We start from the raw sequence: 72,089 nt of genomic DNA on the forward strand, positions 1-72,089 counted from the left end.
ATCAGTTGACCATTGTTGCTCAGTTCCTCAGTCCTTGTGGGATCGATCCTCACTTACCTGAGGTATTACTTGGACGACCCGGTGCACTTGCTGATTCAGTTGTGGACATCCTATAATCCGCACCAAGTTTTTGGCGCCGTTGTTGGGAATTGACGGTGATTGACAACTACCAGTTGTCTGATTCCTTAGATTAGGCGTTTTTAGTATTTGATTTGTTTTTAATTTTCTTTTGTTTATTTTTATTTGTTATTTTCTAAAATTTAAGTGCTATTTTAGTTAAAATTTTTCTTTAATTTTTGAATTTAAGTTTGGTGTTGTCCACAGTTTGGTGGCTATTTTCTTAAGTTGATTTTCAAATTTTAGGTATTATTTATCTAGTATATTTTATTTTATTTCTCTTTACATAGGATACTCCACTAGGAATTCTCTACACTTTGACGTAAAGATTTCTACTTTTCTTTATTTTCGGATTGTGTGTGTAAAGACAGGAAGGAGCTCACCATGGATCCAAAAGGAAATGAGCAACCCAGAAGGACCATGGGCTCATACACTACTTTCACTCCTGATTTCTATGGGAATAGTATTGTTGTACCTCCCATTGGAGCAAATGATTTTGAGCTAAAGTCACAGTTGATTACTCTGGTGCAACAAAATTGTCAGCGTTATAAATTCCCGCAGGAGGATCCAAATCTGTTCATAGCCAACTTCCTACAGATATGTGATACTGTGAAAATTAATGGAGTGAACTCTGAAGTCTATAAGCTAATACTCTTCCCATTTGCTGTAAGGGATAGAGCAAATTAAAGCAGTGACTTGATGCTCAACCCAAGGAAAGCCTGGATACTTAGGACAAGGTGGTCAACAAGTTTCTGAACAAGTTCTTTCCTCCACAGAGGCTGACTAAGCTGAGGACGAATGTTCAGACCTTTATGCAGGGAGATAGTGAGACTCTCTATGAAGCCTGGGAAAGGTATAAGCTTATGCTCAGGAAGTGTCCCCCTGACATGTTCTCAGACTGGATCAGGGTGCACATTTTCTATGAAGGACTATCTGACATGGCCAAAATATCTCTAGACAATTCTGCAGGTGGCTCCTTGCACATGAAGAAAATACCTAAAGAGGCCAATGAGCTGATTGAGATGGTTGCCAATAACCAGTACTTATACTCTTCTGAGAGAACTTCAAAAAAAAAAGGAGCCATGGAAGTAGATGCTGTAGATATACTTCTTGCTCAAAACAAGCTCCTATCTCAACAAATGAGTCTCATTACTCAGCAATTGAATAGCAAGCAGCATCCAATTGCTCATGTTCATAGTGCTTCTCAAGATGCTCCTTATGATATGAGTGACAGCTTTCCTCTAGGTGAGACGTGCAATTATGGCCAGTATATGCCAGAGCAAGTTAATTACATGGAGAATTCCTCCAGAAATCCTAATGATGCTCCTTATTCTCAGACTTTTAATCAGGGATGGAGGAATCACTCAACCTTTGAGCGAGGAGAGTGATGAGCGGATAATTTATACGCTTTTTAGCATTGTTTTTAGTATGTTTTTAGCATGTTTTAGTTAGTTTTTATTATATTTTTATTAGTTTTTATTTAAAATTCACTTTTCTGGAATTTACTATGAGTTTGTGTGTTTTTCTGTGATTTCAGGTATTTTCTGGCTGAAATTGAGGGACCTGAGCAAAAATCTGATTCAGAGGCTGAAAAGGACTGCAGATGCTGTTGGATTCTGACCTCCTTGCACTCGAAGTGGATTTTCTGGAGCTACAGAAGCCCAATTCGCGCGCTCTCAATTGCGTTGGAAAGTAGACATCCAGGGATTTCCAGAAATATATAATAGTCCATACTTTGCCCAAGATTTGATGGCCCAAACCGGCGTTCAAAGTCAGCATCAGAATTCCCAGCGTTAAACGCCGGAACTGGCACCAAAGTGGGAGTTAAACGCCCAAACTGGCACAAAAGCTGGCGTTTAACTCCAGGAAAAGTCTCTATAGGAAAATGCTTCAATGCTCAGCCCAAGCACACACCAAGTGGGCCTGAAAGTGGATATTTACGTCATTTACTCATTTTTGTAAATCTTAAGCTACTAGTTCTCTATAAATAGGACCTTTTGCTATTGTATTTTTAATCTGAGGTGAATCTTTGAGTAGTTCTATGCTACCTTAGATCACGTTTTGGGGATGGCCTCATGGCCATGCCTAGACCATGTTCTTATGTATTTTAAACGGTGGAGTTTCTACACACCATAGATTAAGGTGTGGAGCTCTGCTGTACCTCGAGTATCAATGCAATTACTATTGTTCTCCTATTCAATTCAGCTTGTTCTTGTTCTAAGATATCACTTGTTCTTCAACTTGATGAATGTGATGATCCGTGACACTCATCATCATTCTCACCTATGAACGTGTGCCTGACAACCACCTCCGTTCTACTTTCGATTGAGTGTTTATCTCTTGGATTCCTTAATCAGAATCTTCGTGGTATAAGCTAGAATTGATGGCGGCATTCTTGAGAATCCGGAAGTTCTAAACCTTTTCTGTGGTATTCTGAGTAGGATTCAAGGATTGAATGACTGTGACGAGCTTCAAACTCGTGATTGTGGGGCGTTAGTGACAGACGCAAAAGAATCACTGGATTCTATTCCGACATGATCGAGAACCGACAGATGAATAGCCGTGCTGTGACAAAGTGCGTTGAACATTTTCACTGAGAGGACAGGATTGCAGCCACTGACAACGGTGATGCCCAACATACAACTTGCCATGGAAAGGAGTAAGAAGGATTGGATGAAGACAGTAGGAAAGCAGAGAGACGGGAGGGACAAAGCATCTTCATACGCTTATCTGAAATTCTCACCAATGAATTACATAAGTATCTCTATCTTTATTTTATGTTTTATTTATCTTTTAATCATTCATCATCCATAACATTTGAATCCGCCTGACTGAGATTTACAAGATGACCATAGCTTGCTTCATACCAACAATCTCTGTGGGATCGATCCTTACTCACGTAAGGTTTATTACTTGGACGACCCAGTGCACTTGCTAGTTAGTTGTGCGAAGTTGTGATAAAGAGTTGAGATTACAATTGTGCGTACCATGTTGATGGCGCCATTGATGATCACAATTTTGTGCACCAAGTTTTTGGCGCCGTTGCCGGGGATTGTTCGAGTTTGAACAACTGACGGTTCATCTTGTTGCTTAGATTAGGTACTTTTCTTTTTTATTTTTCGAAAAAAAATTTTCAAAAATACAAAAAGATTTTCTATTTTGTTCTTCAGAGTTTTTAAGAATGAATTCTAGAGTTTCATGATGATTGTTGAAGTCTGGCTGGCTGAGAAGCCATGTCTAATCTTTTGGACCGAGATTTCAACTTATCATCACAAGAGCTTGTTGATTTCTATCAATTTTGCTGTTGAAAGAAATGATCTGCTAAAGCTTGGCTGGCCATTGGCCATGTCTAGTGTTTTGGACCGGAGCTTTCATTGAAAGCTTGGCTGGCTAGTAAGCCATGTCTAATTCCTGGACTGGAGTCTTAGACTAGCATTGCAATGATTCCTAAAATTCTTATTAAAAGTTTTGATTCTCTTTATTTTCTTCTCTATATAATTCTCGAAAATCATAAAAAAATTTTTAAAACCATAAAAACCAAAAATATTTTATGTTTCTTGTTGAGTCTAGTATTAATTTTTAAGTTTGGTGTCAATTGCATGTTTCTATTTTTCTTGCATTTTTTGAAAATTACATACATGTGTCTTCATTTATCTTCAAGTTGTTCTTGATGATTTCTTTGCTCTGATCTTTAAATTCTCTTGTTTAGTGTGTTTTGTTGTTTCTCATATGCATTCTCAATTTGTTAGTGTCTCCTATATGAAAATTTTTAAGTTTGGTGTCCTGCATGCATTGTTTATTTGATCTTAGTTGCATTTTTATTCATTATCAAAAAAATTCAAAAATATTTTTCAAAACTATGTCTTTTCAAGTCAATAATACAGAGAATTGAAGATTCAGAATATTTAGCAGAGGAATCAAACAGAAAAAGCTGGGCGTTCAAAACGCCCAGTGAAGAAGGAAAAATGGCGTTTAAACGCCAGCCAAGGTACCTGGCTGGGCGTTTAACGCCCAAAAAGGTAGAGATTTGGGCGTTAAACGCCAGGATGACACTAGAGGGAAGATTTTGTTTTTAATTCACAATTTTTTTTAGTTTTTATTTTTTTCAAAATCAAATCTTTTTCAAATCATATCTTTTCAATCATATCTCTTTCAAAATCAATTTCTTTCCATTTTATATTTATTTTTACCATTTTCAAAAATCCTTGCTTCAATTCAAGATTTACTTCAAAAATTTTCAAGTTGTTACTTGCCTATTAAGAAAGGATCAAATTTTAAATTTTAGAATCATATCTTTTAATTTCTTGATAGTCAAGTAATCAACTTTAATTTTAAAATTTTTTTTTCTAAATTGATTTTCAATCATATCTTTTCAAACATATCTTTTCAATCACATCTTTTTCAAAATAGTTTTCAATCATATCTTTTTCTAATTTCAAAATCTTTTTCAAAAATCACTTTATTTCTTTCCCAACTCTAATTTTCGAAAACCATTCTTCAATTTTTCAAAATTTTTTTTAATTATTTCAAAATCTTTTTAATTTATTTTCAAAAATTCTTCCCCTCTTCTCACATCCTTCTATTTAAGGACTAACACTCCTCCATTATCAATAATTCGAATTTTATCTCTCTTGATAAGTTCGAATTCTTCTACCTCCTCCTTCTATTCTTCTTTTCCTCTGACACCTCAAGGAATCTCTATACTGTGACATAGAGGATTCCCTACTTTCTTGTTCTCTTCTCTTTTATATGAGCAGGAACAAAGATAAATGCATACTTGTTCAAGCTGATCCTGAACCTGAAAGGACCTTGAAACGAAAGCTAAGAGAAGCTAAAGCACAACTCTCTGGAGAGGACCTAACAGAAATCTTCAAACTAGAAGAAGATATGGAAGCCGAAAACAACAACAATGCCAACAATGCAAGGAAGGTGCTGGGTGACTTTACTGCACCTACTCCCGACTTCTATGGGAGAAGCATCTCTATCCCTGCCATTGGAGCAAACAATTTTGAGCTTAAGCCTCAATTAGTTTCTCTGATGCAACAGAATTGCAAGTTTCATGGACTTCCATTGGAAGATCCTCATCATTTCTTGGCTGAATTCTTGCAAATCTGTGACACTGTCAAGACCAATGGGGTTGACCCTGAGGTCTATAGACTTATGCTATTCCCTTTTGCTGTAAGAGACAAAGCTAGGATATGGTTGGATTCACAACCTAAGGAAAGCCTGAACTCTTGGGAGAAGCTAGTCAATGCCTTCTTGGCAAAGTTCTTTCCACCTCAAAAATTGAGTAAGCTTAGAGTGGAAGTCCAAACCTTCAGACAGAAGGAAGGTGAATCCCTCTATGAAGCTTGGGAGAGATACAAGCAATTGATCAGAAGGTGCCCTTCTGACATGCTTTTAGAATGGAGCATCATAGGTATCTTCTATGATGGTCTGTCTGAATAGTCCAAGATGTCATTGGACAGCTCTGCTGGAGGATCTCTTCATCTGAAGAAGACGCCTGCAAAAGCTCAGGAACTCATTGAAATGGTTGCAAATAACCAATTCATGTACACTTCTGAGAGGAATCCTATGAATAACGGGAGAAGTCAGAAGAAAGGAGTTCTTGAGATTGATACTCTGAATGCCATATTGGCTCAAAACAAAATATTGACTCAGCAAGTCAATATGATTTCTCAAAGTCTGTCTGGAATGCAAGCTGCACCAGGCAGTACTAAGGACGCTTCATCTGAAGAAGAAGCCTATGATCCTGAGAACCCATCAATGGAAGAGGTGAATTACATGGGTGAACCCTATGGAAACACCTACAATCCTTCATGGAGAAACCATCCAAATCTCTCATGGAAGGACCAACAGAGGCCTCAACAAGGCTTCAACAACAACAATGGTGGAAGAAACAGGTTTAGCAATGGCAAGCCTTTTCCATCATCTTCTCAGCAGCAGACAGAGAACTCTAAGCAGAACCACTCTGACTTAGCAACCATGGTCTCTGATCTAATTAAAACTACTCAGAGTTTCATGACTGAAACAAGGTCCTCCATTAGAAATTTGGAGGCACAAGTGAGTCAGCTGAGCAAGAAAGTTACTGAACTCCCTCCTAGTACTCTTCCAAGCAATACAGAAGATAACCCAAAAGGAGAGTGCAAGGCCATAAACACAATCAACATGGCCGAATTTGGAGAGGAGGAAGAGGCAGTGATCGCCACTGAAGAAGACCTCAATGGACGTCCACTGGCCTCCAATGAGTTCCCTAATGAGGAGCCATGGGAATCTGAGGCTCACACTGAGACCATAGAGATTCCATTGGATTTACTTCTGCCATTCATGAGCTCTGATGAGTATTCCTCCTCTGAAGAGGATGAAGATGTCACTGAAGAGCAAGTTGCTAAGTACCTTGGAGCAATCATGAAGCCAAATGACAAGTTATTTGGTAATGAGACTTGGGAGGATGAACCCCATTTGCTCACCAAAGAACTGGATGACTTGACTAGGCAGAGATTACCTCAAAAGAGACAGGATCCAGGGAAGTTCTCAATACCTTGTACCATAGACACCATGACCTTTGAGAAGGCTCTGTGTGACCTAGGGTCAAGTGTAAACCTCATGCCTCTCTCTGTAATGGAGAAGCTAGGGATCCTTGAGGTACAAGCTGCAAGAATCTCGCTAGAGATGGCAGACAATTCAAGAAAACAAGCTTATGGACTTGTAGAGGATGTCTTGGTAAAGGTTGGAGACCACTACATCCCTGCTGATTTCATAGTCCTAGAGACTGGAAAGTGCATGGATGAATCCATCATTCTTGGCAGACCCTTCCTAGCCACAGCAAAGGCTGTGATTGATGTTGACAGAGGAGAATTGATCATTCAAGCGAATGAAGAATCCCTTGTGTTTAAGGCTCAAGGATATCCCTCTGTAACCATGGAGAGGAAGCATGAAGAGCTTCTCTCAAAACAGAGTCAAACAAGAGCCCCCACAGTCAAACTCTAAGTTTGGTGTTGGGAGGCCACAACCAAACTCCAAGTTTGGTGTTGAACCCCCACATTCAAACTCTAAGTTTGGTGTTGGGAGGTTCCAACATTGCTCTGAATATCTGTGAGGCTCCATGAGAGCCCACTGTCAAGCTACTGACATTAAAGAAGCGCTTGTTGGGAGGCAACCCAATGTTATATCTATCTATTTTTCATTGTTATTTTATGTTTTCTGTAGGTTGATGATCATGTGAAGTCACAAAAATAATTGAAAAAGCAAAAACAGAATGAAAAACAGAGAAAAAAATAGCACACCCTGGAGGAAAAGCTTCCTGGCGTTTAAACGCCAGTAAGGGCAGCAAATGGGCATTTAACGCCCAGTCTGGCACCATTCTGGGCGTTTAACGCCAGAAAGGGGCACCAGACTGGCGTTTAACGCCAAGAATGGGCAAGGAGCTGGCGTTAAACACCAGAAAAGGGCAGTAGCTCGGCGTTTAACGCCAGAATTGGCAGAAAGGGCATTTTTGCACGCCACTCGGTGCAGGGATGAGCTATCTTTGACACCTCAGGATCTGTGGACCCCACAGGATCCCCACCTACCTCACTACTCTCTTTCTTCTTCACCCATTCACTAATCACCTCAATACCTCTTCCCCAAAAACCCCTCACCTATCAAATCCCACCATTCTCTTCACCACTCACATCCATCCTTCATAAAACCCCACCTACCTCACCAATCTCCCCCTTGGCCGAACCACAAAGCCTCCTCCATCTCCTCCATTATTCTTCTTCTTCTACTCTTCTCTTTCTTCTTTTGCTCGAGGACGAGCAAACCTTCTAAGTTTGGTGTGGTAAAAGCGTTGCTTTTTGTTTTTCCATAACCATTTATGGCACCTAAGGCCGGAGAAACCTCTAGAAAGAGGAAAGGGAAGGCAAAATCTTCCACCTCCGAGTCATGGGAGATGGAGAGATTCCTCTCAAGGGTGTATCAAGACCACTTCTATGAAGTTGTGGCCATGAAGAAGGTGATCCCCGAGGTCCCTTTCAAACTCAAAAAGAGTGAATATCCGAAAATCCGACATGAGATCCGAAGAAGAGGTTGGGAAGTTCTTACCAACCCCATTCAACAAGTCGGGATCTTAATGGTTCAAGAGTTCTATGCCAATGCATGGATCACCAAGAACCATGATCAAAGTGTGAACCCGGACCCAAAGAATTGGCTTACAATGGTTCGGGGGAAACGCTTAGTCTTTAGTCCGGAAAATGTAAGGTTGGCATTCAACTTGCCCATGATGCAAGGAGATGAACACCCCTACACTAGAAGGGTCAATTTTGATCAAAGGTTGGACCAAGTCCTCATAGACATTTGTGAAGAGGGCGCTCAATGGAAGAGAGATTCAAGAGGAAAGCCGGTTCATTTAAGAAGGCATGACCTCAAGCCCGTGGCTAGGGGATGGTTGGAGTTTATCCAACGTTCAATCATTCCCACTAGCAACCGGTCCGAAGCTACTATAGACCGGGCCATCATGATTCATAGCATCATGATTGGAGAGGAAGTAGAAGTTCATGAGGTTATATCCCAAGAACTCTATAAGGTGGCGAACAAGTCCTCTACCTCGCCAAGGTTAGCCTTCCCTTATCTCATTTGTCACCTCTGTAATTCAGTTGGAATTAACATAGAGGGAGACATCCTCATTGATGAGGACAAGCCCATCACTAAGAAAAGGATGGAGCAAACAAGAGATCCCACTCATGGACATGAGCATGAGGAAATTCCTCATCATGAAATCCCTGAGATGCCTCAAGGGATGCACTTTCCCCCCACAAAACTATTGGGAGCAAATCAACACCTCCCTAGGAGAATTGAGTTCCAACATGGGGCAACTAAGGGTGGAGCACCAAGAACATTCCATCCTCTTCCATGAAATTAGAGAAGATCAAAGAATCATGAGAGAGGAGCAACAAAGGCAAGGAAGAGACATTGAGGAGCTCAAGAACTCCATAAGATCTTCAAGAGGAAGAACAAGCCGCCATCACTGAGGTTGACCCGTTCTTTAATCTCCTTGTTCTTTACTTTCTTGTTTTTCGAATTTTTTATGCTTATGTTTATCTATGTTTGTGTCTTATGATCATTAGTGTCTTAGTGTCTATGCCTTAAAGCTATGAGTGTCCTATGAATCCATCACCTTTCTTAAATGAAAAATATTTTTAATTAAAAAAGAAAAAGAAGTGCATGAATTTCAAATTTTAAAATAGTTTAATTATCTTGATGTGGTGGCAATGCTATTGTTTTTCTGAATGAATGCTTGAACAGTGCATATTTTTGAATTTGATTGTTTATGAATGTTAAAATTGTTGGCTCTTGAAAGAATGAAAGGAAAAGGAGAAATGTTATCTGATGATCTGAAAAATCATAAAATTGATTCTTGAAGCAAGAAAAAGCAGTGAAAAGCTTGCAAAAAAAAAAGATATATGCGGAAAAAAAAAGAGAAGAAAAAGCAAGCAGAAAAAGCCAATACCCCTTTAAACCAAAAGGCAAGGGTGATAAAAAGGATCCAAGGCTTTGAGCATCAGTGGATAGGAGGGCCCACAGGAATAAAATCCTGGCCTAAGCGGCTAAAACAAGCTGTCCCTAACCATGTGCTTGTGGCGTGAAGGTGTCAAGTGAAAACTTGAGACTGAGCGGTTAAAGTCGAGGTCCAAAGCAAAAAGAAGAGTGTGCTTAAGAACCCTGGATACCTCTAATTAGGGACTCTAGCAAAGCTGAGTCACAATCTAAAAAGGTTCACCCAGTTATGTGTCTGTGGCATTTATGTATCCGGTGGTAATACTGGAAAACAAAGTGCTTAGGGCCACGGCCAAGACTCATAAAGTAGCTGTGTTCAAGAATCAACATACTTAACTAGGAGAGTCAGTAACACTATCTGGATTCTGAGTTCCTATAGATGCCAATCATTCTGAACTTCAAAGGATAAAGTGAGATGCCAAAACTGTTCAGAAGCAAAAAGCTAAAAGCCCCGCTCATCTAATTAATACTGATCTTCATAGATATTTTTGGAATTCATTGTATATTCTCTTCTTTTTATCCTATTTTATTTTTAGTTGCTTGGGGACAAGCAACAATTTAAGTTTGGTGTTGTGATGAGCAGATAATTTATACGCTTTTTAGCATTATTTTTAGTATATTTTTAGCATGTTTTAGTTAGTTTTTATTATATTTTTATTAGTTTTTATTTAAAATTCACTTTTCTAGACTTTACTATGAGTTTGTATGTTTTTCTGTGATTTCAGATATTTTCTGGCTGAAATTGAGGGACCTGAGCAAAAATCTGATTCAGAGACTGAAAAGGACTGCAGATGCTGTTGGATTCTGACCTCCCTCCACTCGAAGTGGATTTTCTGGAGCTACAGAAGCTCAATTAGCTAGATCTCAAGTGCGTTCGAAAGTAGACATCCAGGGCTTTCCAGCAATATATAATAGTCCATACTTTGTCCAAGATTTGATGGCCCAAATCGGCGTTCAAAGTCAGCATCAAAATTCCCAGCGTTAAACGCCGGAACTGGCACCAAAGTGGGAGTTAAACGCCCAAACTGGCACAAAAGCTGGCATTTAACTCCAGGAAAAGTCTCTACACGAAAATGCTTCAATGCTCAGCCCAAGCACACACCAAGTGGCCCTGAAAGTGGATATTTACGTCATTTACTCATTTTTGTAAATCTTAAGCTACTAGTTCTCTATAAATAGGACCTTTTGCTATTGTATTTTTAATCTGAGGTGAATCTTTGAGTAGTTCTATGCTACCTTAGATCACGTTTTGGGGCTGGCCTCATGGCCATGCCTAGACCATGTTCTTATGTATTTTCAACGGTGGAGTTTCTACACACCATAGATTAAGGTGTGGAGCTCTGCTGTACCTCGAGTATCAATGCAATTACTATTGTTCTCCTATTCAATTCAGCTTGTTCTTGTTCTAAGATATCACTTGTTCTTCAACTTGATGAATGTGATGATCCGTGACACTCATCATCATTCTCACCTATGAACGTGTGCCTGAAAACTATCTCCGTTCTACCTTCGATTGAATGTTTATCTCTTGGATTCCTTAATCAGAATCTTCGTGGTATAAGCTAGAATTGATGGCGGCATTCTTGAGAATCCGGAAGGTCTAAACCTTGTCTGTGGTATTCTGAGTAGGATTCAAGGATTGAATGACTGTGACGAGCTTCAAACTCGTGATTGTGGGGTGTTAGTGACAGACGCAAAAGAATCACTGGATTCTATTCCGACATGATCGATTACCGACAGATGAATAGCCGTGCTGTGACAGAGTGCGTTGAACATTTTCACTGAGAGGACGGGATTGTAGCCACTGACAATGGTGATGCCCAACATACAGCTTGCCATGGAAAGGAGTAAGAAGGATTGGATGAAGACAGTAGGAAAGCAGAGAGACGGGAGGGACAAAGCATCTTCATACGCTTATCTGAAATTCTCACCAATGAATTACATAAGTATCTCTATCTTTATTTTATGTTTTATTTATCTTTTAATCATTCATCATCCATAACCATTTGAATCCGCCTGACTGAGATTTACAAGATGACCATAGCTTGCTTCATACCAACAATCTCCGTGGGATCGACCCTTACTCACGTAAGGTTTATTACTTGGACGACCCAGTGCACTTGCTGGTTAGTTGTGCGAAGTTGTGATAAAGAGTTGAGATTACAATTGTGCGTACCATGTTGATGGCGCCATTGATGATCACAATTTTGTGCACCAGAGAGCAACCTCAGAGATAACAACCAGATGATGCCAACAATTTTCAAGGCGGGTTCAATCAAAATCAATTCAACAATCTTCACTTTCAACCTTCTCAACCTCAGGGCATCCTTGATTTTGACATTTATTGTGGCAGAACTCTCCAAAATTCAATAAAGTTTCATGCAAGAAACCAGAGCCTGACTCAGGAATCTAGAGATAAAAATGGATCAGTTGGACAAGCAAATATCTTAGAGATCTTCTGACAACCCTCAGAGTGACACAGTTTCCAACTCTAAAGAAGAGTGCCAGGCTGTTCAACTGAGAAGTGGTATGACAGCAGGATCAGGAACTAAGAGTGGTGAGAAGTAGGTTGAAAAAGAGACACTGGAATAGATATGAGCTAACTGGATCAACTTCTCCTTATGAAATGCAATAAATGAGTGTCTTAGATTCAGACAAGCTATACAAAGAAGCAATTCAGCATTCATCTCTGTAAAACAATTATTGAGTTCTTGAAGTTGTTTATCAACTACTTGATATAATATCTCAATTTAAAAATGATACAAATTTGAGATATTTTGAGCTTCGCATATTGATCTTCCTTGTGTCACAAATATATCATCCATTTTTAAAACAGTAATATTGTGTTTGTCACAAAACAATGAGACTTCATCAAGTAAAAGAGACCAACTATCATCTCTTATATTTTGCAACCGTTGTTTAGACATTTTATAGCATTTACAATATCTTGATCATTTCTTTGTAATGCTTGAGATAACTCATTATTAATTTTCAAGATATTTTTCATTAAGTACAAATTGAAAATAAATTCAAAAGATTGAATAACATTCAATAAAGGACATGCTTTAGCTCTTTATTCAGAATTATTTACATCTTTCTCGACATATTCAAAAATATTGACCATGGAAGTAAACAAAGAAATTAATCTAAGTATAGTTCCATAGTGTGAACTCCATCTAGTATCTCCATCTCTTTTTAAAGCTATTTCTTGATTCAAACCACATCCACTAAAAATTTTTCCATTTTTTAATATTTCAGTTGTCTTAATCATCTGACTTTCACGAAGCATGTCTCTTCGTTTATATGAAGCTCCAACAACATTGTACAAATTAGATAACAAATTAAAAAATAAATCAATTTCAACTTTTCTTTTTTTTTTTTTTTGCAATGGTGACAAGAGTTAATTGAAGTTGGTGGACAAAGCAATGAACATAGAAAGTACAACAATTTTCTTTCAATATCAAAGTCTTTAAGGTATTAAATTCTTCTTGCATGTTACTTGCACCATCATATTCTTGTCCACATATTCTTGATAAACTTAAATTATATGTTTCTAATAATGACTCTAATACTAATTTTAGAGATAAAGTATTGGTATTAGAAATATGAATAAGACAAAAAAAATACCCCCTAACTTGTCCTTCTTTGTTCTTATACCTTTAACAAACTGACATTTGTTCCTTAATAAAAATGTTGCAAGCTTTATCAATCAAAATAATAAATAATTCATCCTCAAGATCATCAACAATAACTTTTATTTTTTTTACTTGTAGCAGTTCTTAGAATGTCTTTTTAAATTAAGGGTGCTATTAGTTTAAGATTTTCACAAGCATTTTTAAAAGCACGACCAATCTCTTCATTATGTTATACAAAAAAGTTTAGAAGTTCTAAAAAAATTTTTCATTAATAGAATCATCTGTCTCATCATTACCATAAAAGGCAAATTCTTATCACAGAAAAAAATTTAATACAATCAATTGTTGCTATAAAGTGAATTTGATAATTCTATTTAGCTTCCTCAAATTATTTTTCAATAGCAGCACTAATATATTGTTTCAGCTTCATAAGTGCTTCACATTTTCTCCAAACTTGATTATGAGTACTATCATAAATTCCAACATGAGTTTGTAGCCTCTCCTTCTTTTCCAATTTGAAAAGCCATTAGTTACAAAAGCATATCGTCTTCAGTATGGAGTTTCATAAGGTACAACAAAGACAAAAAATAGTATCTTTTGATATAGTATACTCTAGCCAGTTACCATAGTCATCAAACCAATTAAAAATTAAATCTTCGAAAAGAAGATCCACAAGCAGTTTACAGAAAACCATGAGTCTTTGGTTGACAAGGACCTTTTTGCAAATATGCACATCTTATTTTGTTTCTCTCATTCGAATGATAACTTGAAATTCTTAGTCGTTATTTTGGATTTGTTATAAGTCTCTCTTCAAATTCTAAAAACCTCCTTTTGTTAGAAGATGTTAATGAATTATTTTGGAATCCAATCTTCAACGACAATATTTTTTTCAAATATTTTTCGATACTAAAATGATAAATTTATAAACCTAAATTAATTGATTAATCAAAATAATTCACAATTTCATACAAATTTAAAAGTACAATATAAAATTACAAATACAAAACATAAATCAAACAATTAAAAAAAATACACAATAATATAATATTAAATTAAGAATGTAGATGGTAAAAAAAAATTCAAGAATGTAGATGCTGCGGTGACCGTGAGGTACTAAGACACAAGCCACCAATTAATTGCAATAAATCTTAAACATAATTATTTCACATTGTTCCTCATCTTATAATATCTTTTAATAAGAAGATCCACAATAAAAGTCATTTAAATTAATTTTCAACATCAATAAAAAAATAATATTCTAATTCAATTATAAGTCAATACACACAAACATAAATCATTTAATTATTCAAATAGTAACAAAAAAAATAATATCACAATTCACATTATCTTTATCAAAATTAAATTTTTATTACTAAATAAAATAAAATAAAATTTTACTAAATAAAATGCCAAATCCAAATAATGAAGCAAACAAATCACTAGATCAATGAATGTACCAACTAGTCAACTACCAAGAGTGAAGAGTCCAAGAATCCAAGACTCCAGAAAGCAGTTAATAGTGGTGCAGTGCCCAACAGGCAGCAGGAACAAAAAGACTTAAGAAGCTAAAGACTGAAGAGGTGCGGTGCAGCTAGTGCCTGGCAAGAAAGTCCTGATGGAGTGGCAGAGACAATAACGGAGTGGCGACAACGGATAATAGATTCGCAAGGAGAAAGGCTGAATGGCAATAACTCTGGAGTCTGGAATAGAAAACAAAATTGGAAAAGAGGGAAAGGATCAGAAATTTGAGTAGGATTAAAATTAATTTTTTAATAGGAACAATTAACCTTTTAAATTAAGAACCACATAAATTATTTTAGATATGAAAAAAAGATTAGTGCTTTATTTAAATATGGGTGTTTGGGATATTTTACAGAATTGTGGATCTGTCAGAAAAAGGGTCTAACACGCAAGTAACGTGTTGCTCAACACACAGGTAACATGTTGCTCAACACGCAGGTAACGTATTGACGTGTGCCCCAAAGACTCGAGTGCCACATGTCAACATCCACGCAACACGCAGGCTGCGTGTTATCCTCGTCTCGCCACGTGTCCTACATTCGTGCAGCATGCAAGCTGCGTGTTGAAATCGATGCGCCACGTGTCTTCATCCTAGGCAGCATGTAGGCTGCGTGTTGACAACGGAGCGCCATGTGTCACACATGCAGCAACACGCAACATGCGTGTTGCCCCGTGTCTCGTCGCAAGTGGCCGGCCCCGCACCGAGAACAACAACCATCAATGATAAAGGTTGAAGGTTGATAGCACGGGTGTATAAAATGGTGGTGGGACTACGATTGTTTTTATTATTTTCTTTGAGAGTGTCAAAGAAGTGGTGGAGTTTGGGGTTTAGGAATGTTTGGAATTAGTTTTAAAGTTGAAAGTGAGATTAATATATTTATAATGGTATGCAATTATACATTTCTTAAAGATCATGTTATCAATTATCGGGGACATTTTAATTATATAAATTTATTATTTTTTATTAATTTATTAGTATTTACTTGGTTAATATTAGTTTAATAATTTGTATGATTATGATATAGTCCTGTTTTCATATTCATCGTTAAAATATATAATTGATTGAATAATAAAATATTAAATATTAAATATAAATCTTAGTTAAACAAAATAATAAATTTAAACTGATAACAAATTTATTATATATCTTTAATACTAAATACAAGATAATTGAATGTATACAAAATTTAATTTATTAATTTATCTAATTTATTAATTTGAATCTAGTCCTTATTATTATTTCTTTCGTTACGTATTTAGTAAAATAAATTAATGAAACTGAGTAAGCAATGAATAATATATAATTATATGGTGTTTTGTGTTTTAATATTATTGTTATTTTATTTTCTGTTTTAATTAAGAGAATGACGTTATAAATGTAAATAATAAAAATTTTGAATTTGTTTAATTGTTATTTATTTTATTTTTTGTTAAAAAATTATTAATTTGTTATTTTTGTTATTTATTAAATTAATTATAAATATAAATAATAAAAATTCGAATTTGTTTAATTATTATTTATTTTATTTTCTATTAAAAAATTATTAATTTATTATTTTTTTGTTATTTATTAAATTAATTTTTTTTGGTTGAACTTTACGAGGCTGATAGAAATTTTTTGCCTCGTAAGCTTGACCAGCCAGAAACGTGGCATCCGACAGTTGACTAAGCCTTACGAATCACCGGGTTCTACCAGCTCTCGAGAGTTGGAGTGATCAGAGGGCATTTTGCGATGCTAGCTGCTCTTGTGGAAAGGTGACGGCCGGAGACACGTACGTTTGTAATGCCAGTGGGTGAGGTTACAGTGACACTAGAAGACGTGTTACACTTATTCGGCCTACCGATTGACGGAGAGGTTGTGACTGGTTGGACCGATAGCAGTCACAACTTCTTGGCCGTCCAGAGTCTCGCGATATTCGATAGCAAACCCCAAGTGAGCAGTTCCTCCAAGAGCTACATAAATCTTTCATGAGTTCGCCATATTAGAGACACATAGCCTTTGGACACATGGGAGTCTGTTATGCGCTATTTTAGGTGTCACATCTTCTGTCTGCTGGGTACCACCCTCTTCGTGGGTAAGTCGACGGCATATTTACATGCGAAGTATCTACCACTGCTCCAGAATTTTGATCAGATCGGCAATTACATTTGGGGTTCAGCTTATCTCGCGAACCTTTACAAGTCACTATGTCGTGCATCACGGTACAATTGCAAGGAGATGGATGGGCCACTAGACTTGTTGTTTGTTTGGGTGTGGGAGCGTATGCCGAGGCTTGCATCCATTCCCCGACACCAGCTTGCGCCGGCTGAGATACCAGTGGCACGCAGGTATGCGTCATTATTTTATAGAAATTTTACTTGTATGTTATTTATAGGCAATATGTAATTCAAACTATGTGAATAATGTTCTATGTTGCAGATGGAGTCATCATCCATGGGCCCGAAAATGGATGGCTAAGACTCACGCGAACATTAGGCACGCAATCAACATTATGGAAGATGTGAGTATGGGTTTTGAGGGTTTTTGTTATAATTAACGGTATTATTAATAATCTAATGCCCCTCGATTTATTTTGCAATTTGTATGGAGGCCGTATGTCGGCATCATCATTGCTGCTGAACTACATGCACACCTTGATGTCTGTGACACGGTGGGGCCGTTGGTGTCATTCGAGTGTGTCGAATGGCTTCCTGTGGACCGAGTGGTTCACCAGTACGGATATGCACAGTCTCTCCCTCTGACAATACAAGCCATACTAATTGAGATGCATTGCTATACTCTTCGGGGAGTACAGCACCATGACTGGCGTGGGATTTATGATGAATGGATACAATAATGGGTAACCGCCACAACAGTTGTCTGCGAGATCGGGGTCTACAACCAATTGTCGACTTCACCCCGTCTGCCGATTATCGGAGTTGGTACATTGGATCATATGGGATGTACCTGAGGTTATCAGAATTCATTTATCAGCACCCACCACAGTATCCACCTCAGCAGGCACCACCTTAGCAGCCACCACAGTATCCACCGCAGCAGCCACCACCTTATGCAATGTTTCAGCCGTTTCCTTATCATGGTCCACAACCATCTCATGGGCAGTCGAGCCATCACAGATTGCATCATAGCCATCAGTTTTATCACAGATCACATCACAGCCATCACAGCCATCACAGCCAGCACAGCCATCTTGGATTCAGGCTCGCAGACATTCCCCTATTCTCACCATCACAGCCATCACTTGGGGACTACGATATCATCTGTCGATTCCTTGACAGCGGTGGTCTTAGTCTTGATGATGCTTACATCCCAGCCATCCCTTCACAGCAGTCCTCGCAACTCTACCGGGCATCGGTCGACGGTTTGTCTCATCGACATCATCCACCGGCCACACCAGATAGTCGAGCTAGTGTATGCATCAAGTCGCATATTCAGATCGATCGGGGTCGTACGAATGCATCACAGCAAGCTCCAATCGGTCAGGACTTGAATTAGCCAACACAGGAGCATGTTGGCGAGTATATCCCCAGTCCTTCTGTTAGTCAAACTTTGTTTACTTTCATCATTGTATTTGTTGTATTAGTTTTCAGTTTAGACAAACTTTGTTTCTTTTATCATTGTATTTCTTGTTTTAGTTTCAGTTTAGACGAACTTTGAATGCATTAACTCAAATACATTAACTTAAAACTACATAGATATCGAAATCCAAAATTGAACTACATTAACTGAAAAAATCTACATTAAAATTCAGAATTGAAATACAATGACTCAAATTACATAGATATTAAAAATACTACGAGCCCCCACCGCCACCAACCCCACTTGGTCCAGCACGTTGAGGACATCTACTGCGACTATGACCCTGTCCCCCGCAAAGACGGCATACCCGGGGACCATGCATTTCCCGTGAATCCATTTCTTTCAGATAGCAAGTCGATTTGGGACGACCCTTTGACTTTCGTCTCAAGGCAGGATTCATGACCATCATCGGTCCCAGGTAATCAGGCCATGTCTCCGTGTCGTCCAACGGGACAAACTCAACTCTGTAGACCTTTTGAATCTCTGACATCTTGTATACATCGCTGACATACACCTGCCAATCCAGTCGTTGATTAGCACAGCACGCAATAATATGGCGACATGGAAGTCGCTCCACCTGAAAATACCCACAGTCGCACCTCCGTCGTGCAAGATCAACAACTAACACTTTTCCACTAGGCATTTCGTGCACCTCAAACACCTCATTTCTTCTATCAAACTGGTTCACAACGATGTTACCTGCACATTGCATGTTTGGCTCTATCCGCTGAGTGGCAAACTCAGAGAAAGTAAATTCAACACGCTTGCGCTGGTAAGCCTCAGTACTCTTCCACGCAAACAACTCGTTCAACTGATAATATATTGCTCGGACTAGCGCCAATATAGGATGATTTCGAGTACCCTTCAACACCAAATTAATGCACTTGACAAGGTTCGTCGTCATGTGACTCCATCGATGTCCCTTGTCAAATGCCAACACCCATTAGGGACGATCGATGTTGTTGCACCAATGAACATATGCCTCGCCTCGTTCTTGCAACCTTCTATAGTTGGCATTGTACTCCTTCACTGCCCTTGAATACCCAATGTTGACCACAAACTTTTACAAGTACGGAATCTTGAATTCTCTCAAGAAGTTGCTGCCAATGTACCGAATACAAAACATCCACCATGCTCTTGGAGGTTTCCAATCACCTCCGCTATGATTTACTGCGGCCCGAATTGACTCATGACAATTGGAAATTATCCCCACGCCGTCTTTTCTTACAACATGTGTTCGTAAATTTCTGAGAAAAAAGTGCCTCGCATCAACAGTCTCAGCCTCTACAATGGCAAAAGCAATCGGTACAATGTTTTGATTCCCATCTTGTGCAACTGCAACCAAAAGGTAACCTTTATTTTTTCCGTATAGGTAGGTCCCGTCAACCTGAACCAGCGGCTTGCAATATTTGAAAGCTCTTATGCATGGGTTGAAGCTCCAGAATAACCGATGAAGTATCCTAGCACCGTCCACCTCTTGACTCCCGTTATGCAGAGGTCGTGTTTCTATTTGGACTTGTGAACCAGACATCTTCTGAACCATCGCCAAGAATCACAACGGTAAAGTTTGGTAAGATTCTTCCCATCCACCGAAAACCTTGGCTATTGACTTCTGCTTTGCCAGCCAAGCCTTCCGGTAACTAATAGTGTAGTTGAATCTTGCCTGGACCTCCGTAATTATAGATTTGATCTTTATGGATGGGTCAGATTCAACCTATAGTTTCATAGCCTCAGCAATTGTGTCTGAGTCTAACTTAGAGTGATCCTGTGAGATCGTTCCCATGGAACATGTGTGCCTCCCGTTGTATCTTCGAATCTCCCAACAAGCTTTCTTATGTATCAAGCTGGCTCGAATAAGCCAGTCGCACCCACATCCATAATTCTTGCACTTTCCATAGAACGTTTGTGGCTCGGATTCATAAACAATGTAATCGACTCCTCTGGAGATAGTGTAACTTTAAATTGCCGTAATGACTGATTTTCTTGAACTGTATTCCATTCCAATCCTAAACTCCCCATCCTCAGGATCAGCAACACCTATAAGAAAACAAATTTGTCGTTCATTGATCTGCTAAAATAAAATCAAGTAAACATATTACCCACTGCTCATGTACCTATGATTGCATATTCGGGAAACTCCGGTGCATGCATGGTGTCAAGATCCAAGCTACGCATTAAGGGTGGAATGCCCATCCGTTGACTAACTGCGGTTGGAACCGCTAAAGTTTCTGCCACTGCCTCCCTCATCGCCGCCCTTGTCCTCGCCCTCATCACCAACTTCGTACGTAGCTTCGAACTCATCATCGCTCTCATCGTTCATTCCCAAGTACGCCTCAACTCTATCATCTTGCACATCTGGGTCATGTTGAACCTCATCTGCAACAATATGCTCAAACTCAACGTATAACTCAATCCTCAGGTGTTGTATCTAAGTTTGCCGGTGAATACGAAACATCCGTTGAATACTTATTTCGTCGATGATTGGCATAACCTCAAATTGTATTAGGCTGCCAAATACCACAACCGAACTCCTGTAGAGAATGTTGGTCACCCTCTTTACAATGTTAGCCTCTATGCTTTGATAGAGCTCGTACTGTAGTTCAGCGAATGTTATAGTGCACGGAACCACAAACGAAAACATATTCTCACACGTAAAGCACACACCCTCATACGTATTTCGTACGACTTCACCATTGTAGTAAACTACTATATTTACAATGCCCTCCATTGTACCGACCTTGGAGGAAAACTGATAAACCCATATTTTATGATATATTTTGTGCTCAAATCAAGTGATTTATTCAATCCTTCACCCACTTATTCATGTAAATTGCATGGTTTTACTTTCCCTTCCTTATTATGTGATATATGTGAAAAACATGTTTTCTATGCTTTAAAAATATTTATTTTAATTACCTTTTATTACCATTCGATGTCGTGATTTGTGTGTTAAGTATTTTCAGATCTCCTAAGGCAGGAATGATTTAAAGGATGGAAAGGAAACATACAAAAATGGAAGGAAAGCACAAAATGGAGTTTTTGAAGAAACGGGCAGCGACGCGAACGCATGGACGACGCGGCCGCATGCCTAGCGCGAAAAGGCAGCGACGCGAACGCGTGACTGACGCGGACGCGCGCCTTGAGCAGAACACAAATGATGCGTACGCGTGACCGAAGCGAACGCGTGACAAGGAAAACTCCCAGATGACGCGGCCGCGTGATCCACGCGGACGCGTGACAGACGCCACATGTAGCAACTGCAGAAAACGCTCCCAGCGATTTCTGAAACCCTTTTTGGCCCAGATCCAAGTCCAGGAAGCACAGATTAAAGGTTATAAAGTGGGGGAATGCATCCATTCATGAGGAAGTCTTCGATTATTCACTTTTTATGATTTAGATGAAGTTTTTAGAGAGAGAGGTTCTTTCCTCTCTCTTAGGTTTTAGGATTAGGATTCCTCTTAAAGGATTTAGGATTTCAACTCTTCATCAGGTTCAATATTCCTTTTACTTTGTATTTCTCTTTTACTTTTAGATACTTTAATTCTTTTATTTAATTACTTATGTTGCCAAATTGGCTTATGAACTCTTTATGTTTAGATTGATTTTCTATTATTAATGCAATTGAGGTATTTCAGACTTATGATCCTTATTTAGCTTTTTATATTCTTGGCTTTAATTGATTAACTGGAGGCTCTTGAGTTATTAAACTTATCGTGATTGTTGATTAATTCCTCTAATTGACTGGAATTCCACTAACTCTAGTCTTTCCTTAGGAGTTGGCTAGGACTTGGGAATCTAACTAATTAGTCCACTTGACTTTTCCTTACTCTCGTAAACGTTAACTAAGTGGGGTTAAACTCAATTCTCATAAGAATAACTAGGATAGGACTTCCGAATTTTCATACCTTGCCAAGAGTTTATTTTACAGTTATTTATTTATTTTATTTGTCATTTAAATTACTTGTTCCTTACTTTCAAAACCCCCAATTTACAAGACTCATAACCAATAATAAGAACACCTCCCTGCAATTCCTTGAGAAGACGACCCGAGGTTAAATACTTCGGTTATCAATTTTAAAGGGGTTTGTTACTTGTGACAACCAAAACTTTTGTAAGAAAGGTTGACTGCTTGGTTTAGAAACTATACTTGCAACGAGAATTTATTATAACTTCTAAACCATCAATCTTCAGTTCTTTAAAATGGTGCCGTTGTCGGGGAATTGCAAACGTGTGCCTTATTATTGGTTATTGTAAATATTTTTCTTTTACTTGTTTATTTGTTTTTGTTTTTTTTTTTCCTTTTATTTCTATTAGCTACTATGAATTCTCACCCCTATCGATTTGAGTTTGGTTCTAAATTTGTTGAAAGAAGTGGAAGCTATAACAGGAATATGCATCAAAGTCTAAGCAATCAAAGATGGATGGAGCCAAAAGGATCTGATCAACCCTTTAGGCAACAACACCCTCCGAGATATCATGGGCAAGGACCATTCTACAATGCATACCAAGCTGGTAGATATGGTGGACCACTTTGTAATTACCAACAAGTCCCACCCTGTGCTTATAGACCACCCTCTCAACGTAGCTTTGAACCACCACACTCACAAGTTCCTTTTCACCATTCGCCACCATCCGACCCTTATCCACCACAATCCTAATCCAACTACTCCCAAGAACCACCACATTCTTATTATGAACCCTCTCTCCCAACCAATGAACCCTCATATCCACCCCAACCTCCAATGAATGACAAACTTTGTGTTCTTCTTCAAGGGCAAGCAAAGATACAAAGGGGCGTACTGGAACTCACTACTGCCTTAACTGAGGTAGTAAATATAATAGCTTCCCGATATCGGAGCACTCAAAGTACTCCCATGGTTACATGTGGAGAATCAAATGAAGAGCGTAGCATGAAGGAGACCCTAGAAACTCCAGTGGACAATAAGGAGCATGGCTTTGTATTGGAACAAGTGGAGGAAGCCATGATAGTTGTAGAAGAAGAAGTGGTTGAAGATTTAGGAGATGCTGAACCTCCATGGGAATCAAGAACTGTAAAGGATTCCGCCGAGAAGCTCGAAATTGATGCCAGGGAGGATAGTGCACAACCTCCAATGCATATACCTTGTGAAAAATTGGACGGAATAGACCAAGAAGTTGATTCCATGGGCAGTGATGATCTTGAATCAAGCTCTCCTAGTCATAAACTCACATCCGCAACTGAATTCCTTGAGCCTGAAGAACCTTGTCCAAGTGAATACGAAGATGACATCGAGGTAGGTTTCTCTCAACCTCCAACGTATGACTTGAGTGACGAGGAAGACATAGAAGACTTTGATTAGGACGCAGTTGCAGTTGAAGAATTTTGCAAAGAAGTGGAGGAATTCACAGAAGAATACAAGGGAGTAGAGCTTAGAGAACCACTGGAAACACCTATCCCAAGGCCATTACCACCTAATACGAGCTTCAAGTGGGTACAATCCTTAACCTTTATCTTTATCTTTACTTTTCAACTTGAATATGGTTTGCTTGAAACAGATGGCCAGCTTAGAGCTCTCTGTGGCTTTAAGAGTAAGAGGAAAATGGCTCGTACTCAAAACTGGTGTACAAGAGTCAATAAGGTTCCACGCTTCGATTCGAAGTGCAAGGATTGGTATCACGTTCAATTGAATGGGTCTCGGAAGACGTTTGGTCACCCTGGTGAGGAAACAACCTCTAAACCACCCGAACGGAAGAATATAGAGCAAGACAAAGGCGGATTCAAAAGCAAAGTTTGGGATCCTGGAATCTGTTCTGACATTCGTTACCACGGGAGCCTGAGAATCTGTTTGAAGCTGCTCAAAAGCTTTACATGCCTAGTTTGGGACCCCGGAGGCTGCTGGAATTCCAAACATTGGTGGATATTTCTGGATGAATTTAAGCACAAGCTACCATAACAGGAAGCTCATCAAATGTCCAACTTAAGGACTTTAACTAAAAGTGCTAGGTGGGAGACAACCCACCATGGTATGATCGTTCCTGTTTCAATTTTATTTTGTTTTGTTTGTTTTTATATTATATTATTTTCATTGAACCTGAATTTTATTCATAGCATTTGCATCAGCATTGCATACTGCATAATTGCATATAAAAAAAATCGCACGCGACGCGACAGCGTCGCTGACGCGTCCGCGTCACAAGTGCATTAGGTAGAAAAGGAAAGTGAATAGAAAGTCACGCGAAAACGTGGCTGGAGGCGTGCCTTTGGCACAAATTGCTCCACACGACCGCGTCGCTGACGCGTTCACGTGATTTGCGAAAAATACCTCCCACGCGTCCGCGTCACTCACGCAAACGCGTGACTTGGAAATCGGCGTAAAGATCCAACGCCCAGAAACCTGGGCTGGAATCGTGCGGCTGGTGTGCGTTTAGCACGAAACGGCCCATGCATTCGCATCCGTGATGCGAACGCGTCACTTGCAAAAGACTCATCCCATGCAAAAGTGTGAGCGACGCGTCCGCGGCGCGTGGATGTTATGGCCCCCCTAAATGGAGATAGAGAGTTACGCTGAACGACACTGGAAGCGTGCGTCTAGCACAAATTCTAGCGACGCGGTAGCGTGCCCCACGCTTCCGCGTCAACCACCTTCTACCCAAACCACGCGATCGCGTCAATCACGCAACCGCGTCAATCCCATTTCAACCTAGTCGCGCAATCGCGTGCCCCACGCATTCGCGTGGATTCAAAATCACTAACCCTTTTTCACGCGAACCCTAACCCCATCGCGCCCCATACACACCCTTTCTCCTCCCCTTCTCTGTAAACCCCCTCCTCTGCTCCACCATCACCACTGCCGACCACCTCCGACCGCCGCACCGCCCCCAACCACCCAGACCCGCCGCGACACCCACTCCCCTCTCTCCTTCCTTCCTTCTCCTTTTTCTTCCTCTTTTCCTTCCATCAACCACCGCTACCCCTCCCCCGCGGCCAGCCTCAGACCACCGCCCCCTCCACCGACCACCACCACAACAATTACCCCCTCTTCTCAACCACAACCACCCCCCTCCACCATTACCCCAACCCGAACCCCCTGCCACCGCCCCTGTTCCACCACCGCGCCGCCATGCCCCCCAGCGCCGCCACATCCCCACCACTATCTCTCTGCCCTTACCTCCGCTCATACGCATACCAGGTTCTGCAAAACGCCAATTTTTCTTTCATTCGTAGTTAGTTGCATATTTTTCAGTTTATGTTCGAATTAGGATTGTTAGAGATGCATGTTTGTAGTGGATTCTAGGTGGTTAGGTAGTTAGAATGTGGTTAGTGGATTTAGGCCTGATAATTGTGCCGTACTTGTTGCTTGTTTTACCTATTCTGTAATTTTGTTCTGCATATGCTGTTCTTTACTGTTTCATGCTGCTGTTACATTGCTCTTTCATGTTCATATTACTTGTGTCTATTTGCAGCTTTATTTTAATTTATATGAACTGTTCTGCTTGCTGTTTATTACCCGGGAACATCAAATTTTAGCCGGAATGCTGCCTAATTTTCTGCAAATTCTTTTATTTTCATTCATGTTCTAGTTTTGGCAATTTTGAATTTTGCATTACTTCGCTATACCCAAACCATTTCATGAACGCACGGGCCAACATTCTTATTCCTTTCGATTTCCTGGTTAATATATTGCATTATTGATGATTAGATTTTAATTTTTGTTACTCATGTATCTATATGATTATCATCAACAACCTGATTTTCTTGCTTGAATATGAGTTGGCTGTTGTTTAAAATTGCGAAATTCTTTTTACTAGGAAACATTTATCAATGCCACTCACTTTATTTTTCTTTCTCCTAACTCACTGATTTCCACTTTCTAACATCTTTTTCAATCTCAACCGATCTAACTTTCAAACTTCTCTTTTTGATTTTTAACTATTTACTTTAACTTTCTAACTCAAGGCATGATTATTATTTTTCCTACTTAACATGAATTCTACTTATATTACATTTTGGATTGTGATTTTTCATCTCTGATTTCTAACTCAAATACAATCCATAATGCACATATACTTAACTCATTTCATAATTCTACTGCTCGTTTGCCTTTATGCTTACATTGATACATCCTATTTGCCTACTTGTTTTCCAGCTTTTGTTCTTCAATTATATCCTGAAATTTCTGCTTTTCAAGATGTCTGACACCCAGCGCAAAGGAAAGGGCAAAGCGACCACTGGAAAACAGAAAAGAGGCGAATCCTCTATGTCCATCCTGGACATTCTGCATGATGACTCCTGGCGGAAAAAGTACTTTACCCCGCAGGAGAAGGCTGACCAGCTTCTCCTAGCCACTGATCAAGTCAAATTTGCAAACAGATACTGTGAGTTGAAGTATCCAGTGTTTGCCACCTCCAGGAACCTGTACCTGGAGAGAACTCTGAAGATTCCAGAAGAACTACAGCAGTACACCTTCGATCAGATCAAACAGAGAGGCTGGTTCTTCTTGGAAAGGGACTTGACAGAGGTCAATGCTTCCTGGATTCGAGAGTTTTACTGCAACTATTTCAAGACTTCCCTGGATGCAGTGCACCTCAGAGGGAAACAGATATTGATCACTGAGGAAGCCATTGAGGACATTCTACAGCTTCAGCCTAAGTCAGACCAGCCTGATGGTTACCAGAAGGCTGAGAAGGATATGCGCTATATGAGATTTGACTGGGATGCTGTCAAGCAGAGGATAGCCCTTGATCCTACTGTCCCCTGGGTCATGGGAAAGAATACAGCAATGCCTAAGGGAATCAAGCTGATGTATCTGAATGATGAGGCTCGGCTTTGGCACCAGATCCTGAGCAACTTTGTTATGCCGAGTACTCATGAGACGGAGCTGCCCGCTGCTATGATCACCCTCATATGGTGTGTGATGGAGGGTAAGGACCTGTATCTTCCATGATTCATCCGGTACTACATGGCCAGGGTCCATGTCAGAGGCACTCTCCTATTCCCTTATCTGATCACCCAGCTCGGCCGTCGAGCTGACATGCCTTGGGAGCCTGCTGATGAGAAGTCACCTGCTACAGACTGCAAGAAGATTATCCCTCACAGCAGGAAGTTTCAAGCTTTAGGCTACAGACCCCCATTCCTCACCGCTTCTGCTGAGGCAGCCACATCTTCAGCTGCCCCTTCTGCATCCACTGCCCCATCCCCGTCCACTGCACATCCACCTGCTCCTGAGCCCATTTATCTTTGGTACATCGACTCTTCGCCCGTCTGGATCGCATGGAGCGTCGCAACAAGCGACGTTATGAGCACCTCAAGTTGATGATCCGATCCGACGGCGACATCCCCTCCGAGCTTGACACCCCTTCTGATACATCTGAGATGGGGGAGGATGATCATGAGGATGAGGCACCCACCCAGGCTGAGCAGGCAGGACCATAGCAGGCTGCGCCACATCCTGAGGAGCCACATCAGATTCAGGCCGCAGACCCAGAGATTCCTCTACAGTCAGCGCTTCCACTGCAGCAGACCGATCCTGCTACCCTCATAGAGACTGCAGACCCTCCGGCCACCACAAAGACATCAGCAGCCCATCCTTCCAGTGATGACACTCCTTCACACCCAGCTTGAGTGAGCATCGAGGACGATGCTACATTTTAAGTGTGGGGAGGTCGCCATCCCTGGCGTATTTCTTTTTGGTGAACCACTACAGACTCTTTTTATCTTATTTTGTATTCTTCTATATTTTTATTTTTATTTTTCAGTACTTATACATTGTTCTTTTGCTGTATCTTTTACTTTATTTCCGCATTTTGCACTTTAGTTTATATCTTAGCCATTTAGTTTAGTTTGGAATTCTAAACTTATTAGTTATAGAATATGTGGATTAATTAGTATAGTTTACCCTTTTAGTATATAATAGTTTGGTTTAATTGAAAATAAAAGGAGTAAACTAGAGACTTTAACAGAATCAAAACAATCCACACACTTTGTATATATAGCATTACATGTTAGTTAATTAACAACATTTCTTCAAAGAGGAACACTAAAACTTTAAAGGCACCCTAAGATTTACATTGAGAATAATGGGAACTCTTGATTTCTACTTGCATGACATACATAACTGATATATGATTTTTGAGCTAGAGAACACACAGCCTGTGAGTTTTGAGCTTAATTGTATGGTTACATTCAAACCATAAATCTTATTCCTGTGTGTTTTGCCCTTCTTTTTCATTCTGGTATTTTTTACTTTGTTTTAATCTATATGTCCAATTATAGAATATAGATACATACCAAGAGATGATTGAGGCCATCATTTGAATTTTTCCTCACTTATCCCAAATTAGCCTACCTTTTACATCACCCTTGTTAGCCCCTTGAGCTTTTTAATCCCCTCTTGTTCTATAAACCATATTTCTAGCCTTAAGCAGAAAAACAAATTAAAAATCCCAAGTTGAATCCTTGGTTAGCTTAAGATAGAAATTGTGCATAATTTAAGTGTGAGAAATTTTATGGGAACATGGGATGATAGAAACAAAGTAGGAATTTAAAAAGAATAAGTTATTTCAAAAACAAAATTTGGGAAGTATGCTCATGTGAAATCAAAACAATTGAATTACCATGTGCATTGATATAAAAAAAATATTTCAGTATTTAAAGGGGATACAAAAATTCCCCAATTGCAAATTAAAAAAAAAAGAATCAGTGCACATGGGACAAAATTAAATTTAATGCATGAGTTTGTAATTCAAAATGGGAAAATTTGGGCAAATAGGTTAAGGAACTTTAATTTATATAAAGTGTGTATGTTAGGTGAGATCTTAGACTAATCAAGGATTCACTTTATTAGCTTACTTAACCTTATACATATACCCTTACCTTTACCTTGGCCCTATTACAACCTTGAATAAGACCTCATGATTTTTGTATGTCTATATTCCATAATTGTTGATTGGTTAGATGAAGAACAAAGTTATAGAAAGTAAGGATGGAAAAAGAATAGAGTGATTAACCCAATAAACACTGAGTGACTAGAGAGTAAACACAAAATCCAGTGAGGGTTCAATAGCTCATCACCATATATCTCTGCTTAATTGTTAATTATCTTGCAAGTTTGTGAAATACTTTTACCCATCTCAATTGTACAAGTGCTTTAACATTATCTAGGGTTTAACCATGCATATATGATTCCTTGAGGATATGAATTAATTTAACTACATGTAAGTTTTATATACAAGTGAATAATAACTAGAATTACATGATTCATTTAGGTAGTTTGCATTTAGAATAGAATGCATTGCATGAAATTCCACCACTTTACCTTACTCTTTATCTTGGATTTAGCATGAGGACATGCTATTGTTTAAGTGTGGGGAGGTTGATAAACCCATATTTTATGATATATTTTGTGCTCAAATCAAGTGATTTATTCAATCCTTCACCCACTTATTCATGTATATTGCATGGTTTTACTTTCCCTTCCTTATTATGTGATATATGTGAAAAACATGTTTCCTATGCTTTAAAAATATTTATTTTAATTACCTTTTATTACCATTCGATGCCGTGATTTGTGTGTTAAGTATTTTCAGATCTCCTAAGGCAGGAATGATTTAAAGGATGGAAAGAAAACATACAAAAATGGAAGAAAAGCACAAAATGGAGTTTTTGAAGAAACTGGTAGCGACGCGAACGCATGGACGACGCGGCCGCATGCCTAGCGCGAAAAGGTAGCGACGCGAACGCGTGACTGACGCAGACGCGCGCCTTGAGTAGAATACAATGACGCGTACGCGTGACCGAAGCGAACGCGTGACAAGGAAAACTCCCAGATGACGCGACCGCGCGACCCACGCGGACGCGTGACAGACGCCACGTGCAGCAACTGCAAAAAATGCTCCCAGCGATTTCTGAAACCTTTTTTGGTCCAGATCCAAGTCCAGGAAGCACATATTAAAGGTTATAAAGTGGGGGAATGCATCCATTCATGAGGAAGCCTTCGATTATTCACTTTTTATGATTTAGGTGTAGTTTTTAGAGAGAGAGGTTCTCTCCTCTCTCTTAGGTTTTAGGATTAGGATTCCTCTTAAAAGATTTAGGATTTCAACTCTTCATCAGATTCAATATTCTTTTTACTTTATATTTCTCTTTTACTTTCAGATACTTTAATGCTTTTATTTAATTACTTATGTTGCTAAATTGGCTTATGAACTCTTTATGTTTAGATTGATTTTCTATTATTAATACAATTGAGGTATTTCAAACTTATGATCCTTATTTAGCTTTTTATATTCTTGGCTTTAATTGATTAACTGGAGGCTCTTGAGTTATTAAACTTATCATGATTGTTGATTAATTCCTCTAATTGACTGGAATTTCACTAACTCTAGTCTTTCCTTAGGAGTTGGCTAGGACTTGAGAATCTAACTAATTAATCCACTTGACTTTCCCTTACTCTCGTAAAGGTTAACTAAGTGGAGTTAAACTCAATTCTCATAAGAATAACTAGGATAGGACTTCTGAATTTTCATACATTGCTAAGAGTTTATTTTACAGTTATTTATTTATTTTATTTATCATTTAAATTACTTGTTCCTTACTTTCAAAACCCCCAATTTACAAGACTCATAACCAATAATAAGAACACCTCCCTGCAATTCCTTGAGAAGACGACCCGAGGTTAAATACTTCGGTTATCAATTTTAAAGGGGTTTATTACTTGTGACAACCAAAACTTTTGTAAGAAAGGTTGATTGCTTGGTTTAGAAACTATACTTGCAACAAAAATTTATTATAACTTCTAAACCATCAATCTTCAGTTCTTCAAAAACACTTTTTTCAGAATGAAGCAAAATGATTACGAGCTTTGTTTTTTATAGACGGAAAACTCACATCACAGGCTACGTGTTGCTAAACCATCCAACCAACGTCCGCCACGTGTGCAACACACACCCTGCATGTTGCCTGCCACGTAGGAATCACGCATTATGTGTGTTGACGAATGGTTGTCACGTGTCAATACAGAACTTGCATGTTGCTTTAGATTTGGACACATGTCCAACACGTGAGCTGCATGCTGAGTCAACACATTATCTACATGTTGTGCCTGCACTTCTGCAATATCCACCTGTCTCTATATACATAAGAAAACGTCCATTTCCAAAAAAATAACACACATCTTTACTCTATATTTAAATTTTTTATCCTAAAAACCACTCAATAATTTTTTAAATCTCATTGGACCCCACTAGGTAATGAATATATCCGTCCTGTTCCACCTTTTTGCAATGCTTTGCTTGGTTATGACATTGTAAGGATGCTATAGTCATTTCATCAATAAAATTCAAAAAAAAAAAAAGCTTTTCCCTTACCCAATTTAGATGCAAGAATGATTAACTACAAATAGTGAAACCACTAACTGTATAGGAAAAGTCTAGGAGGCAAGCAACTTTTTCAAATTCTGGCCAGCATGTAACCAACAAGAAAAAGTGAGTCATTGGATGAAATCCCACACCAATCTCACACCATTAAAACCATTATCGATGGCTATTTGATGGCTACAAATACCAAAAGTTGTTAACCCCTAGCACTCCTCTATAAACCACCACAAAGCAAAACTTGATAATGAATCAATCATCTAATATATATAAATCAATAATGAATCTTTACAGCCAAAAATAATTGAAAAAAAGTACGAATAAAAATATCTGTCTAAGTCCTAACTAACTATACATCACAAGAAAGAAAGATCAACTCGTGGTGCCTTGTTTCCAAACAACAACTTGAGATCATTCTCCAATGGCGTCAAGTTCAAGTCCATACACATAACCCTCTTGCTATTTGATCTCTTCAAAACCGGAACTTTGACAACAGCATGGTTTATAGGATTAGAAGAAAACCCTTTATTATTATTCTCTCTGTGCTTTCTCATGTGGCCACCTAATTGCTGCCCCAAAGAGAATCCCATTCCACAGATTGAACACTCGTGCATCTTCTTGGGTTTCTTGGCCTCTGATTTGAGTTGTTGCTCATCACCATGATCACCATTATGCTTTTGTCTCTTGTGACTGGTTCTGTGCCCACCAAGTGCTTGAAAAGATGCGAACTTGCGGCCACATGTCTTGCACTCGAATTTCTCACTACTCTTCAATTCTATGGCACTTGAGAGCAACATTAGGGTATTTGCCAAATAATCTATGCTCTCTTTTCCATTGTTTGTTTCTCTTTCTCTCTTGATAACTGTCATGAAGAATTTGAATGAATGAATCGTATATGTGAATAATTAAGCTTTGAGTGTGTGAATGAATGAATTTTGGGAGAATGAGGAAGTGTGTGTGTGTATTTATAGGGGAGTTATATTACTTGGTGAGAAAGTCAAAGGTATTGTTTGGTTCAACTTGGAAACCACGGAAACTGGGAAAGGTTCTATTTTGTTCAGCAAAAAACAATTTAGTTGGACTTTTTGACTTTCTTTGTTCTAAAAGTTCTAACTACGTTCGTGGATGCTTACATAATTGCGCGCTATCGTATCTAATAGGTTTCCTAACTTAATTTGGAAGATTCCTCATCGATGAAATTTAGATATCTAATAGATATCTAATTGTCACATGTCATATCTCTTTAAATAAAATTATTTATTTTAATACAGAAATTTAGATATTCTACATTTTAAATTTTTATTTTAGAGAATAAAATATAATTTTTTATTTTTGAATAATTTTTTTTTTATATTTTTTTGTCCTATTTATAAAATAAATAATAAAATATCACATTTTATTCTCTAAAATAAAATTTAAAATTTAAAAGATATAGATATCTTTATATAAATAAAAAAATAACGGTTATAATTAAATATAAAACAGGATATCATGATGATTTCATGAGTAAGTGATGCCCACGTAGATCACAATACACGGAATTAGAATAAACAAACATTAAAGTAATCCAGATTTGGTGTAATTTCTGTGTCTTACAATTTCGTCTCTAACATTTTATTTATTACACTCAAAGGTTTAATCACAAATCTATCTTCACGAATAGTCCATCAATTTATAAAACAAAAACAAAACTTGCACGTACTATTTAAAAAGTAGGATATATACAGGACTAATCTATAACTAATTATTGAAATAATACGTGATCATTTTTCAATTTTAAATTTTAATAAACTATTATATTCTATAATTTATTCATATCATTAAAAACTTTAAATAAAAAAAAATCAGAAATAAGATTGTCTGACCCAAGAATTATTAGAGATCAAATTGTCACTTTCTTTAACACCCTGGACAAACTTTCACTCTACTTATTAGTGTCCTTTATTCTTAAAACTTATAGACCTTAGATTATATATCAATAATATTTGAGAAATAATAAAAAAATTAATCTAAATAGCTTAAAAATAATTTATTTAATATTTACTAATTACCGCTAAAATAATAAAACAATTTTAATATAACAAATATATAATTATAATTTATTATATACATAAAATTGGATGTCTAACCTCATCGAATAGTTATAAACAAAATAAGAACATAAAATATCATAGTAATTATACAATAACACAAAATATATACAAGTCATATGTAGTCGAACCTGCCAAATTGATGTGTTTGAAAAGTGGAAAAAAAAATGTTATTTCTTTTAAGTTTTAAGTAAAAATATATGTTATTCGTATTTAAAAATCTGTCTTATTGGATAGTAAAATCCGTAATATTTGTGAGTAAAAATAAAATTGTTATTACTTATTAGAGGATCAAAATATTTGTTATTTCAGTTTTAGTAATTTTATTGGATTAAATAATTTAATTTTAATACAATATTAGTAAAAAAACAGAAAAAATAATTATTAGATCAGAAAAAATAATTATATTTAACATTAAATATATGAATAATCATAAAAAAAAAACAGATATAAGTAAACGACTAGGTAAATTAATTTATATAATTAAGTATATCAAAATTAAACTCTCTCACTAAATCACTTAGTTTTATTTTCAGTAGTCCACGTGACCCTCACATGCTTCGTTACCTCTACTACTTTAATAAGCGTGTGATTGCAACTTGCAGTGTTTTTGCAGTTATGCTACCGAGTAAGGCTGCACGGTTGAGCAATCGACTTGTATGAATCTTCCATATCCTTGTCAAACAAGCCAGCACAACAGTTCCATGAAGCTTCCATGTCATTTTTCTCGGAATATTTTATTACACCATTTTCTAGTAACCAAAAGTCAAATAAAGAACCTTAATGTAAACGCATAAATGTCTGAGGAATAATATTATTAATCTCCATTCAAACAGAACTGCTGTGAAGCGCACCCCATTTTTGGGTAGCAAAATCATGTTTTTTCTCTTAGGTTTCTTGTTAGTTGTCTAGTAAAACACTTCAAAAACCAGCCAAATACTTAAGCCGCCATAGGCGCCAGCTAAAAATTACGCGGAGAATTGTCCATGTAGTGGAAAGTGTGAGAAACTTCTTTCTTCTTATGCACGTAAGTCTAATATGAAAAGGAACAGCAGTACAGCACAATGTGGTGAAGCTACATATATAAATGAAAATATATAATATATAATATGTAGCTTGCATTCACAAGCAGTAAAAGAAAATTCTGTTATATAACTTCCCATGGCTGAAATTTTTAAATATGGGGGCATGAAGCATTGTGAATTGCAAATTATTGTGAATTTGGTGATTTTACTTAAATATGAAAGAATAATTTGAAAAATTAGAAAATACTAGTATGTTTTGTTAAATTATTTCTTAATAAAGTTTGACTGGAATGAGCGTGATAATTGGTCGTGGGTATGACGACTGTATATTTCTGAGAAGTACAAGTTCTTGATTTGACTCCGTCTTCATAATGCTATTCCAACGGCAAAGTTTTGTTTGGATCGTGGCTTAACTTTATCTAGCAATTGTCATCGGTGTCAGAATGGTTCTGAATCCATTTTTCATTGTCTTCGGGAGACCCCTAATGCCAAGAAAGTCTGGAACCTTTTAGGCATGTATTCAGATAACTCGGATTTACATGATTGGCTCTACAGAAGTGCAAGGAGTGGAGATGTTTTTCTTTTCGTTTCGACCATTTGGTGGATTTGAAGAAGCAAGAATCATGCCTTATTTAATATAGATGACTCTTGGAGTGCTAGTAAAGTGGTGAGTTTGATTCGTAGTTCAGTAAGGGAATTCCACACTATTTTTGCTTTGCATCAATTTTTGTCTCCTCCTTCGCTTTGTTTGCATTGGGTTTCACTTCCAGTTCATTCTGAGATGCTAGTTGTTTTGCTCCTTTTGGCTATACTGATTTTGGTATCATTTACAATTCTAATGGATGTTGGTTGAAAAATTGCACTAGAAAAGTCGAAGTGTGCAGTGTTCTTTTTGCTGAATTGTATGCGATTTGGAGAAGTTTACTTCTAGTTTGGAATAGTGGGTTTCGTAAGGTTATTTGTGAAACAGACTGTTTAGAAGCTCTTTTCTTGGTAAACCAAAGAATAGTTGGTAAGGATATTCTGAAATAGAATTTGGTAAAGCATATACAAGAGGTTATAAATTGGAATTAGAAAGTCTCTATTCTTTTAATTCAGAGGAATGTAAATAGTGTTGCAGATTGTATGGCTAAATCAGCTGCTTCTAGCACAGACATTCATTCGAATTGGAGTCAACCATAGAGTGAGCTCAATTAATTTAGATATAAAACTAATAGATTTAGATATGAATCTAGCTAATTAATTTGATTTTATTTCTGTTTTTTTTTTTCTGTTTAGTCACAAAAAAAATTATTTCTTAACAATAATATTAATTATTTGTTAACTATATTGATCAGAATTAATATTTAAAAAAAGATTTACACATCTAACTTAACAATATATTCTTTTATTCTTAATAATATGACGAACCATTTTTTTTCTCTTTTTACTATTTTCTTTTTTACTAGTTTTCTTCTTCAAAAATAAAAATGATCATCAAATTTAGGGGTGAGCATGGGTAGCGGGTACCCGATTATCCATTCGAACCTGAACCAAACCAATTAAATTGGTTCTGGAACCAACGGGTATTAGTTCGGGTATTGGTTCTGAGGGTATAGAACTCGAACCAACCCGTGAACCCGATCATATATTAATTAAATAAAAAAATAAAAATATATATATATATATATATATATGACTTTTTCATTAGACAAAGATTATTCACTATTAATATGTTTGGATTTTAATGAGTTTAATTTTTAATGATTTGGTGTTTAACATGTTTGGATTATTTCTATTGATATTACATGTTTATTGTACTTGTTGAATTTTTAAAATAAAAATTTGATTTTTTTTATGAATTTCAAAGTCATCGGGTACCCAATTATTCCGAACCGAACCAATCTGTTCTTAATCGGTTTAGTTTGATTCGGGTACATGTACAAAAAAATACAAATCTAAACCAAACCGAACCAATTATATTTTAATCAGTTCGATTCTAATTTTATCATGAATCCGAACCAAACCGACCCGTACTCACCACCAATCAAATTTGAGCTTGAAAACATTAGTATTTTCTTTAGAAAGAGATATACACTCTAAATTGTATTTAATATCCCGATCTCCTCTCACACATGCGAGACGAGAGGTGACGGGGGTATCGAAATAGCCCCAACGATTTCTAAGATGTGTTGTGATTAACACCGCTATCTTTTTCCCGCCCTTGAATTTTCCATCATTCACCAAAACACTCTCACCGTTTAACGTTCTTACCTATTTAGCCTAGTTACAAATCTCTCCCATAATACGCAAATCCCCAAATTTGGGAAATGCAGCCATTGCAGACCCATATTAATTAAACTAATAATAATGTTCACAAGCATCATAATGTTCCCCAACTATCATTCTTTTAAAGTAAGCTAACAAATTGCAAAATGTTTAGGATACATGGGAGTGGTACTCATCAGTTGATGAGCTTTTTTACTTGTACACATGATAACTAAACAATTGCCTTAATTTCATCAGTTCACATTTGCAAATGGTGTCCGATTTGGAGATGCTGATGGAAGTGGAATTTTGCTTTCCCATTTTGTATGGTTGGGCGTGGAACCTTCTTCTGTAATCTGAGTTCTCATCTTCTCAATGGAAGCATGGCTTGGGACCACAGTTCTTTTATAGGATGTTGGACTTGTATTCTTGTCAACCTAAGAACAGAAACAATATTCATCATAAAGAGATTGTCACATAATTTTGGATTTCGGACGTGCGAATTCTGTTAGTTATTGGCTAATTTTTTCCTGTCTCCCTAACAAGATCAACAACAATTAAATTCTTCGTTAGTTTCACATACCACGTAATCTAAAACAAGGCTTTTATCTGCTTGGACAGAGATGTTTGATATATTTTCATCATGCTTCTGTTGAACAGAGTTAAGCTGTTCCAACCACTGTTTAGTCATAGAATCAATTTCCCTCTTGGTTTCGTGGTCTAGCATTAGTGCACCTGGAAGTAAAAGTTTTTTGTTTCTCAGGCCTCAGAAAATAAAGAAATGAAAACTGAAAACCATTTACATCTGATATATTTTCAGTCAAATAATTTAGTAATTTACCATTTACATCTGTTAACAAGTTGCGAGTTCCGGCAGTATAATCTGAATCCAAAGTCAATGACGCAGACACATAGTCCTGATTTAGAGCATCATTTTTAATGATATTATCCCTGTTAAGCATCAATAGTAGTTACAAGCATTAGAACTAATCAGATTATAGTCAAATATCTTATTATAAACAAAACTAAAATATGTGATCTAAAGCTTACTTCACTGTAGATTCAATTTTTACAAGACTGTGCTTGTGGATATTGTTTAAGGACATGTGAGCACTTTCCCATTGCAGCTTGGAGCAGTCCACTTTCTTTGAGCTACAGAGCATAATTAACAATCACATAAAAATGTGTCTGATTTTTTTTTTTTACTAAATAAATAGTAAAATGAAAGCTTACCAATCCAAGAGACAATTTTCCATGCTGGACTTGATTTCATTTGCTGAGAATATCTGCTCCACAAAATGACATTTTGCATTCTCTACATATTCGCAAAGTTCCTTAGTTGCATCTTTTGAAACTTGCTGAATGTTGAACATCTCTTGCTGGAGTCTCTCGGACTGTTTTGTACTCATGACCTGCATATTTCTTGATGCCTCTGAGACCTGATACATATTTTTCGACAAGTCAGCACGCACTACTGCAGTTGACATGATATGAATTGTACATATCAAGAAGAGAAATATGAATAAAAAATGAATATGAAATTGATTGATTGACCATAGTGATTCTGTTAGAAGTCAATCTCGCCAAAATTGCTACAATTTCCTCTAAGGCTTTCTCTTCCTCTCTCACAGCATCTTCCTGTTACATGTGTTAGAAAGGAAATCAACCACGAGAGGCTAACTTAGAGATGACGAGATAAGTAACTCGGAGGCACAAAATATTTGCCTACCTTGAACTTCTTCTCAAAATTAGTTAAATGATTGGACCTCTCAATGTGAGTTTCTTCGAGAATTTCCATGACTCTTGAAGATCTCAGATGAATGTCATTAAAGAAGTTCACAGTTGCCTCAGAAACCACTCGTGCTGAAGTCAAACTTTGTTGCAATCCCTACATTGATTGATGAAATAGCATGATTAAATAATTGTTTTAAGTTCTAATATTTTTAACCAAGAAAAAATTGAAAAGTTGTAAGTAGAACGTACTTCCTCTTGTTGTTGGATAGAGAAAGCTAGTAGCTGCTTTTGCTCAGCAAGAGAATTCTGGATATTGCATATAACATCGTTGGCTTCATGAACAGCAGTACCAAGAAACTACAAAAGAGAGAAAGGGATTGAAAGTTAAAGTAAAAAGCAAAGGAACCATTAAATTTATATCCATTATTCATGAACAATCAACACCGACTGTCCAACTAAGGTGGATGTGAGCATTTGAAATAAACCAAATTTTGCTGAGTTTAGTACTTTAGTTAAATTTCCCAAATTTTGCAGAGTGAACTTTAGTTAAATATAGTCGAGTTAACCCATTTGCATAACCATGTTTTCGTATCTAACAAAACCAAGCAATATTTGCATGAGCTCTTACCTCCTCAACAGCCAATGCCTGTGATGAAACTTGAGACTGCATCTGCTCCATATCAGACGAAGCTTTCATATGTAATGTATTGGCTAGACCTTTCAAGGTCTCTACTCCTGAAGTATAAATCTCAGTCATTTTCTTGATCCTTGATTCTAGAGATTGTGTAGCCTGATGAAAGATTGCTGCTAGTTAAAAAATGAATAGAAAATATGGCAAACATAGATTGAAATTGAAATAAGATTTCTTTTATCCATTTTTCTTACTTCACATTTACTGGTGAGGAACGAGGAGACATGATCTTCCATGCACCTCAGTTGTTTCTGCTGTTGACTAATAGACCCAGCAATGGTTGTCTGCAAGCCTTTTAGGCCCTCGTTTAGAAGAGAACCGAAATTCAATATTATCTTTTGATTTTCTGCCTCCATCCTTTCTTTTTGATCTGTGAGATTAACAAAATAAGATACCTAAGAAAAGAAAGTATATATCCTGCAAAAACCTGTATAGGTTCTATTGATCATTCTTATCCAATGCATAACAATAATTTTAAGTCTCATTTTCCTGTGAAGAAAATTTCTTATGGTGGTCGTCAAAGTTCAGAGCATAGTAAATCATACCTAATTTTGAGGAGAGTGAATCAATATGATCTGATGCGATCTGCAGATCAGTACACATTTCCTTCGCACGCCCGACTAAGGCATTTTCTGTTGGAGATAAAATAAAGCAAATCATATATACTGAACAAAAACAGCACAAATGTGCCAGCATGCGACAATTGATAATAAACCTGATTTCAGTAGCTTGGAAATTGTATGTTCCTTCTCCTTCAATGTTGAAACTACCAGCCTGTAGTTCTCTTGGAGATCTCGCAAGGTGTTGCTAGTTTTTTCTAATTTTTCCTGAAGCAGTTGTTTAATTTGAGATAAGATACTCTTAATCTGAAACTTTTAAGTGATTAGCAATAGAGAAAAAAGGTTTTGCCTCCACGCACCTTGCAATCCTTCAGTTCACATTCCAAATCTAGTTTCTGTTCTTGCTTTGTTAGATAGAGCTCACGGAACTTGTCAACTTCCTGAAATTGAAATTAATTATTGACAAGATTTGGGGACAGAATAGAAAAATGTCAACCTGATATACTCCAGGGAATACCTTTTGACTAAGGCTGAGGTCATTCTCTAATTGCTCTATCCTCTCATCTTTTGCCTGAATAGATAACAAGCCAATATTAGATTGCGGAAACTGAAATAGGTAATATCACAAGATACAGAACATCCTTAATCTTATTATTTGAGCTTTCTGCTAAAAACTTGGGAGTGTAGACATCCTTAATCTTGCTATTCTTATCAGAGAATGATGTAAATAAAATTAAGACGAAACCTATTGTAACATTAGGCAGATATGTAGATATTGAAAACAAGTATGCTTGACCTTCTTTTCAGCTTCTTCCTTGGCAAATCTTTCGTGAGAAATGTATACACCATTCTTTTCCCTAGCAGCCCGCACATCTGCATTCATTTTGGAAAAAAGGTTTGATACAAGATTCTCCCTATATTCCAAAACTTAAGATGATAATGTTGAATGTACCTTCTTTCATTCTCTCAATTTCCATATACAAGTCCTTCAACAAAACAGCCTTTGAAACTTTTTGGTTTGCCTGTTAAAAGAATAAGCAGTGACATTCACCACAAAGCAAATTAAAATGATAAAGTAAATTTAAAAAAAAGAAGATAATAACTGCATTTAATAACTGACCTCAGGCTTATTCTTGATGTTTTTGGCACGACTAGCATAATCTAGTGTACTTAATGTTTCTTCCAAACAATAAGTAGATGGTGAAATGGTAGCAATTATGCATGTTTTTGTTTTACCCCCTAAGGAATCTCTCAAAATCCTAGTAAGCTTACTGTCCCTGAAACAATAAACAACACCAAGTGGCATGCATAATATAAGATACATGTCTTTCAAATTCTGAACAGCACAGGAACATGGTGTTATGGTGAACCTGTAAGGCACATGGGGAGAATGTTCCACAAGTGCATTTATGACACGTCCGAGGGTGAGTAAGCTTTTGTTTATCTCCCCTGCTTCTCTAGCACGTCCCTGCAAATTTTGTCACACAGCATTGAAGATATGCTGATATTTAATGCTTCAATAATATTAACATTCAGTTGCATACTTGAGAAACAAGTATAGTCCTCATATTTTGATAGACAAAGAGAAACAAGCTATAGTTGGAGAAGGTAATCCACTGCTGATATATCTGGAAAAGTTAACTTAGTGACAAATATGAGCCATATTTTGATCATTTTCTCTTACCACGTTGTTCTATATCTATCTCATTTATAAAAAGACAAATTGCAATTACATAATACCATGCAGCACTAATCACAAAAAGCTGAGATGATAAAGGAGCCATATTTTGATCATTTTCTCTTACCACGTTGTTCTATATCTATCTCATTTATAAAAAGACAAATTGCAATTACATAATACCATGCAGCACTAATCACAAAAAGCTGAGATGATAAAGGAGGAAGCTCTTCATTACCCCACGTTGCTCTATATCTATCTCATTTATAAAAAGACAAATTGCAATTACATATTACCATGCAGCACTAATCACAAAAAGGTGAGATAAAGGAGGAAGCTCTTCATTACCTCACGTGCTCCTGACCGCAATATGTTTTCTGATCCCGCCAAATCAACAAGATTAAGCTTGCCACATTTAATTAACTCCTCATCACCAATTACTGTTTCTTTCACATAGACAGTAATAGTGAACACTGAATGGGAACGGCTGCAACAAAATAATATTCATTAAAAGATATTTGAATAACAAGAAATGTAACAAATTTAGTTGAAGGAAACCAGGTCTACCTGCTTCTCTTATTAAGCAGCGTCTCTGCAGTGCGCCTTTTCGATGCTCCACGTTCCAACAGGGTATAAATTTCATTTACACTGTAAACTGATTCTTCTTCAAGGCCTCTCACGAACACACAACCCTTTCCATCTTCCATAAGGTTTATAGGCTTCTTCTGTTTTTCTTCCATGGGCTTAGAATTCTCATCTGGGGACAACAAATCAGTTATTTCCTCATTATAAAGTTCAAGGAAAGTCACTTTCATGCTGTAGTCAGCATTTTGTGCCTCCAAAATGTCAAAAATCTGGCGAACTGCTCGTGGAATAACACCAGCCTCAGCAGGCAAATCACCACCCTAAACAAATTAATCATGTCATTAGATAATTTCTTTGATAAAAAAGAAAAACACTACACCATTTTAACTAGCATCAGGAAATTAGGGCAGTGGCACATAGTGTATTGTATACCTTAGTTCTCATCCCACCCTCCATTGTATAAGTTTTACCAGTCCCAGTTTGGCCATAAGCAAAGACAGTGCAATTGAATCCATCAAGAACTTCATTGACAATTGGTGCAATTGCTTGGTCATAGATTGATCTTTGCTGTGCTTTAGGTCCAAAAACCTTGCCAAATAAACAGGAAGTCGAAATGTTAACCAAAGAATGATCACACTATGCTACAACTAAGAAATTCACATCAAAGTAAGATAGTTAAAATAGAAGCAAAGCAAGTATTGCATACCTTGTCAAAGGTGAATACTCTATCTATTTGCTTGTTTGCTAGAGTCTGCATAACAGTAACTTCCCTTTTGTTTTCATTACATGTCACCACTTTAGGAACATTCGACTTCTGTTCATCATCGCTTAATGGCCTGAATAAATTAAAATAAATAAAACAACAATCCAAGAGCATGTTAGCTAAGCCATAATTTGGAGAAATACAACATTTCTTGTCTCAATGATAACATCTATTAACCCTAAAAAATGCTAATCCAAAGTAAACCAAACATAACATTCAGAGAGATCCATGGCTAGTTAACAATCAATAAAAGACATACAAATCTGCAATACAAAATTCAAAATTCAAAATTCTTACTATACACCACAGATAAAACACAGTACACGAAGCTTGGATCATAAAACTAATGCTAGTTGCTAGGTTGCCAGGTCCAAAATCTAACACAATATAATACATATATGAAGAAAAAAATCTCAAAATTGCGAAGCACAAGGTAAAATTCATGAAGAAGAAGAAGACGAGGACCTGCAGCGAAGTAAAACTTGGACGTTAGTCTCGCTATCTTTTTCGTGACGGTGGTTCTTATTAGAGTTCCGATCCGAGCCTCTTGAATCAGGTCGACGTCGTTCTGGTCGAGGCGTTAGAAACGGAGACGGTGACGCCGTCATCCCTGATCCAACTTTCTTGCTGCACTGATCTGGCGTTATTGGCATCATTTTCTTTTAACCTTGAAAAATCAAACCCAAAACAGACATTAGAATTAAAAAAAAAAACACTTGTTGCCATGTGATTTTATTTTTTTAAACTACCAAAGTAACGTTAAAGTGCAAAACGTGAGAGGATAATATACCTTGTGGTGGTGAGTCTGAGCTGAGGGGAGAAGCAGATTAAATCCGAGAATCTGAGGAAAGAGATCCTTTTCGAGTTGTTTGCTTTTCGGTGATTTTTCCTTTCTTCCCCTTCGCGTTCTTATTGTTGTGAGAGAGTGATGAAGAGAAATTCAAATTGAAAAGAGAAGGTGAAGTAGCAACGGCTATTTGAGAGTATATAGTGTTGTACTGTAGCATAGATTGGGATAGCCGTTGAGCGAGTTCCAACCACTAGAGCCACGGCAAACCCAATATTTAAAGTTTAAACTTCGCCTTTTTTAATTTTTCATTTAAATAAATTTGGACAAGCTCCAATATAGTGTCTACTTTCTACGGAAAAAAGTTTGAATTGTAGGTGACAATCTAATTTTGGATTTAATAATGTTACATGAATTTTTTAACAACCAACATGTATGTCAGTCCCATCTCACATGTTTTTCATGGGATAGATATTAAATATTAAATATCTAAGAATGTATTAGAAATTTATGGAATTATTTTCTTTGATTTATAATGTAAAAAATAGGTTAAGTATACTGTTTTAGTTGTCAGAGTGAATGTAAAAATTGAAATCGTCTTTTTTTTTTTTTTTTTGGTTTTGAAAATCGTCAATTATTTACTTTTGTTACAAATTTATTTTGCAAACACATTAGAAATTTTTGTAACAATTTTTTTATACCAACGCTATTTTTTCTTATAATGCTAAAATTAGAATTAGAATATTATAATTAATTCTTGCTGCTATTTTGATATTCCAAATTTATCATGTAGGTCATAACCCGCTAGTAAGTCATAATATTATGGTCAATCCACGGCGTAAATCACACAATATTATCGTCAATGTCACATTAAGAATTATGTTGCCATTTTATCTAAAGTGAATTCAATTCAAAAAAATTATATTGCCATTTTTATCTAGGAGTGACAACACTATTTTTAAATTCGTGAGTATTCACCACATCCTACCATTCGAAATGGATAATTATTTGTCCTCGTGCCGAACAAATTTTTAACAGGACGGATTCTTAGACGGAGTGAGACGAGGTCGAGTTTAGGTTAAATTCGTCTCTACCCGTCTTGGTATATATATAATATATATAAATATATATACTTTTAATATATAATATATGTAATATATATATAAAATAATTAGTAAAATGATTAATAATATTATATCATATTTAAATTTTTATTTTAATTTATATTACATATGTAATGATAGTTATATAAATTTTAAAATTTAATTTTATTTGTTAAATTTTAATAATGATAGGAACGGAACGAGTACCCACAAAAGCGGGTTAGAATTTAACTTTTTACTATCCACAAGTAAAAACGAAGCGAATTCGATACAGATTATTATAGGATGAGACAGGATAAGGTAGGACGAAAACTCATCTCTAATTGCCTCATTGCCACTCCGATCTTCATCAATGACATCATCATCAATAACAATATCCAAAGTATTATATATCACTTTGACTATATGATTCATCAATTTGCACAAATTTAACCAAGCCTTGAGAACTAGTGCATTCCACAACATATTAAAATTCCTAGCATGTATGTATTATTCATTTATTCTAGTTGAATGCTTAGTTTCTTACCTTGAAAGTTATATGGTGCTTTCTGTGATGGCTATATGTGATCTGTAGCTAGCGTGGCTATGGGAGGCTGATATGTGATAATACTATACGTGTTGGGTCGATTGGCAAGTTGGACCACATAACTCCAGGTTTAAAAGATAGTAACTCTTCTAATGAGGACGGTAATTATAAATGTTTGTGATGTGCCTAACCTTATCATTTAGTTAAAGTGTTAAACTTGTACAAAAATAAAGGAACAGAATTTTTTAAAAAATAAATAATTTAATTATTTTAATTAGTAAAAATTTCATTTTTTTTATTCTCTGAGATGTTAAAATGATATTTTTTTCATTCTATTTATAAAATATATATTTTTTTATAACTTTTAAAAAAAATTTTCTTTAATTCATTTTAAATTTTTTGTATTAACTAACGTTAACTTTATTCATTTTTTAAGATAAAATAATTATTTTTTACAAAAATACCTTTTAACAAAAATTTTATTTTTTTGTCATTAAATTTTGTTTACTAAAATGCTTTTTAATAAATTATTTTTTATTAATTAAATTATTTGTTTCTAAGACACTCTTCAATAATTTTTTAATTATTAAATTATAATTTTACCGAAATTTTTGTTAACAATTATTTTTATATTTTATTATTAATTTTTTGATATCAATATATATTATTTTAACATCAAATAAAAAAATCTTGGTAAGATTATTTTTCGATATCAATATATATTAATTGTTATACATACCAACAGTTGTAAGATTTTTTTATTTAATGTTAAAATAATATAGAGAAAATTCCACTCCCCTCCCCTGCGAGATGTTAAAATGACACTCTCCTCCCTTCTATTTTATAAATGTACATTTTTCTCCTTTCTAACTTTTAAAAAACCTCCTCTTTAATCCATTTTAAATTTTCTGTTTTAACTAGTGTTAATTTTATCCATTTTTTAAGAAAAAATAAATTATTTTTTGAAAAAATATCCATTAACAAAAATTTTATTTTTTATCATTAAATTTTTCTTACCAAAATACTCTTTAATAAATTATTCTTTTATTGATTAAATTGTATTTTTACAAAAATATTTTCAAAAAATTTAATAATTAAATTATTTTTTTCTAAGATACCTATCCTTTAATAATTTTTTAATTATTAAATTATGATTTTACTAAAATTTTTGTTAACAATTATTTTTATATTTATTATTAATTTTATATCAATATATATTATTTTAATATTAAATAAAAAAATCTTACCACCGTTAATACGTATAACAATTAATATATATTGATATTGAAAAATAATCTTACTAAAATTTTTTATTTAATGTTAAAATAATATATATAGATATCTAAAAATTAATAGTAAAATATAAAAAAAATTGTTAACAAAAATTTTGGTAAAATTATAATTTAATAATTAAAAAATTATTGAAGGGTATTTTAGAAAAAAAATATATAATTATTAAAATTTTTTAAAAATACAATTTAATTAATAAAAGAATAATTTAGTAAAGGATATTTTGGTAAGCAAAATTTAATGATAAAAAATAAAATTTTTGCTAATAGGTATTTTTTTTAAAAAAAATTTCTTAAAAAATGAATAAAGTTAACATTAGTTAACACAAAAAGTTTAAAATGGATTAAAGAGGAAGTTTTTTAAAAGTTAGAAGGGAGGGAAATGTACATTTATAAAATAGAGGAGAGGGGAGTGTCATTTTAGCATTTCGTAGGGAAGATGAGTGGAATTTTTTCAATAATATATATTGATATTGAAAAATTAATAGTAAAATATAAAAATTGTTAACGAAAATTTTGATAAAATCACAATTTAATAATTAAAAAATTATTGAAGGATATCTTATAATTATTATTTTTTTAAATATTTTGATAAAAATAAATAAAAAATAATCTATTAAAAGATATTTTGGTAAGCAAAATTTAATGACAAAAAATAAAATTTTTGTTAAAGAGTATTTTGTAAAAAATAATTTATTTTTTCTTGAAAAATAAATAAAGTTAACATTAGTTAACACAAAAAATTTAAAATGGATTAAAGAGGAGGTTTTTTAAAAGTTACAAGTGATGTGAATGTACATTTTATAAATAGAAAGGAGGAAAGTATCATTTTAGCATCTCTTAAGGGAGGGGAATGGAATTTTCTCTTTTAATTATTGTTTTTTATTCTTTTTGAATACTAATTTAAATATATTAGTTAAACTAAGAAAATAATGTGCTGATTTTAAATGAACAATTTTAATTCACGTGATGCCTCAGTCGTCCATTAATCAGTGAGTTAAAACTGTCTATCTCCCCTATTATTTTGAAACCGTCCATCTTTTTTATTATTTAAAATTGTTTATTTTTTATATTATTTAAAACATTTCATTTTTAAAAAATTTGGTCTAATTTAAATTACTAATATTTTTTATTAATTTTAAAAATTATATTTTTATATTTATAAATACACATATCTCGTTTACGCTGTAAACAAAATACATTTATAATTATCTATTTCGATAACTAATGCGACGTAAGTTTGGTAAATAAATTGATGAAAGAAGTAAACTTTAAAGAAAATCAAAATCAGAAATATCATGAATGAAACTTAAGTAGCAGAGAGAGCCCTGAACGCTGACTTCCATGGAAGAAAACGTAAGGTTCCGGCGTAGGCGATTGGCTTGTTCCGATCGAAATTTTTTGGCTGTGACGAAGGGAGGACCTTCTGGCAACAGTAGGAGCTGGTTTTGTCAAGGTAGATGATCTTCACTTTCCACATGAACGGTTTCAATTTCTGTAAGAAGCCAATCATGAAATTAGTAATATGTTGGACTCTCGATTTACAAAGATTAGGAATTTGTTTTGTAAATGGAAACCGATCTGAAAGGAGACTTTGATTTTTTAGGCAATTGGACGAATGAGTGGAACTCGACTCCGTGTATGAGGGGTAGGAAATGGATGAGCTCGTTGTATGGCATCAAAAAAAAGGGACAGAAAAAAGAGATACTGAGTCACTGATATGTGTGATAAAAAAAGCAATCCTACCCCACAGTAAAAGATGCAAAATTATCCGTACTTAATTTGCTAAATATGTCTTTAAGAAACTAACTACCAAACCATATTTCTACATCTTATTGAACACTCAACTTATAATCACCGCTAGCCACGATTACCGTGGCCACCAGAAACGCAGCCTACATATGGTTAGTTGGTTACGAATGACAAACATCTTTTTTATTAAACCACTCTTCCACCTTAACCCATGACAACAATAAAGACGTCTCACGGCCCACAAATTCAGTCCAACAGAATACACAAATTAAATTATAATTTAGTCTTTATCTTATCTTATAGTTATCTTTATCTTTATCTCTATCTTATCTTTATCTTTATCTCTATCTTATCTTTATCTACTTTTATCTTTCATAGACCAATACTCTATATATACTTAGTTTTACCTTCATAGTTTACAATTCAATCAATCAACAATCAATAAAATTTCTTCATCTTTTTCTTTCACAAATTCTTTTATTTTCCTATTCTTTCACAATTTTATTATGGTATCAGAGCTCCTCTTGAGCTCTGCTGACATCCATGAATCAAGGAGAAAGGGCACACCATCAACTTCATCCGGAACCTCTTTTCGACCTTTCGTCAGCCCAACACTTTTCTTTCATGGCACTTCCTTTCAATGAAGAAGCTCGTCCTTCAAACCAACTTGAGCTTTTGCCAAGTCCAGCTACTCATTATCTTTGTTCTTTCAATACCTTTTCTACTGTTAACAATTCTTCAAATCGAGATTCATTCTTGAATACTTGGATCATTGATTCTGGTGTCACAGATCATATTGCATCAAATTTGTCTTGGTTTATTTCTTACACACAAATTTCTCCTATTATTGTTCATTTACCAAATGGTTCTCGAACTACTGTTTCTTATAAAGGCATCGTTCAATTTTCACCATCTTTGGTTCTTCATGATGTTCTTTATTTACCTCACTTCAACTTTAATATTATCTCTATTTCAAAAATTACTTCAGCACTCATATGTAAACTCACTTTTTCATCTTCTTCTTGCACTCTACAGAGCAACAATTTGGGGACGATTAATTTGGCCAGAATGAGAGAGGGATTATATGTCTTTGAACCCAATTTCGGTAAAAATTCATCCACTACACACTCCATAAATTTCATCCAATCTCCACCCATTACACCTTCCAATATATGGCATTTTCGTTTAGGACACCTTTCTGGGCAAAGACTTAATCATTTACATAAACAATTTCCTTTTATCTCTATGCATCATGACGAGGCTTGTGACATTTGTCATCTTTCTAAACAAAAGAAACTTTCATTTTCTCAAAGTTTTAACAAAGCCAATGCAAGTTTTGATTTATTACACTTTGATATTTGGGGTCCGTTTCGACAAAATTCTATTCATAATCATAAATATTTTTTTACTATTGTTGATGATTTTAGCCGCTTTACATGGGTTACTTTATTAAAATCAAAAGGAGAAGTGCAAAATCAAATAAAAAATTTTATTACTTTAATTGAAACACAATTCAACTCCAAAGTCAAAACTATTCGTTCCGATAATGGACCAGAATTTATTTTACCTGAATTTTATGCTTCAAAGGGCATTATTCATCAACGTAGTTGTGTTGAAACTCCTCAACAAAATGGAAGGGTAGAACGCAAGCATCAACATATTTTGAATATAGCTCGTGCTCTTATGTTTCAATCTAATTTACCATCATCTTTTTGGTCTTATGCTGTTAGACATGCTGTTTATTTACTTAATAGAGTTCCATCATCCGCAATTAATTTTAAAACACCATTTGAGATTTTATTCAATCATCCACCAAATTATCATGACCTTAAAGTTTTTGGATGCTTATGTTTTGTTTCTACCCAAATGACAAACAGATCAAAATTTGATCCAAGAGCCAAAAAGGCTATATTTATTGGCTTTCAACCTGGTTTTAAAGGGTATATTGTTTATGATTTAGAAGATAAAAGAATTGAGATTTCTAGAAACGTAATTTTTTATGAAATGATCTTGCCCTTAGTCACAAAAAATGTCCAATTTCAGACACTCAACCCAACATTGCCAAACACACCTTCTCAAAAACAAGATTCAGTTAGTCTTCCAGTTGAACCCTCACCTATACCCATTGACCCAACTCCACCTAGTTCTTTATTTTCTCCAACAAACTCTCCTTCTTCCTCACTATCATTTCCTAACCAAGTTGAACCCATGACCACCGAATCACTTTCAACACTAGACACCAGTCCACCATCACCTTCTCATCCCCCGTCACCTTCTTCACCACCTGAGCAACCCCATCCTCGTCATTCCGACCGGCCTCACCGACCTCCAGCATATCTCTCTGATTACTTGTGTAACTCCTCTCTCATCTCTACAAATCAATCTCCCTCAAAGTGCAAGTATCCTTTATCTTCAGTCATGTCTTTTTCTTCTCTTTCATCTTCACATAAAAAGTTTCTTTTATCTCTACATTCTGATGTTGAGCCAAAGTCTTTTAAGGACGCCAATCAACACTCTAATTGGCGTAGTGCTATGAAAGATGAGTTGGATGTTCTTGAGCTGAACAAATCTTGGCGTCTTGTTGATTGCCCTGCAGGGGTTAAGCCGGTTGGCTGTAAATGGGTCTATCGCATCAAACGCAAGCCTGATGGTTCAGTTGATCGATATAAAGCACGCCTTGTGGCTAAAGGGTTCACTCAAACTGAAGGTGTTGATTTCTTGGAAACTTTCTCCCCTGTTGTCAAGCCTGCCACCATCAGATTAGTTTTGGCATTGGCCTCTATGAAGCATTGGCCTATACATCAGTTGGATGTCAATAATGCTTTCTTACATGGGGATCTTTCTGAGGATGTTTATATGACTCTGCCACCTGGATTTATATCTCCTCAACCGAATCAATGCTGTAAGCTACTAAAGTCACTGTATGGTTTACGACAATCTAGTCGTATGTGGTATGACAAACTTTCTCATCTTTTGCTATCTCATGGATATCAGCAGACCTCATCTGATTATAGTTTATTTGTCAAATTCATTGGTGATCAAATTTCTATCCTTTTAGTCTATGTTGACGACATTGTTCTCACTGGTAATTCCATTTCTGAACTTGCTGCCATTAAGTCTATTTTGCACCAACACTTCCGAATTAAAGACTTGGGCCCATTAAAATATTTTTTGGGTATTGAGGTTGCTCAATCAGAGAAGGAAATTTGCTTATCTCAGAGAAAATATTGTCTTGATCTTTTGGAAGATTCTGGTTTATTAGGTGCTAAACCTGCCTCTGTTCCAATGGATAGTACCACAAGACTATATCAAGACAAAAGTCCCCTGCTATCCGACCCTTTTGTATATCGTCGTTTGGTTGGCCGTCTTATCTATCTCACCACTACTCGACCGAACATCATGTATGCCACTCAACAATTAAGTCAATTCATGGAATCTCCTACTGAATCTCATCTTTAAGCTGCCAAGCATGTGTTACGATATCTGAAAACTAGTCCCGGCAAAGGACTTTTCTTTCCAAGGGAATCAGAAATTCAGCTTCTCGGCTTCAGTGACTCTGATTGGGACGGATGTCCTGACACTCGGCGATCTTTAACAGGTTATTGTTTCTTCTTAGGCAGTTCTTTAATCTCTTGGAAGACCAAGAAACAAACCACCGTTGCCCGCTCATTCACGGAAGCAGAATATCGTGCACTTGCCAACACAACTTGTGAACTTCAATGGATACTAAATGTGTTACAATTTTTACGCATCTCTCCTATCCGCCCACCAGTTTTATATTGTGATAATCAGAGTGCTCTTCATATTGCTGCTAACCCGGTTTTTCATGAACGGACCAAACATTTAGAGGTTGATTGTCACTTGGTTCGACAAAAAGCTCAAGCTGGAGTGATGAAACTTCTCCCAATTTCCTCCTCTGGACAACTAGCTGACATCTTCACCAAGCCTTTGTCTCCTCAACCCTTCCATCTTAATCTGAATAAGCTTAGTGTTCTTGACATCTTTCATCCTCCAGCTTGCGGGGGTGTATTAAACCACTCTTCCACCTTAGCCCATGACAACAATAAAGACGTCTCACGGTCCACAAATTCTGCCCAACAGAATACACAAATTAAATTATAATTTAGTCTTTATCTTATCTTATAGTTATCTTTATCTTTATCTCTATCTTATCTTTATCTTTATCTCTATCTTATCTTTATCTACTTTTATCTTTCATAAACCAATACTCTATATATACTTAGTTTTACCTTCATAGTTTACAATTCAATCAATCAACAATCAATAAAATTTCTTCATCTTTTTCTTTCACAAATTCTTTTATTTTCCTATTCTTTCACAATTTTATTATTTTTATGATCGATAATCATTTGCGTGTAACAATGATATTTATGACAATCATAATGCATTATATAGTTTATGTATAACAATATGTCTGATGAGTGACAACAACAAAAATCAAGTATTGATGACGTAGTAGTTTATGGGAATATCAAATCAACGCCAAACGGAAAGTAACTTTTAAAGTGTGAAATTGCATTACATATTTATGGCATATACTCATTAAGAAAACTAGAATGCAATGAAGAAAAGACAATTAGTCGTAGGACTTTAGAATATTGTCGAGGATAAAAGACAATTTTATCCCTTCAGTTAAAAATGTTTTTGATGAGTTTAAAAAATTTAAAATTATTGTGATGATAAAATATCATTAAAAATATTAATTAAAAAATTGTTAATTTAATTTTTATTTTTTAATTATTTGGTTAATGAATTTGTTTAATGTGCAGATTTTGATTATTGGACCAAAGTCACATGAGTTCAAATTGATATATGAATTATTTTGCTTTGTGCCAAATTGAATCATTCAAGTTGCGAAAAAAGTCCAAATCTCAAGCCCATTTTAATAAATCAAAATGATGAAGAAAGTGGTCCAAGAAAGCCATACGGTGATGATAAAACAAAGGAGTTCAATTTGTTGATGCATCATTCGGTTACCTACTTTCATAGGATGTGAAATTCAAATTTTAATTAAATTAAACTCATACATTGGTAACTGAAAGAGAAAATTCAAATTGATTTAATTGCATTAAATGCTTCACACGTTACTTTATGTTTAGGGGAATGGAAGTGGGAATTAATTTGTTTTAATTTCATTCATTGCTTTCTTCGAAAGTTTCTTTCTTTCTTCTCTCTCTTATCTCTTGTCTTTCGGTCATGTTAACAGGAAAGAAGAAGATACAAGCTATCGGAGATACAGTGAAGCTATGAAGAAGAAAAAGGCTAGGATGATGGTGGTATCTGAACAAAGAAGATCCGAAGCATGGTATGGCTAAGATCTTTGCCATTGAAGGCAAGATTTTAGGAAGAAGCTTCAAGATCTTCATACCAAGAATAGAAGCAATCGGCCTCGGTCAGAGAAGAAGATCTCAGTGGTAAAGCTCGTTTCCATTTTTATTCATCTAAAACAGAAGGTAGCTACTGGAACTATGTAGAGGAAGAAGCAAATATGGAAAGGAAGGAGTTGTCAAGGGTCAGAGATTCATCAAAGGTCAGAATTCATTCTTGGGGCCAAAGTCAAGATGAAAGGCTTAGATTGATGAAGCTTGATGAGAAAGGATGAGAGAGAGGTACATGCATGTTGATTTGCTTTCGGTTTTTCTTCTCTCCTCTTTTTGTCCGAACCGTCTATGTGTTAGAGAAGATGTTGGTGGCTTGGTTGAACCAGTTTCAACCTTGGAAGCTTCCCCTTCTATAATAAGGGTGAACGGCCAAGGGTTGAAGAAAGGAGAGAAAGCACAGAGTTCTCATAGCTACCCTAAGCTAACAAAGTTCTTCTCCTTCAATGGGTTTTATTTTGTTTTCTTTTCTTTAGTTTTGTCTGTCTGAGTCTCATGGTAAAAGGCAAACAGAGTGAGGTTTGTAAGAAAAAGCTAGTAAGAGGAAAAAGCCAGAGAGAGTAAAATTAAAGAAAAAGCCATAGATGTCTAAGAGTTCCTTTGTACATCTATATGTTGTGTTTCATGATCCTGTGGGGATTCCCTTGCAAGTTGGGTTAGCACATTGCGGTTGAAAGCTTGGTAGGTGTCCAAGTCAAGTTCAGATTTGGGGATAGAATCTGGATTTGTCCCAGATAAGAATGGGTAGTTCCTAAGGAAGAATTGGTGTATGTAATTTGATGATTATAGTGAAATTCTGTCACAGTTGTGATGGAAACTGGATGTAGGCTGCATTGCACTTAGCAGCTAAACCAGGATACTTCTGGGTGTGATTCTCTCTTTCTCTTCTACTCCTATTCTGTTTCTATTGCGAAGGAGACAAAAATGAAAAATATCTCCTAACCGGTTACGAGACAAAAAGAAAATGTCTCTTGACTTGTTATGAGACAAAAGCAGAAATCTTTGAAAAAGCAGCAATTAATACTCAGCAAAGAGGGGCTAAGATTCAACCCCCCCTTTCTCTTAGCCACTGATTACCATCAATTGGTATCAGAGCTTGGTCTCAAAGAGATCAAGCTTTGCATCTTGGAGAAAAGATCCTGATGGCGGCTAACAGTGGCTCAAATTTGGTTGCCTATACTCTGACAGAAGGGCAGTCAAGCAACAGACCTCCATTCTTCAATGGAAAGAACTACAGTTACTGGAAAGAAAGAATGAAGATATTTGTTCAATCAGTAGATTACAGACTTTGGAAGATAATCCTGGAAGGTCCACAATTTCCAACCACTACAGGGGCTGATGGTGTGGTTACTGATAAACCACTATTTTATAGTTTATCTTGTGCTAAATTGAGTGGATTTTATCAATTGTTCGCACACTTATTCATATAAACTGCATGATTTTACAAATCCTTCCTAATTTTGTTTCATGATTGAAAACTTGCTTCCTAAGCCTTTAAAATTGTTAATTTTTAATTCTCCTTTATTACCATTTGATGCCGTGATGTGTTTTCAGGTTTACAGGGCATGAATGGCTTAAAGGATGAAGAGGAGGCATGTCAAAGTGGAAGGAACACAAGAAACTAAAGAGATTACAAGCGAGGAGCGACGCGCACGCATGGCTAACGCGTGCGCGCGAATTGGCGCATTTCACAGCGACGCGTACGCGTGACAGAATGTCACGTGCTGCACATATCAGAACTCGCTGGGGGCGATTTCTGGGCTGATTTGGACCCTATTTTAAGCCCAAAAATGCAGACTAGAGGCAGGGGTGTAGCAGAGACTCAACAGACACTTCACTTTTACTTTCACTTTAGTTTAGTTTTAGTTTTTGGGAATTCTAGAGAGAGAAAACACTACTTCACTCTAGGGTTCTTTGATTTCTTAGCTTTTTGCTTGGATTGGATATTGAGAGAGCTGCTACTACCTTCGATTGAAGTCGTCATCTTTATAGTTTTCCTTTCTAATAACTTAATTACTCTTTTCTATTTAGTTGCCCTGTGTTCATATTTGGATATTATTATTTTTGAACTCTATTAATGCAATGAATTATTTTTATATTTAATTCTATTACTTGTTTAATTTCGTTTAATTAATTATCAGTGCCTAATTTGATTTTAATAATTTATTTTAATTACCATGTCTCCTATCTATTTCTTTTACATGTCTGTGAAAATGGCATTCATGTTAATGGAGTAGAGCTCCCAAATTGGCTTAGGAGTTGATTAATTGGAAACCCTTGAGTTGTAATACTCAAGTGTAATAGGTAATTGAAAATTGCTTGCTAACTCAATTTTCACTGACTCTAGTCCTTCCCTAGGAAGTGACTAGGACTTGTGAATCAGAGTTAGTGCTACCCACTTGACCTTCCTTTGTAACTAGAAAAGGATAATTGAGTGGAAGCAATAAACCTTTACTATTGCACTTGGGGAAAGACAATAAGGATAGAAATTCCAATTATCTCTCCTAACCAAGATTTCTTAATTCAAATACATAACATCTCTTGCTATTATTTGCTGCTTTAATTTCTCGCTATTTATTTTTCCGTTCTCCACTTCAAAAATTACTCAGAAAATTCCCGACCAATAAATTGCACCTTGTGTCAACCCTTTGGGAAAGGACCTGAAAATTCTACTCCCAGTTATTTAATTTTAATGTGACACAAATTAAATTGATAGTGAAAATTTCGTCGGTTAAGACTCTACTGATAACGCTGTTTTTATTAGAAATTCTTAACCGGCATTTTTCCACCCATCAGTTACTCTCAAAGGCGAAGCCGATTGGAATGAGGAAAACAGAAAGAAAGTAGAGCTCAACGCCAAGGCAGTCAACTTGTTCAACTGTGCGGTCAGCTTCGAGTAATACCGACGGGTATCAAGATGTACAACAGCAAAAGAAATCTGGGACAAACTTCAAATCACTCATGAAGGCACAACTTAAGCCAAGAGGTCCAAAATAGACATGCTGAATAGAGAATATGAAATGTTCTCAATGAAGGAAGGAGAGACGATAGATAAATTGTTTGAAAGATTCAACGTATCGTCACTAGCTTAGATGCTATGGGGATCACATATTCCGAATCTGTGCTTGTGAGCAGAATTTTGAGATGTCTCATAAAAGAGTGAAAAACTAAAGCAATAGTAATAGCTGAGAGTAGTAACATTGATACTATGACCTGTGATAATTTGAAAGGAAATTTACTTATCTTTGAAAATAGATATTTAAAAAAGATACAAAAAAGAAAGGAATTACTCTCAAATCTGTTATTGAACCTCTGGATGATGAATCCAGTGATAACTCATCTGAAAATGATTTTGTTTTGTTTGCTAAGAAATTCAGGAAAATGGTGAAGTTGAAGGAACGAAACAAAGGAGGCAGCTCAAGGAAGCTAAAGAGGGATCTCAGCAAAGTAATCTGTTACAACTGTAAAGAAGCTGGACACTTCAAGTCTGATTGTCCAAAACTGAAGAAGGAAGACAAGTCGAAAAAAGGAAAGAAGAAAGGTCTCATGGCATCTTAGAAAGACTTGGAAAATGACTCTGATGAAGATGAATAATTTGAAACCAAGTCCCAAACCTGTCTCATGGTTGATCACGTAGAGCAGGTAGTATTTCTTGATCCTTCCATTGAAGACCTTCATCTTATGATTGATCATCTTTTTGAAAAGATTAAATGTTTCCTAAATGAAAACCAAGATCTTGAGTCTCAAATGGAAATACTAAAAGCTAAAAATGGTTTTCTTAAAGATAAATTAAGGGAAGTTGAAACTGCTGTTGATCTTGTTAAAGAAAACTAGCGGTTAAAAGCTGAACTTAAGAGCTGTGAATATCATCATTCTATGACTGCAAATCTAAATTATTTTGAGAAAAATGAGTGGCTGCATAAAGAGATAAAAAGACTTAAAGAGGACTTAGCCAACTTTGCTTAAAGTTCTGAAAATTTAAATCAACTCTTGGTAAGTCAAAAACCTCTTTATGATAAAGTTGGTTTGGGTTTTCACAAATCTGAAAAGTTCATTGGAAAACCTTCTTTTACCAACATGGCATCCTCTTCGGATGACATAAGATTTTAAAACCCAATAAGATTTAGAAAAAAAGCAACTCAAAAATTTTGTAGATTATGCAATTGGAATGGTTATTTTCCTATTCAGTGCTTTATAAGTGAAAAGATGATTGGAGATAAGGTTTACAAAATTGTTTGTGATTATAATGGCTTGGGACAAAGAAGATGGTTTGACATCAAAGGATCTAAAAGGATTTGGATACCTAAGGCCACTTAAGCTTGTTTTGTAGGTTTACCTAGCATCCAAGAGAAAGGACAACATGTGGTATATGGATAGTGGATGCTCTAGACATATGACCGGAAAGGCAACATTCTTCATCAAGCTTGATGAGTATGATGGAGGCTTTGTTACTTTTGGTGACAATGGAAAAGGAAAAATAGTGGCCATAGGTAAAGTGGATAAGAGTTTCTCTTATTTCATTAATGATGTCTTGCTTGTTGATGGATTAAAGCACAATCTACTAAGCATTAGCCAATTGTGTGATCTTGGTTATGAGGTTATTTTTAGAAAATTGGACAGCTTGGTTATTTGTAAAAAATCCGGTGAAATTTTGTTTGAAGCAAAAAGATATAACAATGTGTATGGATTAACTCTAGAGGATTTAAAAGATAAAAAAGTAACATGTTTTACTTCTCTTGAATCTGAAAAATGGCTTTGGCATAAGAAATTGGGTCATTCAAGCATGTACCAAATTTCTAAACTTGTTAAGAAAAACTTGGTTAGAGGAATTCCTAATATTAAATTTGATAAAGATATTACTTGTGATGCTTGTTAACTAGGCAAACAAGTAAAATCTTCTTTTAAACCAAAAGATGGAATTTCCACTAAGAGGCCATTAGAAATATTGCATATTGATCTTTTTGGTCCAACTAGAACTCAAAGTTTGGGTGGTAAACACTATGGTTTGGTGGTGGTGGATGATTACTCTAGATTCGGTTGGGTTCTTTTCTTAGCTCACAAGAATGATGCATTTCATGCTTTTTCCACTCTTTGTAAAAAGATTCAAAATGAAAAAGGTTTGAAAATTGCTCACTTGAGAAGTGATCATGGAAAGGAGTTTGAAAATCAAGATTTTGAAAAATTTTGTGATGATTTTGGTATTGCACATAACTTTTCATGTCCTAGAACTCCTCAACAAAATGGGATAGTTGAAAGAAGGAATAGAAGCCTTCAAGAAATGACTAGGGCAATGCTTTTGTGAAATTGATGTACCAAAATTTTTGTGGGCTGAAGCTGTAAACACAGCTTGTTATATTCTTAATAGAACCATCATTAGAAAAGGTTTAACGAAAACTCCATATGAGCTTTGGAAAGGAATCCCACCTAATCTTAAGTATTTTCACATTTTTGGATGCAAATGTTTTATACTTAACAATAAAGAAAATCTTGGAAAATTTGATCCAAAATCCTATGAAGGAATGTTTGTTGGATACTCCACCACTAGCAAAGCATTTAGGATTTACTTCAAGGAACATAGAACAATAGAGAAATCCATACATGTGTCTTTTTATGATTCGAACTCTATTTCTAGTGCTGTGTTAGAAGATGATGCAGGTTGTGAAACTGATGTGAACCAAGAAGCCGGTTGACAAACCCCAATTTGACGGTTTGTTTTGCATTGAATTTAGAGTATTTTGATAACCTTTTGTCACATTTAGCCTAGGAATTAGCATGATTTTGTTATCTCTCCCGTATTTGTGCTTAAGTGTAAAAACATGCTTTTTAAGCCTTATTTTGATGAATTCTAGTTCTTCTTTGATTCCATAAGATGCCTTGATGTGTTTGCTAGTAATTCCAGGATTGAAGTAGGCTAGGCATGGATCAAAGGAAGCAAGGAAGGAAGCATACAAGTGGAGAGAAGCATAAAAAGTCAAAGAAGCAAAGTCAGCCATGCACGCGCACGCGCACAAGGCGCTCGCGCGCACATCGCAGAATTAGCCAGGGACGCGCACGCGTACCGTGCGCGCACGCGTCGATGAGGGCACATGACCTCACTAATGCAACACGTGCCTGGCGATTTGAGAGGTTTTCTGAACCCATTTTTGGCGCCAAATTGCTAAGGGAAAGGAATAAAAGGATGAAGGATTAAGGGGAAGGCATCACTTTTGGGAATCCAATCATACACACTCATTAGGATTAGTTTAGAGTTAGTTTCTAGAGAGAGAAGCTCTCACTTCTCTCTAGAATTAGGATTAGGTTTAGTGCAATAATCTTAGATCTAGATTTTAATTCATGCTTTCTTCTACTTCTATCTTCTCAATTCTTTGTTGCTACATTCATCTTCTTCTATTCTTTTGTTATAATTTTCTTTATGTTGTTCCTATATTTTGTTGTAGATCTAGTATTGTTCCTTCTACATTCTTCCAATTCAATAAGAGGTAATTCATAATAATTGTTCTTCTTTGCTTCTCTATTGTTGATCTCTTGCCTTTGTAGTTGTAGATTCCTTTAATTCTTGCAATTAATAATGTTTACTTCTATTGCACTTTATGTGTTTGTTGAAATGTCTCTTTTAGTTTTTAGATTTTGTTCCTCTTGGCCTAGGTAGAGTAATTAGTGACACTTGAGTTATCTAATTCCTTTGTTGATTGATAATTGGAGAGATTGCTAATTGGTTTGGAGTGAACTAAAGCTAGTCTTTCCTTGGGAGTTGGCTAGAACTTGTGGCTCAAGTCAATTCATCCACTTGACTTTCCTTTATTTAGTAAGGGTTAACTAAGTGGTAGCAATGAACAATTCTCATTACAATTGAGAAGGATAACTAGGATAGGACTTCTAGTTCTCATACCTTACCAAGAGCCTTTTATAGTTGTTAGTTTACTTTTCTTGCCATTTATAATTCTTGTCTAAAAATCCTAAAAACCCCAAATATAACTCACAACCGATAACAAGACACTTCATTACAATTCCTAGGGAGGACGACCCGAGGTTTGAATACTTCGGTTATTAATTTTAGGGGTTTGTTACTTATGACAAACAATCTTTTGTATGAAAGGATTATTGTTGGTTTAGAAGCTATACTTTACAACGAGAATTCATTTGTGAATTCTAAACCGTCAAAAATCCATTCGTCAAAATGGCGCCGTTGCCGGGGAAATGCAATGGTGTTATGTTATTGGTTATTGTATATATGTGAATAGTGTGAATATGTTTGCTTTTGTTAACTCTTACTAGTTTTAGGATTTAATTTTCTTGCTTCTTATTTGATTTTGTTTTCATTCTCCTCTTGCTATCATGAATTCTCACCTTGGCTATGAGTTTGGTTATCAACATGTTGTAGGTGATGAGGACTATAATGGAGATGTGTATCAAGGATGGGACAATCAAATGTGGGAGGAGCCATATGCTTACGATCAATCCTCATGGCAACAACCCCCATCAATGCACTATGAGGAAGAGCCATTCTTTGATGCATATCAATCAAATGGCTATGGTGAACCTCCTTGTGATTTTTAAGAACCACCACCATATGCCTATGAGTCATATCCTCAACATGACCCTCAACCACACTCACAAGCCTATTTTCAACAAACACCTTCATATGACCCTAATCCATATCCATCCTACCAACAACCATATGAGCAATATGAACCACATATAGAGCCACCACCATTCCAACATCAATATTTTCAAGAGCCACCTCCTCCACATTATTACCAAGATGAACCACCTCCAATATATGAAAACTTTCAACCACAAGATGAATACTACTTTCCACCACAACCTTCCATGGAAGAATACTCATATCCATTGATCCAAGAGCCACATGATCCTAATCATATTATCCAAGAGGAACAAGAGTCAAGGGATCGTCTCAAGGAAGCATTGGATCAATTTCAAGCAACCATGGAGTGTGTTGTGCAACAAGTGGAAAGAGTGGAAAACATAGAACCACCACAACTCTACCAAGAAGAACCACCTTCCTACTATGAACCCTCCCCCCAATTTAATGAACCCTTCCACCCACCCCAATCTCTAATGGATGAAACCCTTGGTGTTCTTGTTCAAGGGCAAGAAGAGATGAAAATGGATGTGCAAAATATCATGGCCACCTTGGATGCGGTAACAAATCAATTAGCCTCCCAATGCTTGAACACTCAAGGAACTCCCATGGCTACATGTGGAGAATCGAATGAAGGACATAGCATGAAGGAGAGATTGGAAACTCCGGTGGGAAATGAAGGAAGTTGCTTTGTATTAGAACAATTGGAGGAAGCTTTAATTGTTGAAGACAAGGAAGAAGTGGTAGAAGACTTAGGGGATACGGAGCCTCCATGGGAACATAGCGTTGAAGAAAACCCCTCCAAGATGATTGAAATTGATGCTAGGGAGGAAAGTGCACACCTTCCAAGGTATATTCCATATAAAGACTTGGATGGGATAGAGCAAGGACTAAGTTCCCATGGCAATAAAGAGCAAGCATCAAGTCCTAGTAGTGGAGAATCCTTTGAACTTGAAGAACCTTCTCCCGGTGCATTTGAAAAGGTTGTGGAGGTAAACTCCTTTCACCCTCCCAATTATAGTTTGACTAAGGGAAAAGGCTTAGATAGTTTGATTATTAATGAACAAAGGATTGAATTAGAGAAATCTTGTGAAGAGGTGGAAGTCCCTAGAAATAGAAGAACGGGGGTTGGTTATGCTTTGTCAAGATCTTTGGAAGCATCTTTGCCTAGGTGGCCATCTACTCCTTCACTTGAGTGGGTAAAATTCATTTCTATTAGCTTTATTGTCCCACTTGAGTATGGCTTGCTTGAAACGGATGGTCAACTTAGGATCCTTTGTGGGATGAAGCGTAAGCGAAAGATGTTTCGTGGTTGGCGTTGCAAATCAAGGCTCATTATGGTTGATGCATCAAATATGAGATATAAAGGTTGGAGTAGTGCTCAAATAGATGGGTCTAGGAGAATTGTTGGCCACTATATAGAGAATTCACCTTACTCACCACCTGGTTGGACTAATAATGATGATCAACCTCAAGACGGGTATGAAAACAAAGTGTGGGATCCCGGATTACAAGAAGAGGATCAACTTTGGGAGCCCCAAGCTTGTGAAGAACTCCATCAAGACTTGGCTCAATCCATGAAGAATCTTGGGGCACAATGGAGAACCAAGCATTGGTGGGAGTTCCAAGATGAATACAAGCACAAGCCACCTTGATGAGGAGCTCCCCATAAGTCCAACTTAAGGACAATAAACAAAAGTGCTAGGTGGGAGACAACCCACCATGGTAAAATCCTTTCATTTTCTCTTTTGTATATATTGGTAGAATTAGTTTAATTTCATGTTTTGTTTAGTTAGTTGAGTATGTTTGGTAGTTTAAGTATGTTAAATAAGGTTTTATGGTGTTTTGGTAGCTGTTTGGAGGTTTGGAGTGCTTCGATTGGTGCAAAAACATAGAAAATTTTTTTTTGAAAAACAGAGCACCATCCACGCGTACGCGTACATGACGCGTACGCGCACTTCCAGCATTTTCAACCATCCACGCGCGCGCGCCATGCGTGCATACGCGCGGATTGAGAAGTTCCAACCTCCATACATTTTCCAGAGAGTTGTGCCTGCGCCGCGCCAACGTTGTGCCTCTGGCACAAACCCCACTTGCGCACACGCGCACATGACGCGTACGCGCCACTCTCGAAATAAGCCAACGACGCGCGCGCGCCATGCGTGCGTATGCGCGGATTTCTTTCTCCCATCCACTTTTCTTTTCTTCTCCTCTTTCCAATTCTTTCCTTCTCCTTTCTTCTTCCCTTCTCCTACCCCTCATCCAACACTTCCAAACACCATGGATAACCATTTATTTTAGTTAGTTAATTAGTTAGTTGGTTAGTTAATTAGTTAGTTTTAGTTTAGCTTTCATTTTATTTTCTCTCTTTTCATTATACGTGTTGGATTATTGACTTTGTTTATTATACGTTGCTGCCCTTATTGCCTAAATGCTATTTTAGCAGGAATGTTTTTAGATAATCTTTGTTGGATTCTATGATTGAGGTTATATTTTGCTACTTGGTTTTGAGTTCTTCATGCTTACCCTTTTAAGAATACCAAGTGATAAGAATTGCCTTTGAGCTTATGACTCTTTTGAATTGCATGTTGTAGCTAGCCATCATGTGATTTGAATCTTTTTCCTCGATCAGGCAACCTCTTGATGGATGATGTTGTGCATTTACCTTAATGCATTGTATTTCATGATTATATCCATCCATATGTTTGACTTGAATGCTTTCATGCTCCTCTCATGCTTGTCTTACCTTACCTTACAAGCTTACTTAAAGCATCTCAAGCACACTAGGATAAGTGACGTGCATGCTTCTTTTGTGACATCGCTCTTTATACTAATGTGTGTTCTAAACCGCGCAATTTAGAATTCACACACCTAATATTTCTTAATGTCACACTAATTCACTCACTCAATTCTAGTGATTTACCTCATTCCAACAATGTATGCTTCCTTGCTTTTATATCTTCTCATCTTATGGTGTTGTATTTTTGTTTTTCATGATAAATGCACCACAAGCAAACATGGAAGCAAGACTAAGACCACGCAGCAATCCAGAGACTCGCCGTACCCCCTTGCTCATCTTTGAGTGCACCGAGGACGGTGCAAACTTTTAAGTGTGGGGAGGTCGTCCAACCGATCGGCGATTTTGGGTGACAAATTTCTAATCCCAACACTTTTGCATTTCATTTTAGGTTTTTAGGATTTTTTTTTACTTTCATTTTCTTATTTTTGCATATGTATACACAATAAGCTTAGTCAAAATAATGAAATTTTTCAAGGATTTCTATCTATAGGGCACCTCAATTGATTTGAGTGAAAACTTTTCATAGAACTTGCTTGAATTATATATATTATGGATCATGTTTTGAGCTAAGAACACAAGCTTGTGAGACTTGAGCCTAATAGCGTGGTTACATCTTATAACCACTTATTTTTCCTTCTTGTGTGCATGATTCTCTTTCTATGATTGTAATCTTTGATTTGTTTGACTCTTTATGTCCATTATTTTGTGTATTCATGCATTTATATGATTGAGGCCATCATTTCATTAGCTCACTTACCCAAATGGCCTTACCTTTTATCTCCCATTGTTAGCCAACTTTGAGCCTACGCTTAACCCACTTATTCTTATTTTAGCACATTACAAGCCTTAAAGCGAAAAACAATAATTGTCCTTTAATTTGGATCTTTGATTAGCTTAGGCTAGTGTGTGTGAGTATCATTCAAGTGTGGGAACCTTGGGACATTGGGTGAATAAAAGGGTGTATTTTGTATTGCTATTAAAAATATTGGGAATTGGGTACATACTCATGTATTGATCAAATGTAAAACCTTATGCATTGATGCTCTTGTATATAGAAAGAAAAACAATGAGAAAAACAAAAGAATAAAAGAAAAAGAAAAACAATATGGAAAAAGAAAAGAAAAAAAATAGAAAAAGAAAGAAAAAAAAAGAAGAAAAATAATAATAAGGGGACAAAATGCCCCAAAGCGAAGCTCAATAAGATCAATGCATAAGTATTATGAATCAAATAAGAATGCATGAGTATGTAAGAAAAAGTGAAGAATGGGTAGTTAGAATAGCTTGCATTTGTATAGGTCATTAAATAGGTTAGGTGGGAAAGTCTATGCTAATCAAAGATTCAAATCCTAGTCCACTTGACCATAAATGATCCTACCTTGACCCTAACCTCATTACAACCTAAATGAAAGACCTCATGATGAATGTATGCATGCATTGAATAAGTGTTTATTGTTAGAAGAAAATCAAATTTTGGAAAACATGATTAGAAGAGAATTGAGTGAATTAACCCTTAAACACTTGAGTGAATAGAGCGGATACACATCCGGTGAGGGTTCAAAAGTTCAATCACATGTGTTCACCCATATTATCTATATTCTTGCAAGTTTGAACTCTTTTTGACAATTCAATACAATTGTGGTTTGGACTTAGTCCTTATTGCCTAGCTCTTGTGCTTACACATGCTCTCTTGGGAATTGATTTGTTTGAACTAAGCATTTCCAATTGCTTTAGATAATTGCATTTAGATAGGACTCATATAGTTTAGTTGCATTCAATAAATGTCATAACCCTTAGTTCCTTCTTAATTTAGCATGAGGACATGCTAAGGTTTAAGTGTGGGGAGGTTGACAAACCCCAATTTGACGGTTTGTTTTGCATTGAATTTAGAGTATTTTGATAACCTTTTGTCACATTTAGCCTAGGAATTAGCATGATTTTGTTATCTCTCCCGTATTTGTGCTTAAGTGTAAAAACATGCTTTTTAAGCCTTATTTTGATGAATTCTAGTTCTTCTTTGATTCCATAAGATACCTTGATGTGTTTGCTAGTAATTCCAGGATTGAAGTAGGCTAGGCATGGATCAAAGGAAGCAAGGAAGGAAGCATACAAGTGGAGAGAAGCATAAAAAGTCAAAGAAGCAAAGTCAGCCATGCACGCGCACGCACACAAGGCGCTCGCGCGCACATCGCAGAATTAGCCAGGGACGCGCACGCGTACCGTGCGCGCACGCGTCGATGAGGGCACATGACCTCACTAATGCAACACATGCCTAGCGATTTGAGAGGGTTTCTGAACCCATTTTTGGCGCCAAATTGCTAAGGGAAAGGAATAAAAGGATGAAGGATTAAGGAGAAGGCATCACTTTTGGGAATCCAATCATACACACTCATTAGGATTAGTTTAGAGTTAGTTTCTAGAGAGAGAAGCTCTCACTTCTCTCTAGAATTAGGATTAGGTTTAGTGCAATAATCTTAGATCTAGATTTTAATTCATGCTTTCTTCTACTTCTATCTTCTCAATTCTTTGTTGCTACATTCATCTTCTTCTATTCTTTTGTTATAATTTCCTTTATGTTGTTCCTATATTTTGTTGTAGATCTAGTATTGTTCCTTCTACATTCTTCCAATTCAATAAGAGGTAATTCATAATAATTGTTCTTCTTTGCTTCTCTATTGTTGATCTCTTGCCTTTGTAGTTGTAGATTCCTTTAATTCTTGCAATTAATAATGTTTACTTCTATTGCACTTTATGTGTTTGTTGAAATGTCTCTTTTAGTTTTAGTGTAGATTTTGTTCCTCTTGGCCTAGGTAGAGTAATTAGTGACACTTGAGTTATCTAATTCCTTTGTTGATTGATAATTGGAGAGATTGCTAATTGGTTTGGAGTGAACTAAAGCTAGTCTTTCCTTGGGAGTTGGCTAGAACTTGTGGCTCAAGTCAATTCATCCACTTGACTTTCCTTTATTTAGTAAGGGTTAACTAAGTGGTAGCAATGAACAATTCTCATCACAATTGAGAAGGATAACTAGGATAGGACTTCTAGTTCTCATACCTTACCAAGAGCCTTTTATAGTTGTTAGTTTACTTTTCTTGCCATTTATAATTCTTGTCTAAAAATCCTAAAAACCCCAAATATAACTCACAACCGATAACAAGACACTTCATTACAATTCCTAGGGAGGACGACCCGAGGTTTGAATACTTCGGTTATTAATTTTAGGGGTTTGTTACTTATGACAAACAATCTTTTGTATGAAAGGATTATTGTTGGTTTAGAAGCTATACTTTACAACGAGAATTCATTTGTGAATTCTAAACCGTCAAAAATCCATTCGTCACCAGTCAAGAGAATCCCAAGTCTGTCCCAGCTACTAAACCTGTCTGTCCAGAAATGTCTCGTCAGAATGAAGGAGACATTTCTGTTTCGTCTCCTGAACAAGCCAGAGAATCCAGAACTGAGCAGTCTACTGAAACTCATCAAGGCAGAAACGTTCCTTAAAGGCCACGAGAATGGAAGTTTTTGAAGGGTTACCCTCATGAATTCATCATTGGTGATCCTTCTCAAGGCATAACCACTAGATCCACAAGCAAGAAGCAAATGGAACCAAGCAATGTTGCCTTCTTGTCCCAATTGGAACTTCTCAATATAAAGCAAGCTCTTGAAGACCCCTCATGGGTCAAAGCCATGAAAGAAGAGTTAGCACAATTTGAAAAGAATGAGGTTTGGACTCTTGTACCAAATCTAAATGGTAAAAAGGTAACCAGTACAAAATAGATTTTCAAAAATAAATTGGGTGAGGATGGTAGTGTTGTTCGTAACAAGGCTAGATTAGTGGCCCAAGGTTATGATCAAGAAGAAGGTATTGATTTTGATGAGTCATTTGCTCCGATAGCAAGAATAGAAGCAATTAGGTTACTTCTTTCCTATGCTGCCCACAAGGGCTTTAAAATGTTTCAAATAGATGTCAAATATACTTTTTTTAATGGTTTTATAGATAGGAAAGTATTTATGCCTCAACCCCCCGATTTTGAAAGCAAAGAATTTCCAAATCATGTTTTTAAACTCTCAAAGGCTCTTTATGGCCTTAGGCAAGCTCCAAGAGCTTGGTATGAAAGGCTTAGTGCCTTCTTGTTGGAAAATAAATTTCAAAGGGGAACCACCGATACTACTTTGTTTATAAAAGAGTCTAATGATGATATCTTGCTTGTTCAAGTTTATGTGGATGACGTTGTGTTTGGTTCGGCCAATGAAGCCTTGTGTGATGAGTTTGGAAAACTTATGACTAGTGAGTTTGAAATGAGTTTAATGGGTGAATTAACCTTCTTTCTTGGTCTTCAAATTAAACAAACTCCTAGTGGTATTTTTATTCACCAAGGTAAATATGCCAAAGAGTTAATCAAGAAATTTGGCCTTGAAAATTTTAAACCAATGGGAACTCCTATGCATCCAAACACTAAACTTGACAAGAATGAAAATGGAAAAGATGTAGAGGAAACAAAGTATAGAGGAATGATAGGATCACTCATGTACCTTACATCCTCTAGGCCGAATATAGTTCAAAGTGTGGGTGTGTGCTCAAGGTTTCAATCTCACCCAAAAGAATTTTATCTTTCGACCGTTAAGAGAATCATTAGATACATTAAAGGCACATGTGATTATGGCTTGTGTTATCTTAAATCTAATGAATTCTGTGTAGTGAGGTTTTGTGATGCAGATTATGCGGGAGACCAAGTGGATAGAAGAAGTACTTCCGGAATGTGTTGCTTTCTTGGAAGCTCACTGAACATGTGGTCAAGTAAGAAGCAAGCCACGGTTGCTCTGTCCACGGCTGAAGCTGAATATATATCAGCCGCTGCATGTTGCTCTCAATTAATTTGGTTAAAAACTCAATTGGAAGATTACAAATTGAAAATCAATAGTGTACCTCTGTTTTGTGATAACATGAGTGCAATAAATATTTCAAAAAATCCTGTACTGCACTCTAGAACCAAGCACATTGAGGTTCGATATCACTTTATTAGGGAACATGTGCAAAAGGGTACTATTGATATCCAATTTGTAAAATCTAAAGAGCAACTTGCTGACATCTTCACTAAACCACTATGTGAAGATAGATTCTGCTCATTGAGAAACACTTTGGTAATGATGGATTTGAATTTTGTTGAAAAAATATAATTTTTATGCCTCTGTTTGTTTTTGTATCGTAGGCAGTAGGGAGACAAATCTGAGCACATGATGAACGAGCCATTAAATAGGGGGAAACTGAACTTTGGTACCTTGGACTCAAGCCCAATGAACCTCCTTTGATGCCCATTCCATGATACTAGCTCATTAATTAATTTTTTTGCATCATGCTTTTAATAAAATAATTTTTAAATTTATTCCTTTTCACATCATATCTTCAAAAAGAGGAGTTCATGTCAAATCAAATCTTTTTCCCTTATTCTCTCCCACGTTTCAAGGAAAAGACTTTTCAGTTACTTGTTTGATTTTTAATTTTTCTTATTAAAATTGTTTTTCATTAATTGTTGGGGCTTTAAATGAGATTCTCTCCACTAAGCATTTATTGTGGTCTAACCTCCTTCCACCTTCCATTCTCTTTGGCCTCTCTTGAACTTCTCCCTCTCCTCTTTACTTCCTTCATCATGAGAAAGAAGCTAGCCACTCGTAAAAGTAGCCGAACTTCCATTATAAAAAATCCTCCATCTTCCAAGGATCCTCCATCACACACACACATTCACATTCACTCTCACTCATCACCTTCACTCTCTTCTCACTCAACAGATTCCATGGCACGTAAAGGAACCCATGCAGGGGCGACATCAAGGCAAGAAGCTGCTTCATCTAAGAGGAACACTAAGGGAAAGAATCAAGTCCCTGAAGAGGAAGAAGAATCACCACTTCCATCTCCACAACCGTCTCCACCACGGTGTTCCACTCCTCATCCCTTTGGTCGATCTCAACGTTTAAAAAGGCCAATCCTTCATGACACCAGAGAACCCTCAAACTTGGACTCTTTGGATTTCAAAAATAAATATGGTAAAAGCCACTCCCACTATGATCCTGCCCATTTCATATCTTGTGCTGCATTTGAATTTCACTCTCAAGTTTTAGTGAATCGTCACCTTTGTACTTCTTATGTGGTAAATCTGGAAAATATTTGTGAAAAAGGAATTGACTTTACTGCATTTTTTATGATCTTAAATGGGCTCCACTTTTCAAAATTTGAAAACCAGTTTATCTGAGCTTGGTTCAAGAATTTTATGCTAACATGATGTTTCATGATGGTGCTTTACACTCATATGTTAAAAAGGTTCACCTCACTTTGAATCGTGACACTGTAAGCGCTGCTTTGGGGTACCAAGACGAAGGAGCCAGGGCTTACATGTCAGGTAAATAGGACAACCAGGTTAGGATTTCCCTCCAAATGGCTCTTACTCATGTTTGCAAAAATTTTTCTGCACTTGAAGGCACTAATCTCACGCATAAAGCCCTTGGCCCTGTGAGAGCCTTGCTTCACCGTATTATTAATAATGTTTTGATGCCTCAAAGCGGCTCTTATCAAAGGGTTACAATTTGTGACACTCTTGTAGTTTTTGCTATTCTCAATTCTGCATCCATTTCATTTGCATATCTTATGGTGAGACATATGTGGGACTGTGTCCGCAGCTACAAGAAAGCAAATCTGCCATATGGAATGTTTCTACCAAGCATCTTTGAGTACTTTAATGTGAATTTGAGCAATGAGCCTGTTGAGAATAGGGTTTCCACAATTAAAGGAGGAGGGGTTCCTGATTTTGTTAAAGGTAAAAAGGGCAAGAGTTTAATGGCATCAATGTTTTCTGATAGTGAAAGTGAAAGTCTTCCTTCTGAATCTGCTCGAATTTCTGAAACTATCAAGGATGTTCTGAATGAGTTCTCCAACATGTCTAGTATGATGGTCAGGTCATACAAAGAAGCTCGCAAGCAAACCTATGAAAATGAAAAGGCCTGGACCAAATGCCATGAAAGGGTAAATCTGCTGATTAAGAGCTTGGAGAAGGACATGGCTCATTCTGAGGGAGAAGACGATCATCTTGATTCTGACATCAATCTTTCTGATGCCTAATGATTTGCTCACTGCTGCTTATGTTCATGAACAATTTCTCTTTTGATACCTTTTTTGGATTTAGTTTCACTTGAACTATTTTATGTTGGGATGAATGTACTCCATAACTTTAATACTCTGTTGGTGTTTTAATATCAATATTTTGCATGGCATTGCTGTTTTATCTATTTTGCAGGTTCTCTCCTTGATGACAAAAGGGAAAGAAAAATTAAAAAGAGCTGAATTGAAAATAGAATTGGGACTACCAATTCTTGCTCTGTTTTAGAGCACTTTTTGATTATTGTTTCATGCCATTTTTTTATGCTCTGTTTTAATGGATGAACACTGTGATTTATTACTTGTCATGATTTGTTGATTTTTTGCCAGGAATTTTTTTGATGTTTTGAATATGTTACTTTGAGCTTAAGTCTTGATCATTGCTTGATATGTACTCTGAGTGTACTCTGTCCTGCTCTGTTTCATATTTTGCAAGTGCAATTTTTTTATGAGCAGCATGTTAATAGATGTACAGAACTTGAGTTTTATGGATAAAAGAATTTGCTCAAGTACAAGCCTCTTTATGGCTCGGTTTCTTTAGGTTCCATGCTTTGAATATATAAAATATTTTTG

General features: G+C 36.2%; 3 protein-coding genes and 1 non-coding gene across 4 annotated transcripts; all 4 read right to left on the bottom strand.

Annotated features, from left to right (window-relative positions):
- Positions 1-5,409: 5,409 nt before the first annotated feature.
- LOC112732082 (small nucleolar RNA R71) lies at positions 5,410-5,517 on the bottom strand. Its single transcript, XR_003167821.1, has one exon. It is a non-coding gene; the product is annotated as a small nucleolar RNA R71 (small nucleolar RNA).
- Positions 5,518-18,604: 13,087 nt separating this feature from the next.
- On the bottom strand, positions 18,605-19,294 carry LOC114924901 (uncharacterized). Its single transcript, XM_029291054.1, has one exon. The coding sequence runs from the start codon at positions 19,292-19,294 to the stop codon at positions 18,605-18,607; it is 690 nt and encodes a 229-aa protein (XP_029146887.1).
- Positions 19,295-31,981: 12,687 nt separating this feature from the next.
- LOC112727268 (zinc finger protein ZAT11) lies at positions 31,982-32,748 on the bottom strand. Its single transcript, XM_025776946.3, has one exon. The coding sequence runs from the start codon at positions 32,607-32,609 to the stop codon at positions 32,097-32,099; it is 513 nt and encodes a 170-aa protein (XP_025632731.1). The 5' UTR covers positions 32,610-32,748; the 3' UTR covers positions 31,982-32,096.
- Positions 32,749-37,156: 4,408 nt separating this feature from the next.
- Positions 37,157-44,152, bottom strand: LOC112727269 (kinesin-like protein KIN-5B). The gene is made up of 24 exons (XM_025776947.3): positions 43,904-44,152; positions 43,579-43,780; positions 43,057-43,186; positions 42,783-42,938; positions 42,333-42,670; positions 42,114-42,252; positions 41,458-41,555; positions 41,208-41,364; positions 41,040-41,109; positions 40,884-40,960; positions 40,605-40,658; positions 40,447-40,527; positions 40,243-40,354; positions 40,073-40,159; positions 39,722-39,897; positions 39,465-39,626; positions 39,086-39,193; positions 38,832-38,990; positions 38,657-38,740; positions 38,336-38,541; positions 38,153-38,254; positions 37,944-38,053; positions 37,686-37,837; positions 37,157-37,539 (listed from the first exon to the last, which is right to left on the bottom strand). The coding sequence occupies exons 2-24, from the start codon at positions 43,767-43,769 to the stop codon at positions 37,357-37,359; spliced, it is 3,132 nt and encodes a 1,043-aa protein (XP_025632732.1). The 5' UTR covers positions 43,770-43,780; positions 43,904-44,152; the 3' UTR covers positions 37,157-37,356.
- Positions 44,153-72,089: the final 27,937 nt, after the last annotated feature.

This window comes from Arachis hypogaea, chromosome 12, assembly GCF_003086295.3.
Source record: "Arachis hypogaea cultivar Tifrunner chromosome 12, arahy.Tifrunner.gnm2.J5K5, whole genome shotgun sequence".
Lineage (NCBI taxonomy): Eukaryota > Viridiplantae > Streptophyta > Magnoliopsida > Fabales > Fabaceae > Arachis > Arachis hypogaea.

Bases quoted from the DNA above. Each gene is read 5' to 3' on its own strand.
- LOC112727269 (XM_025776947.3), bottom strand. From the start codon at position 43,769: ATGATGCCAATAACGCCAGATCAGTGCAGCAAGAAAGTTGGATCAGGG. The intron at 41,110-41,207 runs GTCAGTTATTAA...TTCTTTTAACAG, and splicing joins ACATCAAGAATAAGCCTGAG to GCAAACCAAAAAGTTTCAAA. The intron at 39,898-40,072 runs GTATGATTTACT...TTAATCTCACAG, and splicing joins TTCACTCTCCTCAAAATTAG to ATCAAAAAGAAAGGATGGAG.
- LOC114924901 (XM_029291054.1), bottom strand. From the start codon at position 19,294: ATGACGACGAACCTTGTCAAGTGCATTAATTTGGTGTTGAAGGGTACT.
- LOC112727268 (XM_025776946.3), bottom strand. From the start codon at position 32,609: ATGACAGTTATCAAGAGAGAAAGAGAAACAAACAATGGAAAAGAGAGC.